We start from the raw sequence: 72,089 nt of genomic DNA, 5'->3' as shown, positions 1-72,089 counted from the left end.
CTTGACCTGTGAAGCATCTACCGTTATTTCCGGAATATGAATTTTATCATTCAACAAGAAAGCAAAACATATTTTCATCATAATCATAATCCTTGTTTTACTTTTACATAGAAGATGTTAATAACCTATTCCTTAGACTATTCAGTGAAGCGCCAAATGAAGTGTATTTTTTACAACTATTCAGTGAAGCGCCAAATATAAATTCAGGGTATGGTTGAACCATGCTATTGCTTATTCTTTGGATTACATTATATCACATCAATTATACCTAGCAATGCTTGTTTTAAATTTTTAGGTGGGCAAACAACCAAAGTGCTCTTTTATGTTTGTACTAATTTGTTTGTTTACAATTGAATTTGATTATTTACATTACTTTTTATAGGACTATAATAGCATCGCAATTGTTATTGACAAATGAAGTATTTCTTGATTGATAGAACATTCGGAAGCAAACTTAAATTTCTTTCTCACCAAAAGCTTCTCTTTTGAATTTGGTTGTTATTTTCCCTCAGATGTTAAAAGAGGTGGCAACAACGATCATTCGGATTGTCTTGACTCTATCCATTTTTTTTGTTCAAGTTAAAAACTTGAAAACAAACCTATATTTTGTTTTGATTTGTTTGTCTTTTTTGTGTCCTAAGCGATTCTATAAAATATAATACTACATTGCGACTAAATGTTGGATCTCCTTTTAAAATCTGTAAGCATAGTTTATTCAGTGGATCGAGTTAAAAGTGATTTTTACCTATAAAAATATATTTGATTTGCTTGGTATTCTAGTTTACGATATCAAGCCATGACACATCTCGTGTTTCTATAATACAAACCATTCATATTCAAGAACTAGATAATTCCAATCAGCTTAGAATATAGCGAAACTAGTTTAAAATGTGGTTAACGTAAAAACATAAAAAATAAGAATGCGTATCTATTTCAACTAAAGGATGAGATAATAGCTCTATTTGGAATATTGAAGCTATGGAGTGCCAATTAAAGCATTTGGAAAGCTTTAGAAAAAGGATCCAACACAAATAACACTCCATTTATCTATTTCACCTCAAATGGCCTCAATTTTTTACTTCAATTTCTTCAAGAATAGCCAAAACTCATTTTGGGAACTCTTTCATTATTGTTCTAACTAAATAAAACTTTCAAGAAAAAAAATTACAAATAACGAAGGTTCTAATCAAGGTTCGGAAAACCGACCCGGTCATCAAACCGCTCTAGCTACTGGTTCACTAGTTCATTGGTTCAACCGGTCTAACCGGTGGTTCAACCGAAAAATTATTTTAAAATAAAATAATAAATAAATTATAAATAAACATCCTAAAATATAATTATAGTATAGTATAAATATTAAAATAATTTTCAAATATAAAAAACTACATTAAATGTCATCAATCAAATTCATATAATCTTATTAATATACAAACTCAAGTTAAATAGTATAAAGAAATATCAAATATTAAATGTCAACATAAAGATTTATCAATCATCAAAACCTCAAGATGTTCTTGTGAGTTTCTTTTTTTTTTTGGGATAATTATTTAAACATATTATGTAATTATGATTGTGATTTCAACTATTATGCTAAAGAAACCTTCAAGTAACAAGGATATGTTGATGGTGGTGGGGTCTTCTGAGGCATCAATGTCTCCTCATCCAGCCCCTCTAATTTCTTCGGCTAAAGCCATAACAAAAGGAATGGTACCAGAAAATGAGGTAGTTAATGGATCATCAAATGAGAAGCTTTTTGTTATTGCAAGTGAAGATGAACAGGCCAATACACAAGTTTGAATGTAGCAACTTAACAGAGCCAGAAAGAAAAAAGAAGCAGCAACAAAAGTTAAATACCAACAACAAATAATCACTCTAAACCCTGAAATCAATAACTATTTCAACAAAAATTCAGAAACATCATACTTAAAAATTAAAAAACGGCAACAGCAGCATAACAAATCCATTTTAATCAACAATTTCAACAACACAAAATCAATGATTCAATTAATTTCAAATTCAGAAATCACAAATCAGAGTATCAGACATTCAAAATATTAAACCTTCACCCAGCAATTACAAACAAAGCCAGCAAAACCAGCACAACCAGCAACTACAAATCAAAGCAAAACCAGCAACTACAAATCAAAGCCATTAGCAAATTTGAACAAAATAATTAGGAGCCATCAGCAAAACCAGCAATTAGAAAACAAAGCCAGCAATTACAAAACACTAAACCTTCACGCATCAATTACAAACAAAGCCAGCAAAACTAGCACAACCAGCAACTACAAATCAAAGCAAAACCAGCAACTACAGATCAAAGCCATTAGCAAATTTGAACAAAGAAATTAGGAGCCATCAGCAGAACTAGCAACTAGAAAACAAAGCCAGCAATTACAAAACACTAAACCTTCACCCAGCAATTACAAACAAAGCCAGCAAAAGCAGCACAACCACCAACTACAAATCAAAGCAAAACCAGCAACTACAAATTAAATCCATTAGCAAATTTGAACAAAAAAAATTAGGAGCCATTAGCAAAACCAGCAATTACAAAAAATTAATCCTTCACCCAGCAATTACAAACAAAGCCAGCAAAACCAGCACAACCAGCAACTACAAATCAAAGCCATTAGCAAATTTGAACAAAAAAATTAGGAGCCATCAGCAACTAGTAAACCAGTAAAATGCCTCTGCCAACGAGCAATTAGAAAACACTAAAATAGAGTAACAATAACTTTGAAAACAGAGAAACCACTAAAACATAGAAAACCCTATAACACTAACCTGGGTAATTACAGATCCATCAACAAATACATTCAAAACCAAACTTCAAATCAGGACCGAAGAAGAAGAATTGAAGAAAAACGGAACAAAAATTGAAGAAGAAAAGAAGACCGAAGAACAACAACTTCAGATCTTAAAACCAAGAAAACGACCGAACATTCAGTGAAGATGAAGACATGAAGCCACTAACCTGGGTTCCGTGCTGAGAAGCCAGCAAAGTTGAAGACGACGTGCTGAGCTACTGGGTTACGGACACGGGGAAGAGGAAGAAGCGGCGACGCTGCGGACCTGGGGATGGCGGCGGCGCTGAGGACCCGGAAACGGCAGCGGCAATGAAGGGCTAGGGTTTTTTATTTTTCCTTTCTTCAGAGTCCAGGGAGTGATGAATCTTGGGGGAAGAAGGGGGGAGGGTGGGTCTCGAATGCATTTGCCTCTGTTTCCTTTTTTTTTACGAAATAAAAAACGGCGTCGTTTTAATCAAACCGGCCAGTTATCGGTCTGGTCCAACCGGCCGATTCTCGTCCGGTTCGGCAGTTGTCAAACGGTTTTCCTACCAACGGTTATAGAGTGTGTACCGGACCGCTTTTATCGCCGGTTCCCGGTTGAACCGGTTCGACCGGCCGATCTGGTCCGATTTTCAGAACCTTGGTTCTAATGCACCATGTAGTAACTTAACAGCATATATAACAATCTTTGGCATTCGTATAGACATTTATTTAATGGTTAAGTACGATTTTGGTCCCTAAGGTAGTGGTTGAAAATTTTTCGTCCCCAACTTTTTTTTGCTTACAAAATCGTCCCTAAGGTTTAACTTAGTTTTAAAATCATCTTTTTTACCAAATTTTTAATTTTTATTCCAAAAATATCCTTAATTAAAAAATAAAAAAAAGAAATAAAATGGGTTAAATGGGGGAAGGGATCACGAGAGGGGGGGGGGAAGGAAGAAGAAAGGGGAAGGGATCACGAGGGGAAGAAGGGGAGGGGGAGGGAGCCGCTGTTGTACTGGGTTCGTTGCCACCATTGAGCCGCATCGTCTTACTGGGCTCGTCGACGCCGTTGAGCCACCGTCACTGACCGCGAAGAGAGAGAGAGAGAGAGAGAGAGAGAGAGAGAGAGAGAGAGAGAGAGAGAGAGAGAGGGGGGGGGGAGCACGAGCTGAAAGGGAAAAGAGAGAGGAATGCGCAAGCTAAAGGGATTCGCGTCCTCCACTGCCGCCGATGCCATCATTGTCGCCGGTCCTCGCCCCTCACCGCTTGCTGTTGTATCTCCTTACTCGCCGCTCGTCGCTGCTTCCTGCAACCTCGCCATTGCTCCACGACCCTCACTGCCCGCCACTGTTCCGTTGGTCCTCCCCACTCGCTGTGCTGAATTGTGGCTTGTTCTGTAACTTCTGTTGACATTGCTTGTAGCTGCTGTGGTTGAACTAGTAAACCTCTTCTTCTTCTTCTTCTGTTTCTATTTGAACTGAATTTCTTGTTTGTCTTATGATGAGCGGATATTTTATGCGCTTTTTGGCATCATTTTCATATAGTTTTTAGTGTGTTTTATTTAGTTTTTATTAAGTTTTTATAGGTTTTAGTGTTAAATTCACATTTTTAGTTTCTACTACAAGTTTTTGTGTTTTTATACAATTTTAGGTATTTTCTGGCTAAAATTGAGGAGCTGGAGCAAAAGTTTGATTCAGAGACATAGAAAGTACTGCAGATGTTGTCCAGATTTGACCTCCTTACACTCGGAAGAGCGTTTCTGGAGCTACAGAAGTCCAAATGGAGCGCTTTCATGGCTGTGGAAAGCTGACTTCCAAAGCTTTTAACAATATATAATAGTCCATACTTTGCTTCGGTTTAGAAGGCCCAAAACAGGCGTCCAACTAAAGCTACCAGACCCCTTCCAGGCGTCCAGCGCTCAAAGAGCAGAGACCAGCGTCCAAATGCCCAGAGAGGACTCCCCAGCTGGCGTTCCATGCCCCATAGACCTCATAACACATGGATCTCATCAAAGCTCAACGCAAACACTCACTAAGTGGGCCCCACAAGTGGATTTTAGCACTAAAAAGACTGTTTCACCCTTACTAGTCATTTGTTTAGTATTTAAGGGATTTTATTTATGTTATTCGAACATCTTTTAGAATTTTACATCACTTTTACCATCATACACGTTTTACCATTGTATTTTACATCAGTATGAGTTTCTAAACCTCCTAGGTTGAGGGGAGGAGCCCTGTTGAGTCATATGAATTAATAAAAGTATTACTGTTTCTTCTTCGATCCGTGCTTGATTTATTTCAAAGATGTATACTCACTCTTCAACATGATGAATAGGATGATCAGTGACAATCAGCTCTGTTCATCATATTAAGATGAATGTGCCTGACAAACACCCGCGTCTACTTGGGTTCGTGTGAATACGTGACTGAAAAGCACGAGCCAACAGTTATGTTTATACCTTTCTCAGACGGCTAATCCACAACTTCGTTAGGGATTTCTCGAGACACCAGTTCGACCTTGTCTGTGGTGTTTTGAGTAGGATCACCAGGAGAATGAACTGCTAGAGTTTCACCTTTTTTCAGATTGGATGACCACGGCCGATGGCGTTCAATCTGTAGCAGAGGAGATCAATGACCACGGCCCATGGCGTTGATCACATACAACCTGCCATAGAAGAGATCATTCACAAGTAAAGAAGGCAGTAATACCAGAGTTAATTCACAAAGGTAAAGCAACTCCAATCCTCGACTATATCCTTAAAGTATTAGCACCCTATTATAATATTCCTTTAATGCAAATTTGACAACTCTTCCAACAACCTTTTAATCTGCCTGACTAAGACCTGCAAGATAACCATAGCTTGCTTCAAACCACAATCCTCGAGGGATCGACCCTGACTTGCTCAGATATTTCTTGGACGACCTAGTGCACTTGCTGGTACAACAGTACGAAGGTGTGGGGATTCGTGCTACCATGTTTTTGGCGCAGTTGCCGGGGATTGTTGAGTTTGGACAAACTGACGGATTGTCTTTCTCCCTATATCAGGTAATTTATTTTATTTTATTTTGTTTGAGTCTTTTAATTTTTGTTTTCTTCTTCCTTATTTTTTTTGAAAATTTTAAAACATTTTTCAAGAAATATTTGTCTTTTCTGTGTTTAATCTTTGTTCTTAGTTTGAGTCTCTTTGTTTGTGTTCTTGTTGAGTCTTTTATTTTTATTTTCTTCTTCTCAATTTTTTGAAAAAAAAATTTTTAAAATATTTTTCTTTTCTTTATTTAATTTTTGTTCTTGGTTTGAGTGTTGCATTTTCCTGTTTTTCAATTACAAAAATTTTAGAACTTTTCAAAAACCTTTCTCATACAGTTTATTTTCAAGCATACTTAGCTTTCTCTATTAATCTTTGTCTTTGGTTAGAGTCTTGTGTTTATGTTCTTGATTAAAATTTTCGAAAATTTTGAGTTCTTTTTCTAAAATTTCTAAATTTGTGTCTTTTTGTTTGAGTCTTGTTTCAAATTTCAAGTTTGGTGTTTGAGTCTTTTATGTTTGTTCTTGATTAAATTTTCGTTCCTTTTGAGTCTTCCTTTCAAAAAATTTTTCAAAAATAGTTTCTTTGGTTAAATCTTGTGTCAAGTTCTAAGTTTGGTGTTTTCTTTTTGCTTTTTTTTTTAATTTTCAAAAATTTATGTTCGGTTTTCTAAAAATTTTAAGTTTGGTGTTTTTTTTTTATGTTCATGTGTTCTTTGAGTCTTTGAGTTTTGTTCTTTGTGTTATTGTTAGTCTTCAAAGTGTTCTTGAGTCTTTTTGTGGTTTGATCTGAAAATTCTTAAGTTTGGTGTCCCTTTGTGTTTTTCTCTAAAAATTTTTGAAAATTAAGGGTGCTAGATCTAAAAGTTTTAAGTCTTGTGTCTTTTGTGTGTTTTTCTCTTTCATCATTAAATTCAAAAATAAAAAAAATATCTTTTTTATTTTTATTTTAACTATATTTTCGAAATTTTCAAATAAAAATTTAGATTTTAATTTCAAAATTTCATCTTATTTTATCTTAGTTTCAAGTTTTCAAAAATCAAATCTTTTCAAAATTAAAAATGTCATCTTTTTCAAAAATCTTATCTTTTTCTCATCTTTTTCAAAATTTTAAAATCTTATCTCTTTCGAATTTCAATTTTCAAAATTAAATATTTTTCAAAATCAAATTTCAAAATCTTATGTTTTTAAAAATCTTTTTCAAATCTTTTTTAATTTCCTATCTTATCTTTTCTAACTACAAATTTTAAAATTCAATCTTTTTCAAATCTTTTTAAATTTCTTATCTTATCTTTTTCTAATTTCAAATTTCAATTTCAAATCTTTTCTTAACCACTTCACTTCTCTCTCTTCTATTTCAAAACTTCCTAACTAACTATCTTCTCTCTCTTCTTTTTGAAAACCTCCTAACTAACTCTTCTCTCTCAATTTTTGAAAATTCCCTCCTATTTCTCTCTTCTCTTTTTCGAAAATACACTAACTAAATTTTAAATCTTTTTAAATTAATTAACTTAATTTTTGAAAATAATAAATAAATAAAATAAAAATAAAAATATTTTAATTCTTATTTATCTTTTCTGTTTATATATCTTCTTCTGTTTGCTTCTATTCATTCAAAGTATTCTTCCTTCTCATCTTCCTTCTTCACTTTTATTTCTCTCTTCTTTCTTCACATCTCACTGGAAGCTCTTTGGTCTAAGTGGCACAAAAAGCTTTTTTCTTTTCTTTCTTTTCCTTTCTTGTTTATGACCAGGAATAGGGATAAAGAACTCCTCTTGACTCCTGATCCTGAACCTGAGAAGACTCTAAGGAAGCATCTACAACAAGCTAAAACACAACACTCCAGAAGAGACCTTTCAGAAAACTTTGAACAAGAAAGAGATGACATGGCCAAACCTGAAGGTGATTCCAGAAAGGTTCTTGGTGACTTCACCATGCCTACCTCTGAGTTTTATGGCAGAAGTATCTCTATACCTGCCATTGGAGCTAACAATTTTGAGCTTAAGCCTCAGTTAGTCTCTCTTCTTCAGAAGAACTGCAAGTTCCATGAACTTCCAATGGAAGATCCACATCAGTTTTTAGCTGAATTCTTATAGATCTGTGATACTGTAGAGACTAATAGAGTAAATCCTGAAGTCTACAAGCTGATGCTCTTTTCTTTTGCTATAAGAGACAAAGCTAAGCTATGGTTGGATGCCTAACCAAGAAAGAGTCTTGACTCTTGGGAAAAGCTGGTTAATACCTTTCTGGCTAAATTCTTTTCCCCTTAAAGGATGAGCAAAATTAGAGTGGAAGTTCAAACCTTCAGACAAAGAGAAGGTGAATCCCTCTATGAAGCTTAGGAAAGATACAAGCAAATGACCAGGAGATGTCCTCCTAAAATGCTCTCAGAATGGTCTATCATAGGCGTGTTCTATGATGGCTTGTCTGAGATATCCAAGATTTCATTGGATAGCTCTACAGGTGGATCACTCCACTTGAAGAAAACACCTGCAGAAGCAAGAGAACTCATTGAAATGGTTGCAAACAACCAATTCATGTACACTTCTGAAAGAAATCTTGTAAACCATGGGATCTCTTAGAAGAAAGGAGTTCATGAAGTTGAATCTCAGAATGCCATATTGGCTCAGAATAGGATCTTGACCCAACTAGTCAACATGATCTTCCAGCATCTGACTAGAATGCAAACTATAGCTGGCAGTGCTCAGGAAGCTTCTTCTGAAATAGAAGCTTATGACCCTGATCAACCCACCATGGAGGAGGTGAATTACATGGGAGAACCCTATGGAAGGATTGGTGCACGAAATTGTGATCATCAATTGCGCCATCAACATGGTATGCACAATTGTAATCTTAACTCTTTATCACAACTTCACACAACTAACCAGCAAGTGCATTGGGTCGTCCAAGTAATAAACCTTACGTGAGTAAGGGTCGATCCCACGGAGATTGTTGGTATGAAGCAAGCTATGGTCATCTTGTAAATCTCAGTCAGGCGGATTCAAATGGTTATGGAGGATAAATGATTAAAAGATAAATAAAACATAAAATAAAGATAGAGATACGTATGTAATTCATTGGTGAGAATTTCAGATAAGCGTATGAAGATGCTTTGTCCCTTCCGTCTCTCTGCTTTCCTACTGTCTTCATCCAATCCTTCTTACTCCTTTCCATGGCAAGCTGTATGTTGGGCATCACCATTGTCAGTGGCTACAATCCCGTCCTCTCAGTGAAAATGTTCAACGCACTCTGTCACAGTACGGCTATTCATCTGTCGGTTCTCGATCATGTCGGAATAGAATCCAGTGATTCTTTTGCGTCTGTCACTAAAGCCCCACAATCACGAGTTTGAAGCTCGTCACAGTCATTCAATCCTTGAATCCTACTCAGAATACCACAGACAAGGTTTAGACCTTCCGGATTCTCAAGAATGCCGCCATCAATTCTAGCTTATACCACGAAGATTCTGATTAAGGAATCCAAGAGATAAACACTCAATAGAAGGTAGAACGGAGGTGGTTGTCAGGAACACGTTCATAGGTGAGAATAATGATGAGTGTCATGGATCATCACATTCATCAAGTTGAAGAACAAGTGATATCTTAGAACAAGAACAAGCTGAATTGAATAGAAGAACAATAGTAATTGCATTGATACTCGAGGTACAGCAGAGCTCCACACCTTAATCTATGGTGTGTAGAAACTCCACCGTTGAAAATACATAAGAACATGGTCTAGGCATGGCCATGAGGCCAGCCCCAAAACGTGATCTAAGGTAGCATAGAACTACTCAAAGATTCCTCTTCAAATACAATAGCAAAGGGTCCTATTTATAGAGAACTAGTAGCTTAGGGTTTACAAAAATGAGAAAATGATGTAAATATCCACTTCCGGGCCCACTTGGTGTGTGCTTGGGCTGAGCATTGAAGCATTTTCGTGCAGAGACTTTTTCTGGAGTTAAACGCCAGCTTTTGTACCAGTTTGGGCGTTTAACTCCCACTTTGGTGCCAGTTCCGGCATTTAACGCTGGGAATTCTTGATCTGACTTTGAACGTCGGTTTGGGCCATCAAATCTCGGGCAAAGTATGGACTATTATATATTGATGGAAAGCCCAAGATGTCTACTTTCTAACACAATTGAGAGCGCGCCAATTGGGCTTCTGTAGCTCAAGAAAATCCACTTTGAGTGCAAGGAGGTCAGAATCCAACAGCATCTGCAGTCCTTTTTAGCCTTTGAATCAGATTTTTGTTCAGGTCCCTCAATTTCAGCCAGAAAATACCTGAAATCACAGAAAAACACACAAACTCATAGTAAAGTCCAGAAAAGTGAATTTTAAATAAAAACTAATAAAAATATAATAAAAACTAACTAAAACATGCTAAAAACATACTAAAAATAATGCCAAAAAGCGTATAAATTATCCGCTCATCACAACACCAAACTTAAATTGTTGCTTGTCCCCAAGCAACTGAAAATCAAATAGGATAAAAAGAAGAGAATATACAATGAATTTCAAAAACATCTATGAAGATCAGTATTAATTAGATGAGCGGGGCTTTTAGCTTTTTGCTTCTGAACAGTTTTGGCATCTCACTTTTTCCTTTGAAGTTCAGAATGATTGGCATCTATAGGAACTCATAATCCAGATAGTGTTACTGACTCTCCTAGTTAAGTATGTTGATTCTTGAACACAACTACTTTATGAGTCTTGGCCGTGGCCCTAAGCACTTTGTTTTCCAGTATTACCACCGGATACATAAATGCCACAGACACATAACTGGGTGAACCTTTTTAGATTGTGACTCAGCTTTGCTAGAGTCCCCAATTAGAGGTATCCAGGGTTCTTAAGCACACTCTTCTTTTTGCTTTGGACCTCGACTTTAACCGCTCAGTCTCAAGTTTTCACTTGACACCTTCACGCCACAAGCACATGGTTAGGGACAGCTTGTTTTAGCCGCTTAGGCCAGGATTTTATTCCTGTGGGCCCTCCTATCCACTGATGCTCAAAGCCTTGGATCCTTTTTATCACCCTTGCCTTTTGGTTTAAAGGGGTATTGGCTTTTTCTGCTTGCTTTTTCTCTTTTTTTTTTCGCATATATCTTTTTTTTTCTGCAAGCTTTTCACTGCTTTTTCTTGCTTCAAGAATCAATTTTATGATTTTTCAGATCATCAGATAACATTTCTCCTTTTCCTTTCATTCTTTCAAGAGCCAACAATTTTAACATTCATAAACAATCAAATTCAAAAATATGCACTATTCAAGCATTCATTCAGAAAAACAATAGCATTGCCACCACATCAAGATAATTAAACTGTTTTAAAATTTGAAATTCATGCACTTCTTTTTCTTTTTCAATTAAAAACATTTTTCATTTAAGAAAGGTGATGGATTCATAGGAAACTCATAGCTTTAAGGCATAGACACTAAGACACTAATGATCATAAGACACAAACATAGATAAACATAAGCATAAAAAAATTCGAAAAATAGGAAAGTAAAGAACAAGGAGATTAAAGAACGGGTCCACCTTAGTAATGGCGGCTTGTTCTTCCTCTTGAAGATCTTATGGAGTTCTTGAGCTCCTCAATGTCTCTTCCTTACCTTTGTTGCTCCTCTCTCATGGTTCTTTGATCTTCTCTAATTTCATGGAGGAGGATGGAATGCTCTTGGTGTTCCACCCTTAGTTGTCCCATGTTGGAACTTAATTCTCCTAGGGAGGTGTTGATTTGCTCCCAATAGTTTTGTGGAGGAAGATGCATCCCTTGAGGCATCTCAGGGATTTCATGATGAGGAATTTCCTCATGCTCTTGATGAGGTTCTCTTGTTTTCTCCATCCTTTTCTTAATGATGGGTTTGTCCTCATCAAGAGAATGTCTCCCTCTATGTCAATTCCAACCGAATTGCAAAGGTGACAAATGAGATGAGGGAAGGCTAACCTTGCCAAAGGAGAGGACTTGTCCGCCACCTTGTAGAGTTCTTGGGATATAACCTCATGAACTTCCACTTTCTCTCCAATCATGATGCTATGTATCATGATAGCCCGGTCTATAGTAGCTTCGGACCGGTTGCTAGTGGGAATGATTGAGCGTTGGATGAACTCCAACCATCCCCTAACCACGGGCTTGAGGTCATGCCTTCTTAGTTGAACTGGCTTCCCTCTTGAATCTCTCTTCCATTGAGCGCCCTCTTCACATATGTCCATAAGGACTTGGTCTAATCTTTGATCAAAGTTGACCCTTCTAGTGTAGGGGTGTGCATCTCCTTGCATCATAGGCAAGTTGAATGCCAACCTTACATTTTCCGGACTAAAATCTAAGTAATTCCTCCGAACCATTGTAAGCCAATTCTTTGGGTCCGGGTTCACACTTTGATCATGGTTCTTGGTGATCCATGCATTGGTATAGAACTCTTGAACCATTAAGATCCCGACTTGTTGAATGGGGTTGGTGAGAACTTCCCAACCTCTTCTTCGGATCTCATGTCGGATTTTCGGATATTCGCCCTTTTTGAGCTTAAAAGGGACCTCGGAGATCACCTTCTTCATGGCCACAACTTCATAGAAGTGATCTTGATGCACCCTTGAGATGAATCTCTCTATCTCCCATGACTCGGAGGTGGAAGCTTTTGCCTTCCCTTTCCTCTTTCTAGAGGTTTCTCCGGCCTTAGGTGCCATAAATAGTTATGGAAAAACAAAAAGCAAATGCTTTTACCACACCAAACTTAGAAGGTTTTCTCATCCTCGAGCAAAAGAAGAAAGAGAAGAGTAGAAGAAGAAGAAAAATGGAGGAGATGGAGGAGGCTTTGTGGTTTGGCCAAGGGGGAGAAGTGGTGTTGAGGTTGTGTGAAAATAAAGGAGTGAAGATGGGTTTATATAGGAGTTGAAAGGGGTGTAGGGTTCGGCTAGTATGGGTGGGTTTGGGAGGAAAAGTGGTTTGAATTTGGATGGTGAGGTAGGTGGGGTTTTATGAAGGATGGATGTGAGTGGTGAAGAGAATGGTGGGATTTGATAGGTGAGGGGTTTTTGGGGAAGAGGTATTGAGGTGATTGGTGAATGGGTTAAGAAGAGAGAGAGTGGTGGGGTAGGTGGGGATCCTGTGGGGTCCACAGATCCTGAGGTGTCAAGGATAGCTCATCCCTGCACCGAGTGGCGTGCAAAAATGCCCTTTCTGCCAATTCTGGCGTTAAATGCCGAGCTGCTGCCCTTTTCTGGCGTTTAACGCCAGCTCCTTGCCCATTCCTGGCGTTAAACGCCAGTCTGGTGCCCCTTTCTGGTGTTAAACGCCCATAATGGTGGCAGACTGGGCGTTAAACGCCCATTTGCTGCCCTTACTGGCGTTTAAACGCCAGCAAGCTTTTCCTCCAGGGTGTGCTATTTTTTTCTATTTTTCATTCTGTTTTTGCTTTTTCAATTGTTTTTGTGACTTCACATGATCATCAACCTACAGAAAACATGAAATAACAATGGAAAATAGATAGATATAACATTGGGTTGCCTCCCAACAAGTGCTTCTTTAATGTCAGTAGCTTGACAGTGGGCTCTCATGGAGCCTTACAGATGTTCAGAGCAATGTTGGAACCTCCCAACACCAAACTTAGAGTTTGAATGTGGGGGTTCAACACCAAACTTGGAGTTTGGTTGTGGCCTCCCAACACCAAACTTAGAGTTTGACTGTGGGGGCTCTGTTTGACTCTGTTTTGAGAGAAGCTCTTCACGCTTCCTCTCCATGGTTATAGAGGGATATCCTTGAGCCTTAAACACAAGGGATTCTTCATTCACTTGAATGATCAATTCTCCTCTGTCAACATCAATCACAGCCTTTGCTGTGGCTAGGAAGGGTCTGCCAAGGATGATGGATTCATCCATGCACTTCCCAGTCTCTAGGACTATGAAATCAGCAGGAATGTAGTGGTCTCCAACCTTTACCAAGACATCCTCTACAAGTCCATAAGCTTGTTTTCTTGAATTGTCTGCCATCTCTAGTGAGATTCTTGCAACTTGTACCTCAAGGATCCCTAGCTTCTCAATTACAGAGAGAGGCATGAGGTTTACACTTGACCCTAGGTCACACAGAGCCTTCTCAAAGGTCATGGTGTCTATGGTACAAGGTATTGAGAACTTCCCCGGATCCTGTCTCTTTTGAGGTAATCTCTACCTAGTCAAGTCATCCAGTTCTTTGATGAGCAATGGAGGTTCATTCTCCCAAGTCTCATTACCAAATAACTTGCCATTTAGCTTTATGATTGCTCCAAGGTACTTAGCAACTTGCTCTTCAGTGACATCTTCATCCTCTTCAGAGGAAGAATACTCATCAGAGCTTATGAAAGGTAGAAGTAAATTCAATGGAATCTCTATGGTCTCAGAATGAGCCTTAAATTCCCATGGTTCCTCATTAGGGAACTCCATGGAGGTCAGTGGGCGTCCATTGAGGTCTTCCTCAGTGGAGATCACTGCCTCTTCCTCCTCTCCAGGTTCGGCCATGTGAGACATGTTTATGGCTTTGCACTCTCTCTTTGGATTCTCTTCTGTATTGCTTGGGAGAGTGCTAGGAGGGAGTTCAGTAATTTTCTTACTCAGCTGACCCAATTGTGCCTCCAAATTTCTAATGAAGGATCTTGTTTCAGTCATGAAACTTTGAGTGGTTTTGATTAGATCAGAGACTATTGTTGCTAAGTTAGAATGGCTTTGCTTAGAATTCTCTGTCTGTTGCTGAGAAGATGATGGAAAAGGCTTGCTATTGCTAAACCTGTTTCTTCCACCATTATTGTTGTTGAAACCTTGTTGAGGCCTCTGTTGATCCTTCCATGAGAGATTAAGGTGATTTCTCCATGAAGGATTATAGGTGTTTCCATAGGATTCTCCCATGTAATTCACCTCTTCCATTGCTGGGTTCTCAGGATCATAAGCTTCTTCTTCAGAGGAAGCTTCCTTAGTACTGCCTGTTGCTGCTTGCATTCCAGACAGACTCTGAGAAATTATATTGACTTGTTGAGTCAATATTTTATTCTGAGCCAATATGGCATTCAGAGTATCAATCTCAAGAACTCCTTTCTTCTGAGCTATCCCATTATTCACAGGATTCCTTTCATAAGTGTACATGAATTGGTTATTTACAACCATTTCAATGAGTTCCTGAGCTTCTGCAGGCGTCTTCTTCAGATGAAGAGATCCTCCAGCAAAGCTATCCAATGACATCTTGGATAGTTCAGACAGACCATCATAGAAGATTCCTATGATGCTCCATTCTGAAAGCATGTCAGAAGGGCACCTTCTGATCAATTGCTTGTATCTCTCCCAAGCTTCATAGAGGGACTCACCATCCTTCTGTCTAAAGGTTTGGACTTCCACTCTAAGCTTGCTCAATTTTTGAGGTGGAAAGAACTTTGCCAAGAAGGCATTGACTAGCTTTTCCCAAGAGTTCAGGCTTTCTTTAGGTTGTGAATCCAACCATGTCCTAGCTCTGTCTCTTACAGCAAAAGGAAAAAGCATAAGTCTGTAGACTTCAGGGTCAACCCCATTGGTCTTGACAGTGTCACAGATTTGCAAGAATTCAGCTAAGAACTGATGAGGATCTTCCAATGGAAGTCCATGAAACTCGCAATTCTGTTGCATTAGAGAAACTAATTGAGGCTTAAGCTCAAAGTTGTTTGCTCCAATGGCAGGGATAGAGATGCTTCTCCCATAAAAATCAGGAGTAGGTGCAGTAAAGTCACCAAGCACCTTCCTTGCATTGTTGGCATTGTTGTTTTCGGCTGCCATGGTTTCTTCTTCTTCTTTGAAGAGCTCTGTTAGGCCCTCTAAAGAGAATTGTTCTTTAGCTTCTCTTAGCTTTCTCTTCAAGGTCCTTTCAGGTTCAGGATCAGCTTGAACAAGTATGCCTTTATCTTTGTTCCTGCTCATATGAAAGAGAAGAGAACAAGAAAGTAGGGAATCTTCTATGTCACAGTATAGAGATTCCTTGAGGTGTCAGAGGAAAAGAAGAATAGAAGGAGGAGGTAGATGGAGGAGAATTCGAACATATAAAGAAGGAGGGAGTTCGAATTGTACCTTGAGGAGGAGTCTTAGTCCCTTAAATAGAAGGATGTGAAAAGAGGGGAAGAATTTTCGAAAATAAATTAAAAAGATTTTGGAATAATTAAAAAGAAATTTGAAAATTTGATTGAGATTTTCGAAAACTAAGATTGGGAAAGAAATCAAGTGATTTTTTTGAAAAAGATTTTGAAATCAGAAATTAAAAAGATATGATTGAAAATTAATTTTGAAAAAGGGTGTGATTGAAAAGATATGATTGAGAAGATATGATTGAAAATCAAATTAAAAAGAGAAATTTTCAAAACTAAAGTTGATTACTTGACTAACAAGAAATTAGAAGATATGATTCTAAAATTTAAAATTTGATCCTTTCTTAATAGGCAAGTAACAACTTGAAAATTTTTGAAGTAAATCTTGAATTGAAGCAAGGATTTTTGAAAATAGTAAAAATAAATATAAAATGGAAAGAAATTGATTTTGAAAGAGATATGATTGAAAAGATATGATTTGAAAAAGATTTGATTTTGAAAAAAATATGAAAACTTGAAAAAAATGTGAATTAAAAACAAAATCTTCCCTCTAGTGTCATCCTGGCATTAAACGCCCAGAATGGTGCCCATTCTGGCGTTTAACGCCCAAATCTCTACCTTTTTGGGCGTTAAACGCCAGTTTTCCTTCTTCACTGGGCATTTTGAATGCCCAGCTTTTTCTGTTTGATTCCTCTGCTGAATGTTCTGAATCTTCAATTCTCTATATTATTGACTTGAAAAGACACAATTTTTGAAAATATTTTTGAATTTTTGATGATGAGAAATAGCAAAAAATGCAACTAATGATCAAATGAACAATGCATGCAAGACACCAAACTTAGAAATTTTCATATAGGAGACACTAATCTGAGAATGCATATGAGAAACAATAAAACACACAAAACAAGAGAATTTAAAGATCAGAGCAATGAAATCATCAAGAACAACTTGAAGATCAATGAAGAACATGCATGAATTCGAAAAATGCAAGAAGAATAAAAACATGCAATTGACACCAAACTTAAAATTAAACAATAGACTCAAACAAGAAACATAAAATATTTTTGGTTTTATGATTTTAAAATTTTTTTGTATTTTTTTTCGAAAATTATATAGAAAAGAAAATAAAGAGAATCAAAACTTTTAATAAGATTTCCAGGAATCATGCAATGTTAGTCTAAAGCTTCAGTCTAAAAAGATTAGACATGTTTGGCCAAGCTTCAGCAGGACATTACATTCAATAGCTAAATTGATGAGAATCAATCAGCTTTTGTGATGATAAGAACATCACCTTGAAACTCTAGAATTCATTCTTAAAAATTCTGAAAAGTACCTAATCTAAGCAACAAGATGAACCGTCAGTTGCCCAAACTCGAACAATCCCCGGCAACGGTGCCAAAAACTTGGTGCACGAAATTGTGATCATCAATGGCGCCATCAACATGGTACGTACAATTGTAATCTTAACTCTTTATCACAACTTCGCACAACTAACTAGCAAGCGCACTGGGTCGTCCAAGTAATAAACCTTACGTGAGTAAGGGTCGATCCCACGGAGATTGTTAGTATGAAGCAAGCTATGGTCATCTTGTAAATCTCAGTCAGGTGGATTCAAATGGTTATGGAGGATGAATGATTAAAAGATAAATAAAACATAAAATAAAGATAGAGATACTTATGTAATTCATTGGTGAGAATTTCAGATAAGCGTATGAAGATGCTTTGTCCCTTCCGTCTCTCTGCTTTCCTACTATCTTCATCCAATCCTTCTTACTCCTTTCCATGGCAAGCTATATGTTGGGCATCACCGTTGTCAGTGGCTACAATCCCGTCCTCTCAGTGAAAATGTTCAACGCACTCTGTCACAGCACGACTATTCATCTGTCGGTTCTCGATCATGTCGGAATAGAATCCAGTGATTCTTTTGCGTCTGTCACAAACGCCCCAAATCATGAGTTTGAAGCTCGTCACAGTCATTCAATCCTTGAATCCTACTCAGAATACCACAGACAAGGTTTAGACCTTCCGGATTCTCAAGAATGCCGCCATTAATTCTAGCTTATACCACGAAGATTCTGATTAAGGAATCCAAGAGATAAACAATCAATCGAAGGTAGAACGGAGGTGGTTGTCAGGCACACGTTCATAGGTGAGAATGATGATGAGTGTCACGGATCATCACATTCATCAAGTTGAAGAACAAGTGATATCTTAGAACAAGAACAAGCTGAATTGAATAGAAGAACAATAGTAATTGCATTGATACTCGAGGTACAGCAGAGCTCCACACCTTAATCTATGGTGTGTAGAAACTCCACCGTTGAAAATACATAAGAACATGGTCTAGGCATGGCCATGAGGCCAGCCCCAAAACGTGATCTAAGGTAGCATAGAACTACTCAAAGATTCCTCTTCAAATACAATAGCAAAGGGTCCTATTTATAGAGAACTAGTAGCTTAGGGTTTACAAAAATGAGAAAATAACGTAAATATCCACTTCTGGGCCCACTTGGTGTGTGCTTGGGCTGAGCATTGAAGCATTTTCGTGCAGAGACTTTTCCTAGAGTTAAACGCCAGCTTTTGTGCCAGTTTGGGCGTTTAACTCCCACTTTGGTGCCAGTTCCGACGTTTAACGCTGGGAATTCTTGAGCTGACTTTGAACGCCGGTTTGGGCCATCAAATCTCAAGCAAAGTATGGACTATTATATATTGCTGAAAAGCTCAGGATGTCTACTTTCCAACGCAATTAAGAGCGTGCCAATTGAACTTTTGTAGCTCCAGAAAATCCACTTTGAGTGCAGGGATGTCAGAATCCAACACCATCTGCAGTCCTTTTTAGCCTCTGAATCAGATTTTTACTCAGGTCCCTCAATTTCAGCCAGAAAATACCTGAAATCACAGAAAAATACACAAACTCATAGTAAAGTCCAGAAAAGTGAATTTTAAATAAAAACTAATAAAAATATAATAAAAACTAACTAAAACATGCTAAAAACATACTAAAAACAATGCCAAAAAGCGTATAAATTATCCGCTCATCAAGGATCAACAGAAACATCAGCAAGGTTTCAAAGCAATCAAGGTGGAAGGAACCAGAATAGGTTCAATAATAGATCACCATTCTCATCTTCTCAAGGGAACATGGAAACCTCTAAGCAGAGCCTCTCTGACTTAGTTACTCTGGTGTCCAGCCTCTCTAAGACCACTCATAGTTTCATTAATAAAACAAGGTCCTCCATTAGAAACTTGGAGGTACAAATTGGTCAATTGAGTAAGAGGAATCCTGAGATTCCTCCTAAAACTCTTCCCAGTAATATTGAGGTTAATCCTAGAGAAGAGCGTAAGGCCATAACCATGGAGGTAGAGGCCAAACCTGAGGAGAATGGGGTGGTGTTGAATGCCAGTGAGGAACCCCTCACTGGGCATTCAATGCCTATCCTGGCAGCAGAGCTGGCGTTGAATGACTGCCAGGGAGCACCGGCTGGGCGTTTAACGCCCAAACACATAGGCTTTCTGGCGCTGAATTCCAGTAAGGAACCTCTCACTAGGCGTTCAACGCCTAACCAGGCAGGCTTTCTGGCGCTGAACGCTAGTGAGGAACCCCTTACTGGGCATTCAACGCCCAACCATGCAGCCATCCTGGCGTTGAACGCTAGTGAGGAACCCCTCACTGGGCATTCAATGCCCATACACCTAGGGAAGCTGGCGTTGAACGCCAACAAGGACATCCCTGCTGGGCGTTCAACGCCCAAAATACTAGAGGAACTGACGTTTAATACCAGTAAGGGGTGGACAGCAAAGGCTTTTGACGCCCAAAGAGTTCACAGAGCTGGCGTTGAACGCCAGTGAAAGCACTCCCTTTGAGTGCTTAAATCCCACTCAAGAACCCTCTATCCTAGAACCAAAGGAAATCATAAAACCCATTGAGGTTCCTTTGAATGCACTTCTGCAATGTATGGATTCTGATGACTACTCATCCTTGAATGAGGATAAAGATACTAGGAAAGTGCAAGTTGCTCAGTACCTAAGGGCTCATATGAAGTTGAATGCCAAGTTATTTGGTACAAAGCCATTGGAAGAAGAACCTCCACTGCTCACCAAAGAACTTCATGTTTTAGTTCAGTAAAGGCTACTTCAGAAGCTTTCAAATTCTAGACGCTTTCTGATTCCTTGCACCATAGGCACCATGACCTTTGAAAAGGCTCTATGTGACCTAGGGACAAGCATAAACCTCATGCCACTCTTTGTAATAGAGAAGCTGGGAATCCTTGAGGTACAAGCTGCACACATCTCATTAGAGATGGCAGACAAGACAATAAAGACGCCATATGGCTTGGCTTAGTAGAAGATGTCTTGGTAAAAGTTGAAAACCACTACATCTCTGCAAACTTCATAGTCTTAGACATTGGAGAGGATGAGGATGACTCTATCATCCTTGGAAGACCTTTCCTAGCCACTGCTAATATTATCATTGATGTGGCTAAAGGAGAACTGACTCTACAACTAGGGGAGGATCACATCTTGTTCAAGATTCCTTACCCCAATTCTCCCTCTAAAAGAGAGATAACTGTACAACACCTAGTGCTCCAACTCTCTCTTTCTGTGCAGAGCTTTACAGAGCCCCCAGACATCAATTCTAAGTTTGGTGTTGGGAAGCCATCAACAAGCTTTGAGCACAAAGGTACTAAGAAGAAAGTACCTAAAGGCTGGAAGGACAAGAAAGTCCCGACTGAAGGCCTCTCACCTGGCATGAGAGTTGTCTTCACTAAGAAGCCAGTCTTACCACATATAGTGAGTTGTGTCCTGTCGCTAGAGCATGTGGAGCTCATTCATGAGAAGATAGGACAAAACTTCACTGCAAGGGGCAAAAATATGAGCCCATACTCACCTCCATACGGAGTTAACCATCAAGCTAAAGACGTTAAAGAAGCACTTGTTGGGTGGCAACCCAACCTTAATTAATTATTTTTTTCCTTTTGTTTTATTCTGTTTTGTTTTTCCTTTTAGAGTCATGATCATATGCAGCATTCAGAAAAGAGACAGAATTTCACAGCAGTGAAAACAGAACACTCTGGATGGAGTATTAAAGTTGAATGCCAGCCAGGATATCCCTGCTGGGCGTTCAACGCCCATAATGGGCAGCATTGCTGGCGTCGAACGCCAGCCAGGGAGCAGCCCCTGGGCGTTCAAACGCCAGTGCAGAGAAGCAGAGAATTTGGATTCCCTAGCCTATCAGGATCTGTGGGTCCCACAGCATCTTCACCTACCGCACTTATTCCCACATACTTTCACACTTCTCCATACATACTTCCCTATAAACCTTAGCCCAATCACATCTATACCACTTCTCCAAACCCATTATAACTCCTACCAACCCCTACCCACTTCAAAATAAAATTTTCCACCCAAAAACCCCACCCATGACCGAACCATACCCCTTCCCACTCCTATAAATACACCTCTTCATAACCCTTCATACACACCTCTCATACACTCATAAACCCACAAAGCCAAACCCTCTCTCTCCCTTTAACTTCCTCCATTTTCTTCTTCTACTCCATTCTTCTATTTTCATTTTGCTCGAGGACGAGCAAAGTTTTAAATTTAGTGTGGGAAAAGCAAAGCTTTTTTTTCTTTCCATTACCATTCATGGCACTTAAGGTTGGAGACTCCTCTAGAAAGAGGAACGAAAAGGCAGTAGGCACTCCCTTTGAATCTTGGAAGATGGAGAGATTCATCACCAAAGCCCACCAAGACCACTTCTATGAAGTAGTGGTAGAGAAGAAAGTGATTTCTGAGGTCCCTTTCATGCTCAAGAAGAATGAGTATCCAAAAATCCGAAGAGAGATCTGGAGAAGAGGTTGGGAAGTCCTAACAAATCCCATTCAGGATGTTGGGATTCTCATAGTGCAAGAGTTCTATGCTAATACATGGGTTACTAAAAACCATGACACTAGTGTGAACCCAAATCCAAGGAATTAGAACACCATGGTCCGAGGAAGAATATTAGATTTTAGCCCAGAAAGTGTGAGGTTGCCGTTCAACTTGCCTCAAATGCAAGGAGACCCACACCCTTACACTAGGAGAGTCAACTTTGATCAGAGATTGGATCAAGTACTCTTAGACATCTATCTGGAAGGAGCACAGTGGAAAAGGGATTTCCAAGGCAAGCCCATTCAATTAAGAAGGGTTGACCTAAAGCCCATAGCTAGAGGATTGTTGAAATTCATCCAAAGATCCATCATTCCTAACTGACTGGTTGACAGAGCAATTATGATCCATTTTATCATGATTGGAAGTGAGGTGGAAGTACATGAGGTGATTCCTCAAGAGCTGTATAAGGTAGCTGAGAAGCCTTCCACCAATGCAAGGTTGGCGTTTCCACACCTCATCTGTCATCTATGCAATTCAACTGGAATTGTCCTAGAAGGAGATATCTCCATTGGGGAGGATAAGCCCATCACTAAGAAGAGGATGGAGCAGACTAGAGAGCATGCACAAGAGCCTGTGCAGCCGTCTCAGTATGAGATCCCTGAGATGCATCAAGGGATGTATTTTTCTCCTCGAAGCTATTGGAATCAATAACAAACTTCTCTTGGAGAATTGAGCACTAACATGGAGCAATTGAGGATGGAGCATCAAGAGCATGCTACCACCCTCAATGTAATAAGAGAGGATCAAAAAGCCATAAGGAAAGACAAAAGGGCTATGAGGGAAGAACAACAAAGGCAAACGAGTGACATAGAAGAGATCAAGCATCACATTGGATCCTTAAGGAGGAGCACTAGTCGCCGCCATTAAAGGTGGACTTGTTCTCTTTTACCTCCCTTCCTGTTTTATTTTTCTGTTTTCTGTTATGTTTTGTCTGTTCTCTTGTTCTAGTCGCATGATCATTTGCATTGATGTCTTAAAGTTGTAAAATGTTCCATATATCTCTCACCTTGCTTAAAAGGATTTTTTTAATTGAAAATAATTGAAAGATACATGAATTTCAAGTTTAAAATAAGAATGGTTTAATTATGTTGATGTGGTAGCATTGCTTTTATTTTCTGAATGTATGATTAAACAGTGCATATTTGAAGTTGAAATTTTAGAATGTTGGCTCTTGAAAGAATAAGAAAAAAGGAAAAATATTATTGATAATATGAAAAAATCTAAAAATTGATTCTTGAAGTAAGAAAAAGTAGCAAAAAGAAAAAAAAAGAAAAAGCATGTTGCAAAAGAAAAAAATTATTATTATGCATGCAAAAAAATAAAAAAAATAAAAAGCAGAAAAATCCATTACTGCCCAAAAATGCAGGAAAAGGAGGGCAAATTGAAAAAGGAAGTAACCCTTTAAACCAAAAGGCAAGGGTAGAAGGACCCAAGGCTTTGAGCATTAATGGATAGGAGGGCCCAAAGGAATAAAGTCCTGGCCTAAGTGGCTAAACCAAGCTGTCCCTAACTATGTGCTTGTGGCGTGAAGGTGTCAAGTGAAAAGCTTGAGACTAAGCGGTTAAAGTCGTGGTCCAAAGTAAAAAAAAAAAGAGTGTGCTTAAGAACTCTAGACACTTCTATCTGGGGACTCTAGCAAAATTGAGTCACAATTTGAAAAGGTTCACCCAGTTAAAGTGTCTGTGGAATTATTGTATCTAGTGGTAATACTGGATAACAAGGTACTTAGGGTCACAGCCAAGACTCTGAAAGCTATGTTCAAGAATCAAAAAGAGCTTAACTAGGAGAGTCAATAATACCATCTGGATTCTAAGTTCCTAAAGATGCCAACCATTCTAAGTTTCAATAGAAAGTGAGATGCCAAAACTATTCAGAAGCAAAAAGCTAAGTCCTGCTTATCTGATTGTAACTGAGATTCATTGAAAACTTATAAATTTATTGTATCTTAATTTTTTTTCTATCCTACTATGTTTTTAGTTGTTTGGGGACAAGCAACAGTTTAATTATGGTGTTGTGATGTGCGGATATTTTATACGATTTTTGGTATCATTTTCATATGGTTTTTAGTGTGTTTTATTTATTTTTTATTAAGTTTTTATAGGTTTTAGTGTTAAATTCACATTTTTGGATTCTACTATGAGTTTTTATATTTTTGTACAATTTCAGGTTTTTTCTGGCTGAAATTGAGGAGCTGGAGCAAAAGTCTAATTCAGAGACAGAGAAATCACTACAGATGCTGTCCGAATCTGACCTCCTTGCACACGGAAGAGCTTTTCTGGAGCTACAGAAGTCTAAATAAAGCATTCTCAATGGATTTAGAAAGCCGACTTCTAGATCTTTCCAGAAATATATAATAGTCTATACTTTGCTTCAGATTAGGAAGTCCAAAACTGGCGTCCAACGCCAGCTACCTGCACCCTTCCAGGCGTCCAACGCCCAAAGAGCAGAGACCAGCGTTCAAACGCTCAGAGAGGACTCCCCAGCTGGCGTTCCACACCCTAAAGATCTCATAGCACGTGAATCTCATCAAAGCTCAGCCCAAACACTCACTAAGTGGGCCCCAGAAGTGGATTTTAGCACTAAAAGGCTGTTTTACCCTTACTAGTCATTTGTTTAGTATTTAAGGGATTTTATTTATGTTATTCGAAAATCTTTTAGACTTTTACATCACTTTTACCATCATACACGTTTTACCATTGTATTTTACATTAGTATGAGTTTCTAAACCTCCTAGGTCGAGGGGAGGAGCCCTGCTGAGTCCTATGAATTAATAAAAGTATTGCTATTTCTTCTTCTATCCGTGCTTGATTTATTTCCAAGATGTATACTCGCTCTTCAACATGGTGAATAGGATGATCAGTGACAATCAGCTCTGTTCATCATACTAAGACGAACGTGCCTAACAAACACCCCCGTCTACTTGGGTTCGTGTGAATACGTGACTGGAAAGCACGAGCCAATAGCTATGTTTATACATCTCTCAGATGGCTAATCCACGACTTCGTTGGGGACTTCTCAAGACACCAGTTCAACCAATTTCTGGGGAGATTAGGGTCTCTGTGGTATAGGCTAGAATGCAAAGAAGCAGCATTCTTAGATCCGGAAGATTCGACCTTGTCTATGGCGTTTTGAGTAGGATCGCCAGGAGAACGAACTGCTAGAGCTTCACCCTTCGTCAGATTGGATGACTGACGTTAGGATTTTTGCCAGTAAAGAATTTCATAAAAACAGTCGCGTTGTAGATATAGTCTCTAAACCGACAGAAATCCCTTCGTACAAACGTTTTGGTTGTCACAAGTAACAAACTCCTTAAAAATTATTAACCGAGTATTCAAACCTCGGGTCGTCTTCTCAAGGAACTGCAAGGAAGTATGTTCTTATTATTGGCTATAAAGGTTGTAATCGGGGTTTAGAAGGTGAGAGGCTAGTGATTTAAATGACAAGTAAAGTAAATGGCAATTAAAATAAATAAAACTGTAAAGCAAACTTTTGGCAAGGTAAGAGAAATTGGAAGTCCAACTTAGTTATCTCTCTCAACAATAATGAAAGTTGAATCTAAATTCCACTTAGTCAACCTTTAAGGCAAAGGAAAGTCAAGAGACTAATTAGTTTGACCTTCGAATCCTATTTCTTTCCTAAGAAAAAGTTGGGATTATTGAAGTTCAGTTCAATTAGCAAGATAACGATTATCAATTATGCTGAGTTGGTGACTGTTGAGTTACTGATTTCTTAACCAAGACCAAAAGGGGAAAAGTAAATTGCTGGAATAAGAATATCCTTAGATGGAAGCCAATAGTAACATGAATTAAAGAGAGCAATCATAAAATGGAATACCTCAAATATCATTAATTCAAATAACAATCTGTAACATGGAATAATTCATAAATTAAATTATAAAAGTAAATAATCAACTCAAGTGCTGGAATAAATAAATAAAAGTGAAAAGAGAAGTTTAAAACAAAGAAACATAAAACTTGGATCGAGAGTCACTCTTACAAACTAAGAGAAGTCCTAAATCCTAAGAGAGAGAGGAGAGAACCTCTCTCAAGACTAAATCTAAATCATGGGAAGTAACAAAAATGCGAGCTCTCTTTGAATGGATGCATTCCTACACTTTATACCCTCTAATCTGTGTGTTCTGTACTTGGATCTGGGCCAAAAGGGCTTCAGAAACCGCTGGGGGCGTATTCTATGAATTCTGGTACGTGGCCTCTGTCACGCGTCCGCGTGGGTCACGCGGTCGCGTCATTCGGAGCATTTCCTAGCCACGCGGTCGCGTCAGTCACGTGTCCGCGTCATATACGTTCTGCTTACGGCGCGCGGTCGCGTCAGTCATGCGGCCGCGTCACTGCTTCTTTGCTTCTGGCATGCGATCGCGTCAGTCATGCGATCGCGTGGATGCCAGTTCCTTCAGGAACTCCGTTTCGCACTTCCCTTCCATTTTTGTACGTTTCCTTTTCCATCCTTTAAGTCATTCTGCCTTAGAAAATCTGAAACTACTCAACACACTAATCACGGCATCGAATGGAAATAAAGGTAATTAAAATAATTAATTTTAAAGCTTAGGAAACATATTTTTCACATACATCACATAATAAGGAAGGGAAAGTAAAACCATGCAATTAATGTGAATAAGTGGGTGAAGGATTGAATAAATCACTCAAACTAAGCACAAAATAACTTATGAAATATGGGTTTATCAATGACCACGGCCAGTGGCATTCAATCTGTAGCAGAGGAGATCAATGACCATGGCCGATGGCGTTGATCACATACAGCCTGCCATAGAAGAGATCATTCACAAGCAAAGAAGGCAGTATTACCAGAGTTAATTCAAAAAGGTAAAGCAACTCCAATCCTCAACTATATCCTTAAAGTATTAGCACCCTATTATAATATTCGTTTAATGCAAATTTGACAACTCTTCCAACGACCTTCTGATCCGCCTGACTAAGACCTGCAAGATAACCATAGCTTACTTCAAACCACAATCCTCGTGGGATCGACCCTGACTCACTCAGGTATTACTTGGATGACCCAGTGCACTTGCTGGTACAACAGTACGAAGGTGTGGGAATTCATGCTACCATCTTACATAATCTAAATTTGTTATGGAGTATCTGAATTTTTTTCTTGGTGATTCTGAATTTTTTGTGGAATATCTGAATTTGTTGTGGAATTCGTTCTGAATTTGTTGTGGAATTTATTGTGGAACATCTTAATGTCATGCTCTATTGATAGATAAAGGAGATGAAGAAGCAGAGCAAGATTGGAGATGATAAAATTGTGATAAGGGTTAAGGGTATAATTGTCCGAATGATGATTTTAAAATCAAGTTGAATCTTGGGGACGAGTTTGTATGCAAAAAAAGGTTGGGGACGAAAAAAATTTTCAGCCGCTACTTTAGGGACCGAAATCGTACTTAACCCTTTATTTAACTAGGCTAATTTCTGGTACTCCCTTCCCTCCATATAGCATGTAGTCTTTCTTTATTCCCCCCAAAACTGCATCATTATAACTTGTGTACGAAGAAACTAAGGTTCATATATATATATATATATATATATATATAGAAACTTAGGGGCAAGAGTACAAGATAATAGGCTCCTAACTCAGCCTGCGAAACTAAGGCTGGTCGGAGAATATTCACACACACACACACACACACACACACACACACACACACACACACACACACACACACACACACACACACACACACACACACACACACACACACACACACACACACACACACACACACACACACACACACACATTTGTATGTATGTATGTATGTAAATATAAAGCCCATAGCCCAAAATACACAAAAGAGGTCCTAATTCTCCATACACCTCTATGAGGCACAACAGTAAAACAAGTTATCAGGAGAGTTCTATACATATAATCATATATAAGCTAAACACCAAAATAAAGTCCCCAAAATGATCCACTACGCCGTAGAGCTCCAGACTCCTAGCGAGGTGCCTCTCGACCTGCATCTGAAAAATAACAATATCGTATGGATGAGAACCAAGGGTTTTCAGCATGGTAATCGTGCCATGTACATAAGATATAAGGTCCTGGAAAAGCCATAGGAAATCCTAGAATGCCGACACTCAGATTATAAAACTTAAAGAACTAAAACAAAAACCATGAATGGGTGGTCCTCTAGGGATTCCTAAACCTAACTAAAACTTAACTAGAACCCTAAATCTTTGCGCCTTTCCTCCATTCCTCGATCTCTGGTGAAATTACAAAGACAAACAAGTAGACAATGGCAAACATAGGTAGAATACAAGTAATACAGATAGCAAATATAAAAAATAGCATATTATAATCACTTAGGCAATCCCAATTAATGCACAAGCAAGCAATTCAAACAATATACATATGATGCATGCCTGTCCTATGGCTGATGAGTCTCATCTGTGAGTTATAAAGCCAACCCGACAAGTCCAACTGCTAAACCCTGGACTGTCTCCCGACGTGCATCCCCAAGAGTCTATGCATAGCTTTTTCTCATATATATAAAATTGCTCAATGGGGGTATCCTTCCCGGAATTTATAAGTACCCAGCGACACTCGTATCTCAGATAACATAATTACATAAGCCTCATTTCATTCATAATCATTCATTATAGCCATAACATCACCTATACATCATATATTTGTACTTTTATACATAATTCATCATGATCCAGAGCAAGTGGGGCGAAACCACAACCCTTGCGTCTACCCAGGAGGTACGTTCTCATATGCCCGGGAGGAATAAAGGAGGGGATCCTAACCTCCCACCATCTCGCTGGGGGCGATTTTACAATACTAGGAGGAACAAAGAAGGGGATCCTCACCTTCCACCATCTCCTGGAGTCGCACTTTCAAGAAAGAGTGCTCAGATGAAACATTTACTCCTTCTTTAATCAATATATATTATAAGTAGTATTTATATATATGGAACCTATCTTCTCATACCTAATTCATCACTTCTCAAGCTTTTTTCAACTCCAAGTTACCACGTATTCCTAGCTTCATCTCATTACTAGACATACTACTAAGATCTAGGGTTAAAAGAATGAAAATAGAGGTTGAGGTTTAAAAATTAAACTTTAAAACACAAAATTCATGTTTGTTGAAACAGGGGCCACGCGTACGCCTGGGAGTGCAATTTTCCCATCACGCGTATGGATTACCTCGTCCACGTACGCATGCATACCAAACAGAAACGCCCATCCGCGTATGGAAGGGTTTGCGTACGCATGCATTGCAGATTAGTCAAAAATAGTTATGTCAGCCGAATTTTAGTTTTACATACCGAACTTTCGATGCGCATAACTTTCTCGTTTTAAAACATTTTTCATTCGTTCTTTAAACGGCGTAAACTTCACGAACCCAATATTTATATGAAATAAGTTTAAAATAATTTGGAAATCCAAAAGCCAAGTTATGGCTCGCCGATGTTTGGCCAAAAATTAAATTTACATAAAAATCCTCAACCTCTATTTTCATAAAAAATCAAACTCAAACCTCAACATCCTATATGTACAATCAGCACTACAACACACCATAACACATCAACACAATACCACACCCTTTTATCAACCTCCATACCTCACTTTCACAAAACTACCATACATAAACTTCACACTTATACCGACAACCTTTACATACCATCATACACTATAAAAAATGGAACATTTGTAACAAAAATTTTATATCAAATTTAAAATTATTACAAAAAATTATTTTTTATAATAATTGGTGATTGTTACAGAAGAATAATGTTTTATAACAACAATACAAGTTGTTACAAAACATGATAATATTTTGTAACAACCTAACTTTTTTTGTTACAAATTATGTTAGTTTTTATAACAAACTATTATTTTGTTAAAGAAGTTGCAAAAATTCATAATATTTTGTAACAAAATATCTTTTTATTTCAAAAACTCTAATTGTTTTGTAACAAAATATCTTTTTGTTTCAAAATCTCCAATTGTTTTGTAACAGAAAATTAATTTGTCACAAAATTCAACTTTGTTTGTAACAAGTTATTTGTTTGTCACAAAATAAGTGTATTTTATAATAATTTTTTTTTCAAAATATTAAACACTTTTAAGGTAAAAAAAATTGTTTATATAATTTTTTCGAAAAAAATTTATTTTGTTTTAAATATTAAATTTTTTTACATATTTTTTGTATTCATTAATTTTTAAAAATTGTAAATATTATATTATATTTTTTAAAAAATTAATATATAATTTTTATTCATAATTAGGTTTTTAATATTAACTAAAAATTAATTTGTGAAAGCATAAAAAAATTTAATTATATTATATTTATAAAGATCAATAATTAAATATAAAAGAAAAAGAAATTAAGATATCAAGTTACTGAATGTAAAAAGTAATAGGGTGAAGCAGTAAAAAAAATCCTAAGTGCCGATCTCATTGGACAACTTAGCTTCTAATGGCGTCTGTAACATCCCGCATTTTTTAAAATCTAAATATGAATAAATTGTGATTTTATTTTATTAAGTTTAAACTTTATAATTTTAAAAATTACTCTATTAAAAATAATTAAATAGATTTGAAGGTAATTTTATTTTAAATCAATTAATATTCTTAAGTAATTTTATCATAAAGGAATATTTTGCATAATTTTAATAATTGAAACATAAGAAAGAATTGTACAACTTAATTTAAGTAACTTTTATTATGAAAAATTTATGACTTATTCTATTAATATGAACTCCTTATTCTTAGAAATTAATTAATTAAGAATAATTAAATTAATTTTATTAATATAATTGGTTATTTCAATATAATTTGAAATTAAAATTCAATAATAGAAGTATTATATAATTTAATTTAAGAAATTTGTATTATGATTAAATTATGGTTTATTTTATTAAATTGAACTCTTAGAGATTAAATTGTTAGAAATGATTAAATTAATTTTCATAAATACTTTAAGTTTAAGACAATTAATAGTTATGTACAATTTTTTTATTATAATTAATTATTTTACACAAATTGAAATTAAAGTTTTGATAATAGAAAAATAATACAAGATTATATCATATAATCTGAATAATTAATATTTTTTAGTTTAAACTGTATTTTATAAAATATAATTAATATACTCAATTTATAATTTAGATTGAAAAAATAATTATTTAAGCTCATTGATAAATTAATAGATAAAATTATGTGTTCCGAAATTAATTTTTATAGTATTATATTTGAATTCTAAATTATTATTCTATCTCAAATACTTTGTAAAATTGTTATATTACTCATATATTTTACCCTAACCCTAAATCCCCAAATAAAATCCTAATTCCCACAATCTCTAAATCCAAATACTAAACACACGCACACGACACTCAGTGAGGGAGGAAGGAAAACAGAGATGGGAGAAGAGGGATCGAGGAAGGAGATTGCATGGGAGAACCATATAGCACAAAGGAGGAAGGGGGCCGCCTCCGTCGCGGCCAAGCCGCCGCAGTTGAGGTCGCCCCTGTCTCTGTTGAGTTCCACCGTAGTGAGGACAACGGTGCACGAGAAAGACAGAGGAAGGAGACAGGACCCACGGAAGAGAGGAAGGAGCTGCCGTCGCGTTGCTGCCGTCCGAGCCGCCGTCAGTTCTGTGTCACTGGGAGACGCGAGCCAGGACTGCGACGAGGAGGAAAAGCCGCTGTCATCTTCACTGGAGCCACGATCGCTGTCACCGTTCTGTCTTTTTCTGAGCCGATAATACCACCATATTCTTCCAATTTCATTCCTTTTTCGTGAGAGTTGGCTATTGCAGTTTCTGTTTTGGGGTTTTCCACCATTGAAGCTACCATTAACAGCGCCACTCTCTATTTTGATTCCAATTCCGTAAGTTGAACCTGTAATGTTCTCTACCCTTAATTCTGCTGCATTTTGTTTATCTCTACTTTCTTATTTTGATTCCGTTAGTAAGCACTTCTGTTTTAGTATCGCTGAGTTCTGCTTAAATTGTTGAAATTGTCATTGCTGCGGGTATAATCAGCGTTGGTGCCACTGCTACCGTTCCGGATTGCGTTAAAATTGATGCTGTTGCTGTTCCAGTTGATGTGGCTGCCACTGTCCTTGGTTGGAATAGGATTGTCACTGCTGAAATTAGAAATGAAATGGGGGCTATCTTGTTCAAATTATGCGATTGCGACATTGAGGTAGGGGGTTTAATTTAAATGGTTTTAATTTAAGAATGCCCACAAGGTTTATTGAATAACTGCAACTAGGTTTAATGGCTGTGAGTAATTGATTGATTATATGAATGTTGATTTGTGATTGAGATTGTGATTAGAATGATTGAGATTTTGATTGGAACTCTAATTGAATTCGTTGATTTTATGAAATTGATTATGTGTGGATTATGAAATGTTTGATGAGAGATTGTTGTGAATTCTGTATTTTGATAGATTAAATTAAAATTGTTGCTGTTGAACTGATTATTTGATTATTGTAATAGACTTAGTTGGTGATTGATTGGAATTGGGTTTTAGAGGATATTTGGAAGGCTGAATCTTGGAATGTTGAACTGATTGTTGGAAATCTAAGTTTTGAAATTAAACGGCAACTTTGAAAGTGAATCAGTAACTCAATAGTGATTGAAATGATAAGAGATTAAAAGTTAAGTAAACTATAATAAGTATAATTGTTAAAATTCAATTTTAAAGATTTTGTATTAACTGAAAATTAGTTATGATTTTTTAAAGTTAAACTATAAAAATTGGGTTTTCTGCATTATCATTAAATGAAATCAGTAACTTTGAAAGGCTATAACTAATTCTGTGATGATCGAAATTATGTGAGACCAAGTCTAGATTAAGCTTGGGAATATAAGGAGTTGGACTGGTGAATTTGAGACCTTTTTGTTAAGTTTATGATTTATGGTGAATTTATGAATTACAGTTGTCAAATCTGATTTTTCTGCAGAACGCTTAACACAACAGTAATTTGTTTCCTCTATTGGAAATTCTCTAGTTTGAATTTTGATATTACTTTAATTTCATAAAAAATCAGATTTGTTGGAGTTATGGTTTTAACGATATGGATTTTTGAAATAAGATGCATTATACAGTAAAGATCAGATTTTGTTTTCTAAGTCTGTAATTTTGAGACTTTATAATCTTTAATTATGGATGAATATTGAGGTGCAACCAAATTGGTGGTGAAAGTTGAGTATGTTTAACATATATGATTCAAATTTTAGGGAGTTCCATGTTTTAATAAGTGAGTTATGGAACTTGGAAGAGGTTATGTTCAATGGTTTTTAAAACAGAATTCTGTAGAAAATTACCTAACTTCCAAGCTATGTAACTCCTTCATAAAAAATGGTATTGACCTGGAACTAATTGGGAAAGAAATCAGGATCAAGTTGAACCGTATTAATTTTGTAGGCCATTGGGTTTAATTTGGATTTTATACAAAATTTTGAATGTTGCACGCTACTGCTGTTTTCTGGATCTATTTATGATATTTTACTTGTGTCATGGTTGAGAAATGACAAATGTCCTATTATTTGGTTTGATAAATTTGGTTGTGTATTGGCTGAGAAATAAATAGTGAATTGGTTGTTTTTTATGAAATCGTAGACGGTGGAAATATCCAAGTTTCAGGGGAGGTTTTGTTAAAATTTTTCTAAACATTTTGGATAAAAGTTAATGGAAAAAATTATAATTGGTGTTATATCTTCTTTCTAATTTTTTGTTTCGATTTTTTTTTATTTACAGGAGTGCTAAAATGGTGACAACATGCTACCTTAAAGGCTCGAGAATATTTTGATTCATAGAGACACTAATTTATGTTAGACTTTTAACTTTTGGTTGAACTTGTGCAAGAAATATAACTTGTAAAACTAATCAATGTACTTACTAATGTTATTTTGTTTTAAAATAATTTTAGTTAAATGAAGCATGTTTGAATTATGTATGTTTTTTACATATTATTTAATGTTGACTTGTTCAGTAAAATAGTTAATAAATCAGTTAATTAAAAAAATAATTTGATAAATTATGCATGCAATTTGTATAAAAAAAATTGTTACAAAATAAATATTTTACTTTTGTAACAAAATTTTATGATAGAGAAAAATATATTGTCACAAAATATTTTAAAGATCAAAATTTGTTATCACTTTTGTAACGACTTTCGATTTTGTATCAGAAAAATTTGTTACAAAATATTACTTTGAATTGTAATAGTCCCATTTTTTCTTACACAAACTTTTTGTAACAGGACATACTGCAACGACTCTTTTTTTTGTTACAAATTCCTTTAGTACCCTTGTTGTATATGTATATTACTTATGCTTTACTTGTTTGCATTACCTGTGTTTTCTACTGGGATTGAGGAGGATCGATAGGCGGTGGCGATGAGATTGCATGGAGGATATGTTGGTGAAGGCTGTGGGACAGCGGAGTCTAGTGTTAGTTAGAAATTCCTTAAGTTAGAATATCCTGTTTATGGTTTAAGTTATTTGTTTGTTTCTAAGCTTGAATATCTGTATCGATGTGAAGTTCTAGGATTGCCTTTGACGTCCCAAAACATTACATCTTATATACTGGGCACTGTTATCATACTGAAAACCTTCGGTTCTCATGCCATATATTGTTGTTGTTTTTCAGATGCAGGTCACAATCCACCACGGTGAGTTCATGGATTTGGTGACAAAGTGGATGATGATCTTCCTTATGTTTTATTTCACTTTACTTTTGTTGTAGTATTATCTCACCTTTTGTAAATTTAACGATGTCGCCTTAGAGGCTTTATTTCTGAAAAACTTTGAGAGATAGGCTATTGCTCTTTTAAACTTCAAAACTCTATTGTATTTCAGAGTCCTCTTTTTGTATATCATACTTACATATATCTTGTTTACTTTAATTATTACCTTGTGTATCCTGGAACCATCTACAAGGTTTCATATATATTATGTCTTGTTTTGTTCGTACCTACGCGCTTAGTTATCGTGTGTGAACGCTTCACGTTTTGTGATTTCGCTTTATGCGACTTTGAGCTTTTATTCCTTCATTGGGCTTCTAGTTATATAAATTCTTGAATATATACTATATTATGAATTTTAGAACTGTTATGGCACTTTATTATCCTTTACTTTACGGATAGAGGTAAGGCTTGAGGTGACGGGGTGTTACAGCTTACAAGTTCTGACATGTGGGAGGCATTTGAGAATGGAGATTATGTTTTGTCCACAACTCCACAACCTCGGTTGGAGTAGTAGATGGACAAGTGATCTGCATTCCAATATCAAGGGGCAGATGGACATATGCTCAGAACTCAGAAGGCCAAAATGTAGTTGAACTCTAAAACCAAATGTATAATGGTTTGTGGAGTCAGTAAGACTGAGCATGATAGATCATCACTTGTGAAACGGCCAAAAAAATCTGGGATAGACTAAAGATGCTTCATGAAGGTGCAGAAAAGGTCAAGAAAACTAAGTCATGAAAACTAAGATGAACATCTTAATAAGCCAATATAAAGACTTTAGAATGAAAGAAGGCGCAAATATAGCTGAGATGTCGTCTAGGTTCATGAATATTATGAACTCTCTCAAAAGTTTAGGTCATGCCTTCACAAATGCCCAACTAGTTTAGAAGATCCTCAAAAGCCTCACAAAAAGGTGGCTTCGTATGTCCACAACAATCTTTTATATGAACTTTTTGGTTCGCTTAAAACTCATGAAACAAAGTCTTTGGCCCTGCAATCTAAAAGTACAAAGGAACTAATGATGAAAGGAGAATCTAATAATATTAAGAAGAAAAAGATGATCTTACCCTAAATGACACTTTAAAAGAGAAAAAAAAAACATTATTACTTTCTAAGATAATTGTTCTTCAAAAAAGAAGTTTGGGATCCGACAGCTATCAGTGAGCCCATTAAATGCGAGTTATATGCTTCAGAATAGCAGAAGATATAAACTCCTAAAATAGAAGCTCAAACGATGGAATCTCAGGAGGAGAAGATAGCATGGCTGAAAGGAAAAAGATTTATGAGCTAATAAGAGTTAACAAGTTTCTCATTGATGACATAGAAAATATCGTTAGTGGTACCAATAATCTAGATCTAATGCCTAGTAGTTAGGGATCTTATCTTCTAAAGTTTGGTCTAGGACATGTTGAAAATAATGAGGAGTAATTTTTCCATATACGCTATTAGTTTGGACATGTCACTAAATAGTGTTCTTGGAACAAATAGAATGATGGTAAATTCAAGAAAAATGTTGTTAAGAAAAACCTTAGATGAAGTATTCCCAAGAAACCTCGAAAGAAGGTTTGTAAGAAACCTCAAAAGATGGGTTCTCAAAAAACTCATGAGCGTATTTCAATAACTATGTGGTTATGAATGCAGGTGTGTTTGAAATCTCAAATGTCAAAAAAGAATAAGTGGTACATGAATAATGGATGTTTGAGGCACATGACTGGAGAAAAGAAGAAATTCAGTCATCTCACACCCAAGAATAGTAAAGCTTTCAAATGATATTCAAGCCAAAGATTTGGGTTTTGGTAGTGTTGGTAAAGATGATTCTCACCTTATCTCAAATGTGCTTTTAGTAGATGGTTTCAAACACACTTTGATTAGTTTGAGGTTATTAACAAAGCAAGTGGCTCTACTATTCTTACTGCTCAAAAGTGGACTATTTATATATTATATCTTGAGGATAGATCAAAATGTAAGATGTCTTATCCTCGATCATTAATAACAAATAGTTATGACAAAAGAAGTTTGGTCATGCTCACATAAAAATAATTTTTATTTCATAAAGGGCTTGGGAATGGACTTCCCAAATTCTCTTATGAAAAAGATTCCACATGTGTATTTCACCTTGAGGATCCAATAGATCAAAATGTTAAATGTCTTGTCCTCGATCATTAATAACAAATAGTTATGACACAAGAAATTTGGTCATGCTTACATAAAACTAATTTTTGAGTTATTTCATAAAGGGCTTGGGAAGGGACTTTCCAAAATCTCTTATGAAAAAGATTCCACATGTGATTATTTCATCAAGATATAAACACTTTAAATTCTTCGAGACCTCTTAATTTCCTGGACATATCAAAACAACAAGTTTGAGTTGTAGAAGATATATCTTTGTAATTGTTGATGATTTTTCCAAAGTTACATGGGTTATTTTCTTACTTCATAAGAATGAGAATTTTAAAAAATTTGTTGAATTCACAAGAAAAGCCTATAATGAAAAAGGAATCGCAGTCTCTACCATTAGATGTGATCATAGTGGTAAAAACTAAGATTTTGAAAAGTTCTATAAAAAAACTTTTACATTTCTCACAACTTCTCAGTTCCTAGAATCTCTTAGTAGAATAAGGTAGCTGAAAGGAATAACAAAAGCTTGTAAGGAATGGCAAGATCAATGCTTTTAGAAGCTAATTTACCTAAAGCTTTTCGAGCTGAAGCTGTGAACATAACTTGTCATATTCAAAATAATTTATTAGATCAATCCTCAAATTAACACCTTATAAGTTGTAGAAAGAAAGAACATCCAGCATTTCTTTCTTTTATATAGTTGGCCACACTATTTTATTATTATCACATGGGACAAGGTCACAATGTTTGATCCCAAATCTTATGATGGTGTTTACTTAGGATACTCACAGGTTTCAAAAGCATGCAGAGTTTATAATAAGAGAGTGTTGAAGAAACAATTCATGTAAGGTTCAAGGAATTGAGCAGTGACCTTAAAGAAAACATGAGAGTGATTGAGAATTAATTAGATAACCTCAAAATATCAAATACCACTGCAGCTCCACCAAAATCTCAGACGATTGAACCTAAAACAGAGTCTTCACCTTAGAATTTACATACAATACCTCTAATTCAGGTGGAAGAACAGGAAGAAGAAAAAAAAAGGAAGAATTTGATAAGACACAAGACTACAAGAGAATAATTGATCTCAAAGTTCTTTCAAGAAACTTAGTTCTTTGAGAGACCTTAGAAGGAGATCTGATAAGATAATCCCTTAGAAATAGTTGTGCTATAATCTCTAAAATTGAGCCAAATCATGTGTCTAAAGCTCTCAAAGAATAGGATTGGGTGATTGCTATGAAGGAAGAACTTGAACAATTTAAGAAGAATCAAGTTTTGCATTTAATTCCAAAACCCAAGGACAAATCTATCATAGAAAATAATTGGATTTTTAATAACAAACTTGATGAAGCTGACAAGATTGTCGAAAACAAAAACAAGACGGGTAGCACAAGGTTATAATCAAGAAGAAGAAATTGATTATGAGAAATCTTCGATTTGCCCGCAAGACTTAAATTCATTAGAATCTTGCATGCTTATGTAGCTTCTCAGAAGATCACTTTGTATAAAATGGATGTGATGAGTTCATTCTTAACTCATAACGAATTTAAGCGATGAGTGCATGATACCACTCTATTTACACTTCAGAATAAGGAGCCTCTAGTTGTCCAAATATATATTGATGACATCATATTTGGAGCAACTCAGGAATTTCTATGCAAATATTTCTCTAAACTAATGAAAGGTGAGTTTGAAATGAGCATAATGGGAGCACTGAAATTCTTTGTCAGACTTTAGATAAAGCAAAGAAATGTATCTACATCCATCAATCCAAGTACTACAAGGAACTTCTAAGGAAGTTCAATATGGAAGATACTAAGCGAATGGCGACTCCTATGATCCATCTCAGATCCTCGATGGTAACAAAAATGGTGAAAGCACTTCTGAGATTATATATCGAGGAATGATTAGATCTCTTTTATATCTCACTGCCAGTAGACCAAACTTTAAGATTAATGGTATCTAATCAAGATTTCAATTTAATCCTGAAGAGTATCATCTTAGATATGCAAAAAGGATCCTCAACTACCTCAAGGGTACTATATCTTAGTCTTTGGTATGAAAAAGGCTTAGGGTCAGAAATAATGGGATATAATGATGCAAACTTTGCTCGAGACATAGTTGATAGAAAGACTGCAAGTGAAACTTGCTGCTTCTTCGAAAAGTGTCTCGTCACTTGTTAGAGCAACAAGCAAAAATCGGTGCCGAGTACATAGCTGCCACCAATTGTTCCAAACAAATTCTCTATATCAAAAATCGGTCGAAGGATTATCATTCGAGATATTCTAAAAACCCTATCTTTTATGATAATACTAGTGATAATATGCGTTGCTAAAAATCTTATCCATCATTCCATAACAAAGCATAGAAATTAAGTATCATCATTTCAACATGATTTTGGTTAACATCATCCAAACAATATTCATTTTCTCAAAATCACGTTTGACAAAAAGTATCCAAACAAAAATTACATTGATATCAACACCATTTTAATCAAAATTTATTCTGCAAAAGCACATTCATACTAGCATCCGTTCGAAAACGTTAATCAAAACAACACTCACTATAGGACCCTATACTCGCCTATTTCGTGAATTTTGCATTGTAAGTTATTTGTTTAACATTGTAAAAGTTAATATTTTGAATGTTCCAACATATGTATCACACTTTCATATATTCTTTTTTTTACTGAGGTTTTGGATTTTCATCTACTGTTTGATTTTGATTCATTTGGATGATTTTGAGTATTTTTTGGCGTGCAATGTTTAGGATTTTTAATTTTGAATGTTTACCTAAAATAAATCTTACGAATTTTTAGTTTGATATTCCAACATAAGTATCTTACTTTTAAATAATTTTTTAAGTTAAATTTTGAATGTTCATTTTAGTCTGCTTTCAAATGTTCATTTGAATTGTTTAAGAATTTTTGGATCTATAATAGGCATTTCACTTTTTGAGTTAATATATTTTTTGATAACTTTAGGAAATAGTCTTATAGTTTTGGATCTAAATGTGGCCGCACAGTAGGCACAAGTCCTCATCACATGCTGGCCACATTCTTCAGAATTTATATGCGCTTTGAACCATAAAAGTGCTTCAATAACTACATCAGGTTTGAAACAGCAAAACTGTTCTCCTTTACAATAGTTGAAACCAGACATAACAGAAGTATTAAGCTAATAGAATAATAAGCTTGAGATAATTTGATAAAACATTTTTGTTTTGACTCATGCAGTTCATGGCAAGATTACAGCCTCAAGAAGCAAAAGGTTACAGTGACACAGACTAACTTTTATCCTATTCAGCACTAACTAAAAAGGATAGAGCATCGTTACAATCTGTAAGCATGACAAGAAAGGAATAACGAACTCTAGCTTTTTCAGTCCCTAGCAAGTGCATGAACTCTAAGCTAAAATTGAGGGGAAAACACAATAAAAGGAAAGAGAAAAGGCCACCATCGAAGCAAGAAACAGAACAAGAAAGATTCAAAGTAAAATGATGAGCAAGGCAGGGACACAACTAATAATGATCATAATCTTGAAGCTTTCTTTCTCCATGCTGTTCGTCCTCGGTTTATCTCGAGTCCTTCGTCGGTGGACAATTTAAGCAGATGTAGAAACTGTTGATAGGCATGACCGTGCTCCCATGCTACGGAGGATCCGTTGGTGCCATTGACTTCCAGAAGCACCCCGTCGCCCTCGATGCTGGTGAGGGAATCAACTATGTCGTCTCGTTGGCACTCTCGTCTGTAATCCAAGGTGATACTGTGCAGTTCATGGCTATCAATGATTTCTTGAGGCATGCTCTGACAAAGTAAGAAGGTTTTGTAAGCAGAATTGTTTGGACACCAGCATGAAAAAGTACACAAAAAGTGCATGAATTTTTGTTTTTTTTTTTTTTTAAATTACTATTTGAAGCATCTCCCAAAGCTGTAACTTTCTATACTCTAACCTACATACAATTCGAATTCCCTAAGAGCTGTAATATGAATTGTATTGTAAATAATGGATAAAAGGTATTGCAATAAATTAAAAAGACGATTACCAACCTCAAGAACCCAACCAATATAAGTGACATTGTTAACATGCTGATTCATGTCTAGATCTGCTCTTCTAGGCTGCGTTATTCAAAAGCATGGTGAGAAAGCCATACAAAGGTTGTCAAAATTTGATAGTCTAAGTAAACTCAAGAGGTGTTAATAATCATGGATTGTAAACTCAACTCAACTCATACTCGTTAGTAACAACAAAGTCTTTACATATTTCAAAATTATCATTTAGAGAATATATTCATATGGGCCAATTTTAACTGTATAACTCAATAGTGAAAGAAACATTATTGAAACACAACAACTGAGTTATTTATTATTATTTTGTTATTTTACAAAATTAGCTAAATGAACTAAATAAAAATTGCATAATATGAACAATCAACTTAAGTATCCAAGCTACGTGAACATAATTATGGAAAGCCAAGTGACATAAACTTAGTAGTAGAATTGAGAGTTCCTTGATTTTGTTAATATATATATAAGGGGGAGCCTTGTGGTTGAGTTGTCTCTGTGTGACTTCAAGGTCACGGGTTCAGGCTGTGGAAACAATCACTAATGTAATCATTAGGTTAGGCTGCATAATATTACACCCTTTGGGTACAACCCTTCCCATTAATGCGGGATGCTTGTACACTGAGCTACCCTACATATATATATATACACACAACAAGAAAGATAGTTTATAGACTAGCTTCTTGTTTTAACGTGGCAGGATCATAAACTCGTGAGGGGTTTAGGGAATAGTTGTCAATGGCAGACAGTGGCTCATGATAGAAGCCAGAAAAGTGAAAAACTGCCTTGGTCTTATGGCCTATGCACGGCAGCCTGTGGTCAAAGGCATATCAGACTTGATTACAAATTTTTACTTCTGTTGTGCATACTTTTTCTTTCGGGTAGAACTTCTAGTCTGCCTGACTTACCAAAATGAAAAGGAAACGAAAAGATAAAGAAAAAAGGAAATTGGCTCCAAGTCGAATGATCATACCATGAGTCTAAGCCTGGAATATTGACCAGGATCTTCCAACTTTGGAATTTTTTTCAAGCAATTGCTGTCCTCCTCAGGAATTGCTAACCTTAAATCACCAAAGAAAAATATAACAAAGTATGAAACAAAAAATGCAAGAAAATCAATCACATGCTGGCCAATATTGTTAAAAATTCAAATTTGACACCAAGTAGAAAAATAAAAAGGCAATAACAGTAAATTAAAAAAAAAAGGTGGAGGCTGGCATGTAAAGTAAAATCCACCATGACTCTCATAAATAACAATAAAGCCTCCACATAGAAAGATAGGAAGCAGCTAAAAGTAATCAGAGTTTGATGTAGAATAAGAATAATAAATATCTTATTTGTATGGTACAACTTGTTATTTTGAAGAAAGCAGCCAAAACATCAGACGAACAGATACATAGACGATTTAGACGATTATACTATAAAGGGAGATTGTATCCGTTAACATCCACTCAAATTCCCAACATCTTTTAAGAGTTTCATGATTCATGGATGGAAATGCTGGATTCTTCAAGAACTAAAGCTGAATTTTAGGGTTGTTCTATTGGGAAAGAATGAGGAAGCACATTCAAGATTGCATTAGACATTGTAATATGTGCCACAAGAACATGTACGAAGTTCTATCTCCAAAGAGATTACCATAGCCAATCCATCTCTCCACTAAGATCTGGTTGGTTTGACCATGGATTTATGGAGGGGTTGACCAAGTCCAAGGATTTTGATTCAATCATGGTGGTGGTGGACAGGTGGACCAAGAATACCTTCCTTATTTCTTTACACATCCAAGGATTTTGCTGCAGCCTTCAATCAGGAAGTACTGTATTTAAATGGTTTTACTCACTCTACAGTCTCGAATAAAGACAGACAGTATTCTTGAGAACACTCTGGACCAAAACGTTCCATATGGCAGGCACTAGTTTGAAACAATTTAGTTTATCACCCTCAGAAGGACGAACAAGTGACGCAAATTTGTTGCTTTGCAGGAATCAAATCCAAGCAATGGCATATGTGTATTGTCGGCCGAATATAGATACAGTAAATCATGAGACAATTAGCACTAATTGGTCAGGCCATTGTAAGGCCAAGATCCAACCCACCCAAAAAACTTGCTAAACAATAAAAGTTCGTGGAGGATTGTGACCAAAGGCTAACTAAGCTAAAGCAACTACTAAATTTGACCATATAAGCTCTAGTCTTTGTAAAAAATAGTCAATTACTCAATTTTAAATGAAAGTCCTTGTTTTTATGGACCATTTTGAAGCTAAAAGGATCAATCCAGTTGCTTGCGGACTACTACTGTTCCTCCCAGATTAACGTGTAGACCTTACATTCCATGTTTTTCTTCAATAGAAATGCATAGCTCGTGGAGTTGAAGGTGTGCCAAAGACATCTTAGTTATCTGGCAAATGCAGCAAGAAAAGTAACTCCTTGTAAGTGAGGGCTAACGCACCCAAGTCTGAGAACTCTTCATAAACAGCCATCGAGATAGCTTTCTAGAGGTCTCTACCTTGAGGGCAAGGATGATTTTGAACCACAATATTAGTATCATGGCCCAAGGATAAGACTTGGAACATTTTGGTCCAGAATGGTCTCAATTCTTAGGTATAGTCTTATTGTGGACCAAAAATGTTCCATATGGCTGGAATTGGTGATATGGTCCACAAAAAGACTGCACCTAAGAATAAGAAGCAATTTTAAGACAAGGTGAATGCTAGAAAGGAAAGATATTGTGGATGAAATCAAGTGCTGCTTATGCAGATTTGATATGAAAATTTAGTTATGGATATTGTCATTGATTGGCAGGACGTGGACATAGGGTGACTTGGGGGAAAGCACATGGACATTAAAATTTATATCAGTATCACAGAATTTCGCTACAAATATTGCTGTGTTCCTTTAAATGTTGCTCATTCGTACAGTTAAAGATACTACAAGTATGACAGCCTCAACTTGTATCTGGTGGAGAGAGTAGCGATTGGCATGTGCTGCAATTGTTCCAAAAGTTATTTTATGTAACTATCCTCCCCCTTTCCAATCCATGATGAAAGAAAAATGGAAAATTGCAACTTATCATTTCTGAATGAACTTTTGGAGCCTGCAACATCAGTGCTATTTTTTGTTTTGTTCTGATTTAAATCTATAAGGATTAAGGAAACCTGACAAGTTTGTAATAGCAAGCTCAGAAGTTGCAGAAATCATTTCACGTCTGCTTTTCAAAATTCCAGTTATTTACAAAGAGAATTTTAAGAGCGACTAAATGAAGTAAGGCATCCATTCATCCAGAAAATTTCGAATTTTTGCAACATATTATCAAAATATGGTAAAGAGAAGCGTCTACCTGGGCTCCCGAGGACAGTAAATTAAAACTTCCTCTCGAACATCGTCAGACACCTTTTGTAGTCTTCTAGTCTCCTGATTCATCATCAACCACTTGCTGCATCAATAAAAGGTATATAGTCAACTGTTCATTATTAAAGACATAACCTAAACATGTCAAAATTTAGTGACATAGCAAAACGGTAAAGTTGATGCTCTAGGTGTCAGGACCCTATTAGATGGGGAGCCTTGTCTGCCAAGCGTCCCTTTTTAGCCAAGTTACAGGGCGGTTGTTCGTCAACCCTTTTCTCCCAAATTTACATAATGCAGCAGAATTTTGTTAGGTTCTCTCAATCCAAAAAAGGATAGTTTTGTCTTAACTTTAGATACTAAGAAAGCATAATGCCTGAATTTTTAAGCTTGTATAAAATACATAGAATCATTCTTACTTAGGGAAAATGAGTGTAGAATAACAGATGATGGAAAGAAAAATCATAGATTACCCGATGTGAAATTAAAGGCAATGGTATAAAATCTCAATAGATACTAGTGTACAGATTTATATTTTATCAACTAAGTATCATACGGAAAAATATATAAAAGTACAGCATCTATTCAATTGAAGGGGAAACATGTACCTTGTAGCTCTTCCGATGACTTGATCGGTCGCATAGTCTTTTAGTATAAAATCGCGTCTGATTCCAACCCTCCCTTCCCCTTGACACCATGTCTCTATCTCAACTACATCACTCCTGTTGAAATCTTCATGTTATTACTTTCGCTTAAATCATTATAGATCCTAGTCATGTACAGGCCTGATTTTTTTATATTTACAACTCTTAAAAACTTTTAAATTGAAAGACATAATAATATATACATGTAAATGCCGTCTGATCAAAATATTTGACCCTATTCGATACTGTTAGTCTTGTACTATAAAAACATAAAAATAATTAGATAAGTTGATTGATGTAAAATGAAAAAAAAATTAGAAAAAGCAGTTTTAGCACTTTTTCCACAAGTTGGAAAGAGTAACATCCAAATGAAGTTAGATCACCAACCAAGCAGGGTATTTGTAGACTTCAATATGCATCCGAGCAGTGACCCATATGAGGCCTAATTTTCTCATGGTGGGAGTTGTTGCGAAACCATCAGTAGAATATCCAACACTTTGAGCATGATTACATCCAACCTCCTGCAACAAAAAAACTCACATTTCAAAACTTAAGTAATATGGAATACAATAGCAAATTTTAAAATTTGCACACAACGGAACACAGCTATACAAATCTGCACAAATAAAATTCAGCCAAAACACCAAGTCAAAACGAAAAGCAAAAAGAAGAAGAAATGCCAAAAAGCAGGTAACCAATGCAGATGAATCAGGTTAACATAGGCAAAACAACCCCAACTACCAAAAATCATCAATTTGCACCTTGAAAACATCGATTTTCATTTTCCAGTGATCCAATCTTAAAAGGGAGCACAAATGAACATGAACCAATTCAAAATGAAGCAGTAGAGTAGTAGACTTATACAATTAAAGAACCCAGTTACTATAATTAAAGTAAAAAATCAAAGAAACAAATCAGTACTCAGAAGAAGCACAAAAAAAAAAAGGGATAAAAAAACATAACTTTCAAAAATATATTCGCCATGCATGGAACTCAAATACTATCCAATTATCCAAAGCTGCATAAATAAAACTCAAAAACAGAACCCCCCAGATTCAAAAAACTCTTTCATCTTTTAAAGTTCCAACTAAAGTGGCAAGACATGCAGATGAATCAGGAAGCAAAACAAAATAAAGCTAAATGCCAAGAATATCCCATCTCCACTTTTGAACTAAAAAAGGAAGTCGACATTCCGATGGTTCAAAACAAAGCATGCATAGATGCAACAAATCAGAAAGTCCCGAAAATCTTACCCCAAACCATTTCCAAAAAACATAAAAGATTAAAGACAGATTAAAATTTCACATATCCATTACAAAATAACTGAACCAAGTAACAATCAACAAATCGCACAACACATCACCAAATAAAATAAACTTACAAAAACCAAATATTCAGGGGGAACAAAAACTACCTGCAAGAGATTAGCAATGGTTTCAACGGTGGCAGTCTTATTGATTCCAACTTCATAGCTCCTCACAATGAACTTCTCCTTGTAAGACAGTCCATCCTCTGTCAAGCTCCCAAGCCGCAGCCGGTCCGCCAACGTCCCCGCCTCCGCTCCGACCCGGTTCACCACCGCCCCGTCCCGGTCCGACACGATTGCGCGAACCGACAATACCCTGTTCATCGGATAGCCGAATCCGACGGCGGATACACTCCTCCGACGAACGAGAACGGAAGCGGGCTGACCCGCGAACCCGCATTGGGCCATGAATTGAACCCGGTCTGAGCCGTTGCATGAAACCTTCAACATTTTAATAGAGTAAAAGCCTAATCGAGTAATAGGGATCCCAATTGTTTTCAAAAAGAAAGATAAAAGGAGTTATTTTGGGGGGTGTGACAGTGTCGTAGTGTGTTTGTGTTTTTTATAGAGAACGTGGAGGAGAAACGAAAGAGGTGTGTTGCGTTGTGTTGTGTCAGGAATGCTAAGTGTTTGTGTTTCGATGAAATTGACGACGGGCTATGTACATATACATATGATTTTTTTTGGTGACTGTACATATACATATGATTTAGATTTTAGTTTTAATTTATTATGTTTTTTAAATATATATTATTTTTAAAAAAATTAAAAGTTTCAAAATTTAAAATTTTTTATTTAAAATTTAGAAAGATAATTAAAAGAATTAAATTAAGATTTTCAATTATTTTCCGATTATATAAATATGTCATATTTGATGCTGTAGCTGTTCGTAGACTTCGGATAGACAGGTAGATAGATAGGGATGTAGGGCTTGAAATCAAGTTTTGTTGCACAACCACGTGTGTTGTGTGTTTTTCCATGGACGTTTTCCTACTTTGCATGTAACTTCATTTATTTACATTATGTATTCATTTAAAAAAGCACCAAATTATGCTTGACTATACGAGTATAATTAAGTAATTATATAAAATTATATTTATTTTTCATAATAATTTTTTAATTTTATTTTTATATTAAATTAATTAATATTTCTAATTTTAATAATTTATTAATTAATTTATATCTATTATATATTTTTAGAAATATTAGACAATCTCATAAGTAAGTTTAACAACTCATGATAAGTATTATTATTTTTTATTTTTCTCTTTTTTTTCTCTTTCATCTTTTCATTTTTTATTTGAATTTCATTTTTTTTTGTTTTTTTTCCTCCTCTATTATCATCGTTATCATTATTGTTATTAGTCTTCTTCTTTTTATAAGTGGATATTATTGTTTCATTCTCTTAAAATTTTATAATTATTCTACTTGACTCAATTTTTTGCAAATTTTTATACTTATCCTCTTTTTGATTAAATTTTAAAATTTATAACTTAAATCTTCGTAAAATCAATTGTTAATTCTAGCATATTATTTAGTTATAAATGACATAATAATTTTCGGTGAATAAGACAAAAAAAATCTTTAAAAGACCACATATTTAAATTTTTGACGCACTCAACTAACAAGATATATTCAAATGTGTTTTAGATTCAAAAAACTCATTAATTTATTGTAAATGTCATAAGAATCACTAAATCTTTTATATATTAGTTTAATACCACACAATCATATTAGTGATAAAAACAATATTTAATTGAAAATAACACAAAAAACTTTCGTAAATAACACAAAAAAAATCTTTAAAGAACTACAAGTTTAAAATCTTGACCCACTTAACCAATAAAATATATTTAAATGTGTTTTGAATCCAAAAAATACATCAATTTATTTGAAATGATATACATGAATTCAATATCTCTCAATTAGTTCACACATTATTTAGTTAAAAAGGACACAGTAACTTTTTATGAATTTGATACAATAAGTCTTTAAAGGACCACAATTAAAAAAATTCTAATTGATTAAGAAATTTCATGTGTCATAATTAAAAATTTTTTTATTCATTATTAAAAAATTTTAGTATTATTTTATTTTTGATAACTTCTAATTTGTTAAAAAAGTTTCAGTGTCACAATTAAAAAATTTATACGTTAAAATTAAGAAAACTTCCTATATCACGGTTGAAAAAATTCAGTACTTTTTTTTGATAAATTATGCACAATTCAAAATACCCCTGCTCTTCTTCATCATCTTCTTCTTCTTTTGCATTTTCATCTTTTTTCTTTCTTCATGTTCTTCTTTTTATTTCACCTTCTTATAATTCTTTTTGTTTCTCTCTCTTAACAAAAATTTGTGTCACGATTAAGAAATTCTTGTATCAAAGTTAAGAAATTTTCTATGTCATAGTTAAAAAGTTTCAGTATAATTTTTCTAATAAATCTTGCACAATTCAAAACTTGTTCTCCTCTATTTTTTTATCATCATCTTTTTTTTTATCTTCTCCTTTTTATTTCACATTCTGATAATTCTTCTTGTTTCACTCTCTTAATAAAAATAAAAATAAAAAATTAAACAAAAAAAGAAAAAATAAAAAAATACTACATTAACACTAAAAAAAGAAGAGGAGAAAAAAAAGAAGAAATAAAAAATGTAACAACAACAACAAAAAGGCTACGTTTGTTGATAGATACAAGACACTGAGGCACGGATACATAAAAATAAAATTATGTTTGATAGATGAGACATGGACAGATATTATGTCCAAAAATACTAAATTAGTATATTTTATATTCTTTTTTAACAAAAGGCATAATTTATTTTTTATTTTTCTTTTATTATTCCACTCAATTTTTCATAATTATATTTTTTATCATTATAATTTTTAAAAAGTTTTTGTATAGAAGAAAATGATAGTAAATTGAACTTTTATAATTTATTTTTTTATAGTTAGTTTATCACCAAACAAAATATAAAATATTAATTTTTGTGTTTTATTATCAGTATCCTATCTTGTTTTGTCCTCATAACTAAACACAGCCTAAAAAAACAATGATGAGAAAGAAACACATGAAGAAGAAGAATAAACAAAAAAAAAGTGTGATTCACGTGCATCTTATGTGAATAATTTTTGTTAAGTTTAGACCACCTTAAATAAATTTAATTGATAAAATAATTGGATGTATAACAAAATTGTATATGTTTTAAGTATTTATTAAAAAATATTATATAATAATAAAAAGAAAAAATATGTTGCAATTAATAAGATTTTCTAATAAAAAAGCCAAGATTCGAACCGTCTGATTTTGATAGCACTACTTACATCTATCTTAATATGCAAATGTGTAAAATTTGTTAACATCATAAGTAGCTTAATAGAAAAAAAAAAGACTAAATTTAATTTTTGTCTATTTTTACGAAAGACAATCACTATAAAAAAAATGTCGAATATTATCGGATTTATTAGTGTATTTATTAAAAAAGTTCTTCTGTAATCTATTTACTATCAGAATAATATGGTAGTATAAATTATCGATAAATTTTTTTATTCATCGTTAATTACTGTAAAAAAAATTTTTCGATAATTTTTACTGTCGGATTTATCTCCTGGTAAATCTGATGGTAATATGTTATTTATTTCTTGGTATATATAATTAATATCAACCAATCAAAAAAGTAAAAAAAGATAAAATTAAAATACAAAAAAATATATAATAACCAACTGCACTATAAGACTGTAAACCCCATATTATACAAAAAAAAAATTAAGTATATATGCACATTATGACTAGAAACTTGTCTTTAAGTATTATTTGCATACTTATAAAAAAAATTAAAACCAATTAAAAATCTTTTATATTCAATAAAAAATAATCGATATATCGCATCTTATTACTCTTAATGGCCTAAATAATTGACTTAGTAAGTTTAATCTAAATTAAAATTTCAACCACTACGACAAATCAACATATAAATTTGTTCACTTTTCTCAAGCATTAAGATTTCAAAAGAACTGAAACTAGACTATAAAATTTATATAATATGTTTATCCTATCAATATTTCGTATCATCACACTTTCTGAATTTTAGTTTAATATGTGACTTCAATTTTTTTTTTAAATAAGATAAGAACAATTGAACATTAGATTTATAGGCATAATCAACTGAAAAAAGGAACAAAGAATATGCACAAAACTAGAAAGAAAGTAAAAGTGGAGATAATTAATGTGTGATTGAATTTTAAGTTTCAATAGACCAATAGGAGAATAATTATAAAAATAACAGCCAAAACCAATCATCAATCATAAAACATGTTAAAAATAAGTAATTGATTTTTACCTGCCACCTTCAATATTACCAACGTAATTGTTTTGAAGCTACAACGACAAAAGAAGTTAAAATTCAAACAAGTTAAAAATAATTTGAAAACTAATTCAAAATTTTTTTAACACTCACAACTGCAACAGATTTGTTATTTGGATGCTCTTTCTTATACTGTTCTCTGAACTTAAACATACAAATCGAAAATATAATAAAACATCTCAACCAAGAATCAAGAACAAACTAAAAATCATAACAAAAATCAAAAACAGAAAAAATTAAGAACAAATCAGAACAAAAATCATAAAGAAAATAATCTATTTAGAAATAAGAAATTTCACAATAAAAATAAAATAATGAACACAGAATAAATCATAAAATTGAAATAAGAATAAATAAAAAAATGAACAAAACCAGAACAAACATTAAAATCCAATAAAAATATAACAAAATCAAAATAAAAATGAAATATAGACATACACCATAAATTACGATTTAGAGTTTAACTACTCTAAACTAACTAGTGAATGACTTATTCGGAGATAGTAGTGGCGCAGAGGACTTTTCTAGAGTAGTGATAGCACAGATGACTTAGTGTGAGAACTAGAAGTCCCATCCTAGTTATCCTCCTCAATTGTGACCACAAATTGTCCATTGCTACCACTTAGTTAACCTCTAACCATGGAGAAAAGTCAAGTGGATGAATCAACTTGATTCCACAAGTCCTAGCCAACTCCCAAGGGAAAGACTAGTGTTAGTGATATCAAAATCAATTAGCAACTTCTAATTATCGATCAACAAGGGAATTAGATAACTCAAGCGTCACTAATTACTCTACCTAGGCCAAGAGGAGAAAAATCTACACTAAAATCCAACCAAGCATTTCATCAAACACTTGGAAGGGAAAAAAAGAAAGCATAGTAAATTGATAACAAAAATAAAATCTAACAACAATAGAATGTAAGAAATCAACAACAACAATCAAAGGAAACACAATTATTATGAATTACCTCATATTGAATTAAAAGAAAATGGAAGGAACAAGAGTAGATCTACAACAAAATATAGAAGCAACATAAAGGAAATTACAACAAAAGAATAGAGGAATCATGAATGTAACAACATAGAATTGAGAGGTAGAAGAAGAAGAAAGCATGAATTGAAACCTAGATCTAGATTATTGAACTAAACCTAATCCTAATTCTAATCCTAGAGATAAGTGAGAGCTTCTCTCTCTAAAACTAACTTTCCCTCCAAAACTAATCTAAACTAAACTAATGATCAAAAGTATGTAAAAGTATATCAATTTCCCTTCAATCATTGGCTTAAATAGCATCAGAAATGAGTTGGATTGGGCCCACAAGGCTTTAGAATTCGCTGGCCATATATTGCTTTAAGTGGATCATATGGCAGCAATGATGCGTGCGCATATAGTGTGCGTACGCATCACCATACATGTAGCAACTATGACAAATTTTATATCGTTTCGAAGCTCCGGATGTTAGCTTTCCAACGCAACTAGAACCGTATCATTTGGACTTTTGTAGCTCAAGTTATGATCGATTAAGTGCAAAGAGGTCGGCTTGACAACTTTTGTGATTCCTTCATTTCTTCATGAGTTCTCCATTTTTACATGCTTTTTCTTCATTCCCTCAATCCAATCTTTGCCTCCTATCTGAAATCACTTAACAAACATATCAAGACATCAAATGGAATCAAGGTGAATTAAATTTAGCGATTATAAGATCTAAAAAGCATGTTTTCACTCTTAAGCATAATTAAAGAAGAATAACAAAACCATGCCATTTCATTGGATAAATGTGGGTAAAAGGTTATAAAATCTCCTAAATCAAGCACAAGATAAACTCTACAAATGGAGTTTATCAACCTCCCCACACTTAAACCAAGCATGTCCTCATGCTTAAACCAAGAGAAAGTAAAGGGTATCAACATTTATTCAATGTGAACTAATCTAAATTCAACCTAAACTATGTGCATGTTTGGGCGCCATTATTTTGTTAAAAAAATATCTTTTTTCAATGAAAAAAGATCTTTTTTTATTTTTTAGCGTGTTTGGCAAATTTCTAGTAGTAAAAGTAAAAGCACTAGTAAAATCAAAAAAAGATCTTTTTTGAGAAGCTGTAATTTACATCTTTTTTTAAAAGATCTTTTTTCTTTAAAAAAAAAGATGTTTTTCATGTAATAAATAAACAAAAAAGTACTTTTATATTGTTATACACAAACATAATTGATAGATAAAAAGATCTTTTTGTATGAGATATCCAAACATAAAATTACTTTTACTTCTCCATAAGATCTTTTAAAAAAAGATAACCCGAAAAAAGATCTTTTCTTAGAAGCTCACCCAAACAAAAATGATCTATCTATATGAATGCAACTAAATGCAAAATGATTCTACCTACTTGGTTAAAAGTAAATCAATCTCCAAGACTTACATACACAAGTAGGGCTAAGATCATATAACGATTCATGAATCCTACCAATTCAAGCATAAAAATGAAGTTCAAGTAGACTTGCAAGAAGAACGCTCATGAAAGCCAGGAATCAAGGAATTGAGCATCGAACCCTCACCGGAAGTGTTTGCACTCTAGTCGCTCAAGTGTATAGGGTCGATTCTCTCAATTCTCCCCTAATCATGCTTTCCAAGATTTGTTTTTCATCTAACAATCAATATTTATTTCATGCATATATACAACTATCATGAAGACTTTTCATAGGTTGTAATGGGGCTAGGGTCAAGGTAAGGATGCATATTTGGTCAAGTGGACTTGAAATTTGAATCTTTGATTACCTTAAACTTCCCACCTAACCTATATAGCAACCTATACAATCCTAAACAAACCTAACTACCCATTCTTTACCTTTTCACATACTTATGCATTTTTTCCTTGATCACAACACATATGCATTGATTATTATTGAGCTTTACTTGGGGCATTTTGTCCCCTTTTTATTACTTTTCTTTTCTTTTTTCTTTTCTTTTTATTATTTTTTTTCTTTTCTTTTTCACATTTATTTTTCTTTCTTTTTCTTTTTCTTTTCTTTTTTTCTTTTTTTTTTCTTTTTTTTTCAACTAAGAACATCAATGCATAAGGTCTAACATTTGATTAATACATGAGTTTGTACCCAATTTCCAAACATAGAAATACAAAACAAAAACACACCCTTTTCCCAACCAATGTCCCAAGTTTTTCACACTTGAATGATACTCACACTCACTAGTCTAAGCTAATCAAAGATCCAAATAAAGGACATTTATTGTTTTTCGCTTAAAGGCTTGTAATGTGCTAAATTAAGAACAAAGTGGGTTAATCGTAGGCTCAAATTGACTAACAATGGAAGATAAAAGGTAAAGCTATTTGGGTAAGTGAGCTAATGAAACAATGGCCTTGATCATATAAATGCATGAATTCACAAAATAATGGACATAAAGAATCAAACAAATCAAAGATTACAATCATAGAAAGAGAATAATGCACACTAGAAGGAAGAATAAGTGGTTATAAGATGTAACCACACCATTAGGCTCAAATCTCACATGCTTGTGTTTTTAGCTCAAAAATCATGTTCCAAGATACATTCTTCAAGAAAGTTTTTCACAAAAATTTTTCAAATTGGTAGGGTGCCCTAAAATAGTTTTTTGGAAAAGAAATTATCACCCTAACCAAGTAGTCCTAGCATAAAAAGAAGTGATAAAATATATACAAATTCTAACTAGCATGCAACCTATCATGCAATGCAATAACTAATCTAATAAAGAAAACTAAGAATTTGTGTTGAAAAAGGGAATTGTTACCCATGGAGATCGATTGGACGACCTCCCCACACGTGAAGATTGCACCGTCCTCGGTGCATGCAAAGAAGAGCAAGATAGACGGGTTGCTACAATTGATGACTTCCTTCAAAGGGTTGTGTGGATGACTTGTTTGTTGCCCCATTTAAAAGCTTTTCCTTTCTCCCTTCTTAGTGGCCAACCTAAAAGGAGAGAAAAAGAAAGAAAAGTAAGCCTATGACAAAGATATCAAAACAAGTAGAATATAGGCGGGGGCTAATGCCAAATAAGAGTAGGGTTCTCACTACATGTTAGCTACGCATGTAAGTGAGAAAGCAATATAAGCTAATGGCATATTAACTAATACTTGATGCAAGAGTAAAGTCAAAGCATGAAGAGCATATTGAGCATCAAGTTCAAACAAGAAAGAGTGGGTTATGAAAGACAATATGAGGTCATATCAATGCACAAAGACACAAGAGTCATACAAGATGAAGCATTGATTTAAAAGTTTCATCACCCATCAATATTAAACAAGTCAAGGGGCACCAAAATGACCAAGAAATTCTCAACAATTGAGTAACAAAATGCAACACCATTATTAAAATAAGAAACTTGAAAAAAATGACGTAAAAACAGGCTATAAAAACAAAATGAAAATACAAAGAATAAAAGTATGCAAATGCAATGGACAAAAGAAAATGGAAGGTGAGAAAAAAAAACTCTATTTTTTACCGGTGCGGACACGTCATGCACGCTTACTAGGGGTGGCAAAACGGGTCGAGCCCGTCAGGCCGATCCGTTAAACCCGCTAAAAAAGGCGGGTCGGGCTAGGATTTAGAGCCCGCCAAATTTAAAAAACCCGCCAAACCCGTACCGCCAAATTGGCGGGTTTTGGCGGGGCAGGGCGGGGCGGTCCGCCGGGCCGAAGGTTTTTATTTTTCTTTTTTTTTAATTAAATAAAAGAGTGATTACTATTACAAAATTAATAATTATAGAATTTTTTAAACACTTTTTTTATTTTTTTGTTTTTATTCTTCTTTTAGTTACTAACTTTATTTATTTTATTTTACGATTTCGTATATATACTCAAATTATGTGACTTATTTTTTAAAATAAAGATAATTCTATTGACAATTATTATTTTGAACAATTTTATTGAAGTTAAAAATTAAAAAAATAGTAAAAAAATTATATTATAATTTGACTATTTTTATTTGTATTTAATTTTTTAATTGTTATTTTTTGGATAATTTTAATGAATTTTATTTTTCAAAAAAAAAAAAAGAGTGAAGCGGGCTAGCCCGCCAACCCGCCAATCCGCCATAAAGCGGGGCGGGCTAGCATTTTGAACCCATTTTAATTGGCGGGGCGGGCTAGCCCGCCCTGTTTATGGGGCGGGCCTAGGCGGGTTGGGGCGGGCCGACCCGCTTTGCCACCCCTAATGCTTACGCGCCGATGTGCATATTGGCCAAAGGACGCGTACGCGCTAGGTGCGCGCACGCGTACAGGTGGTTGTGCTAGTGGCACAATGTTCGCCCAAGGTTCGCGCAACTCTCGGGTCCATGGCCTGGAAATTGTGTCTGTGGATCGACGCGCACGCGGCATGTGCGCGGCCGCGCGCATTGTAAAAATGTGTATATTGACGCGTATGCGCGCAGTGTGCGCATGCGTACACGCAGTTGTGCCATTGGCCCGGCTTTTGCGCGAGATTGGCCAAACTCTCTGGAAAGAGTATGGGCCTGCATATTCGTAGGGACGCGCATGTGCACAGCGTGCGTATGCATCCTTGATAAACCACTATTTCATGGTTTATCTTGTGCTCAATTGAGTGGTTTTTATCAACTCTTTACCCACTTATTCATACTATTTGCATGGTTTTACATTTGCCTTCCTAATTATGTGCTTTGATTGAAAATATGCTTCTTTGTCCTTAAGTTTCCTATGTTTAATCCTCTCTTATTACCATTAGATGCCTTGATAAGTGTGTTAAGTGATTTTAGAGATTACAAGGCAGGAATAGCTCAGAGGATGGAAAGGAAGCATGCAAAAGTGGAAGGAATACAAGAAGTTAGAGAAATTGCTAAGCTGTCCAGCCTGACCTCTTCGCACTCAAACGGCTATAACTTAGCTATAGAGGTCCAAATGACGCGGTTCTAGTTGCGTTGGAAAGCTAACATCCGGGGCTTCGATTTGATATATAATATGCCATAGTTGCCTTGACGCTAGGTGACGAGAACGCGTGCTCCACGCGGATGCATCGCAGTGGCAAAAATCAGCGTGGCAGATTTCTTCTCCAGCGATTTCTGGGCTGTTTTTGACCCAGTTTTTGGCCCAGAAAACACAGATTAGAGGCTATAAAGTGGGAGAATGCATCCATTCATAATCATAAGCTCATAATTCATAATTTTAGTTTTTAGATGTAGTTTTCAGAGAGAGAGAGAGGTTCTCTCATCTCTCTTAGAATTTAGGATTAGGATTCCTCTTAAAGGATTTAGGATTTCAAATTCTTTATCACAGGTTCAATGTTCCTCTTATTTATTTTCTACTTTTATTATATAGTTTTAATTATTATTTGTCTTTTCAATTTGGCTTATGCTACATTCATGTTATGATTTTCTTAATTAATATTATTTGAGGTATTTCAGATTTAAGATTGCTTTGCTTTATTTATATTGATGCTTTTAAATTAATTTAGATATTTTCTCCCTTTTGGCTTGGGTTAAGTAATTGGTAACGCTTGAGCTGTCAAATAAAGCAGTGGTTGAAATTGGGAGTTGCTCCAATAACTCTAGTCTTTCCATAGGAATTGACTAGGACCTGAGGATTAAGCTAATTAATCCACTTGATTTACCTTCATAGTTAGAGGTTAACAAAGTGGGATTAAAATCCAATTCTCATCACAATTGATAAGGATAGGACTTCCAATTCTAATACCTTGCCAAGAGTTTATTTTATTATTACTATTTTATTTTTCTTATCATTTAACATACTGGTTCCTTACTTTCAAAACCTCCAATTTACAAGACTCATAACCAATAATAAGAACATACTTCCCTGCAATTCCTTGAGAAGACGACCCGAGGTTTAAATACTTCAGTTATTAATTTTAAAGGGATTTGTTACTTGTGACAACCAAAACTTTTGTAAGAAAGGTTGATTGCTTGGTTTGGTAATGATACTTGCAACGAGAGTTTACTATAACTTCTAAACCATCAATCTTCCGCTTCTTCAGTCCTTGACCCTTTTTTTTCAGAAATACTATAAACAGCTAAAAATCTCCCTAACACTACCTACAACTCAAGATCAACTAAAATACAAAATTAACAAAAAATTTCAAGTGCAAACAAACATAACTTGCACTTTAAGCAACTACAACCAAGATATTAAGACAAAACTACATGAAGAGGAAAAACTACTTACAATGGCAACTCAAATCACTTATTAATCAAATCTATAAGAGAGTGGAAAGAGTTTACCATGGTGGGGTGCCTCCCACCTAGTACTTTTATTTAAAGTCCTTAAATTGGACATTTGGTGGAGTCCTTGCTAGGGTGGCTTATGCTTGAACTCTTCCTTAAATCTCCACCAATGTTTGCACTTCCAATAGCCTCCGGGATCCCAAATTAGGCGCATAAAGTCTTCAAGGAAGTGTAAGCAAGTGACAAGGCCCCAAAGTTGATGATTGTCTATGCATATTCCGGGGTCCTATACTTTGTTTGTCAACCCTCCTTCTTCTTGATCTTCATGCTTCCAATAGGGTGACAAACTTATTGACTTCTCTTTGTAACTCCTTCTCATCATCCTAATTTCATTGACTTGAATTCCACTCCACCTTTGAATCCTAAAATTTGAGTTTCTATCCACTATGTACCTTGATTCTTGTTGCCAACCAACATCCAACTCTTTTCTACTTTCTAACCCACAAATAGTTCTAAGTTGACCATCCGTTTCTAACAATGCATATTGATACGGGCCAAGAAAATTAAAGGATGAGATGATTACCCACTCAATTTGTGATTTGGATGGTGACTTAGCAAGGAAGATATCCAATGTTCTTGACATTGTAGGCTCCACTTCCTTTGGCTCCTCGTTGATGACTTCCATCTTTTGACAACTTTCTTTAATTTCCTTTTGTTTGCTAACTTCTTCCAACTCTTCCTCATTGATCAAAACATGCATTGGAGGTTATGCACATGCCTCCTCAACATCGGTTTCACATCCCATGGAAAAAGCTTCAACAAGATCACCATTGTCACTTGATGTAGAGTTGTCTTCAATGATGGAACGTTCTTCTTGTTCAACCTCCCCTAGGTCTTCTCTCACTTCTTCTTCTTCAACAATCTCCATCTTTTTCACTTGTTGCAAAACACACTCTATTTCCTTGTTCTCAACTTGAGACTCTAAAATCTCACTCATACTTTTCTCTTCGTTGCTTTTTCACAATCATCCGTGGACATATTTTGCTTGTGGCATGAATCCCACGAATCTAACTTTTGACGGATGGTTGCTTGAAGCCGATTCATTGCTTCCTTGAGATGATCCTTTGACTTTTGTTCCTCTTCACTAACATAAGTAGGATCATATGGCTCTTGGATTGATGGACATGGATATTCTTCCATGGAGGATTGTGATGGAAAGAAGAATTCATCATGTGGTTGGAAAGGAGGTTCACCAAAGCTTGGAGGTTGGAAGGTGTTTTGGTTGTTGGTAGAAGGTGGAAGTATACGGGACATAAGTTCTTGGAGGGTAGAGGTGAAACTAGTGAGTGTGGTTTGGAGCTCTTCTTGCTCTTGAGGAATGATACCAAGTGTATCATCCATGGAAACTTGGTTTAAAGGGTAAATATGTTGGAGTGGTGGTGATTCAATGGTTGCTTGTTCATAATTATCACAAGGATATGCATAGGGGGAATATGGATTAGGATTGTGTTGAGACAATTGGTGGAAATAGGATGTGGATTGAGAATATGGTGGTTGGAATGATGGTGTTTGAGGGCTATGTTGAGAATTTGATGCATGGAATGATGGTGTTTGAGTGGAATAATCATGATAAGAACCATCAAATCCATTGGAATGATATGCATTATAGGAGGGATTACCATCATAGTAGCTTGAATGAGGAGGTTGCCATGATGATTGCTCATATGGATGTGGCTCCCTTCTCAAGTATTCATCTCTCCCATAATGTGAGCTATCATTCAAGTTTCCATCACCGACAACATAGTCATAACCATATCCAAAACCACAAGGACTAGAATTCATAGTAACAAATAAAAACAAAACTAATAGAGTTCTAAAACTAACAAAAGCTAACAAACAATCCAAAAATAAAGGCTATTCACACTATCCACATATATACAATAACCAATAACACAACACCATTGTAATTTCCCGGCAACGGCGCCATTTTGATGAGAGGACTTTTGTATGGTTTAGAATTCCACTAATGAAGTCTCGTTGTAAAGTATAGTTTCCAAACCAACAATGGTCCTTTCATACAAAAATTTATTTGTCACTAGTACAAACCCCTAAATTTATAAACCGAAGTATTGGAACCTCGGGTCGTTCTCCCTAGGAATTGCAATAAAGTGTCCTTGTTATTGGTTGTGAGTTATGTTTGGGGTTTTTGATAAGAAACAAGAAAGATAAATGGCAAGAAAGTAAAATACAACTAATAAAGCTCTTGGCAAGATATGAGAACTAGAAGTCTCATCCTAGTTATCCTCCTCAATTGTGACCACAAATTGTCCATTGCTACCACTTAGTTAACCTCTAACCATGGAGGAAAGTCAAGTGGATGAATCAACTTGATTCCACAAGTCCTAGCCAACTCCCAAGGGAAATACTAGCGTTAGTGATATCCAAATCAATTAGCAACTTATAATTATCAATCAACAAGGGAATTAGATAACTCAAGCGTCACTAATTACTCTACCTAGGCCAAGAGGAGAAAAATCTACACTAAAATCTAACCAAGCATTTCATCAAACACTTGGAAGGCAAAAAAAAGAAGCATAGTAAATTGATAACAAAAATAGAATCTAACAACAATAGAATGTAAGAAATCAACAACAACAATCAAAAGAAACACAATTATTATGAATTACCTCATATTGAATTAAAAGAAAATGGAAGGAACAATAGTAGATTTACAACAAAATATAGAAGCAACATAAAGGAAATTACAACAAAAGAATAGAGGAATCATGAATGTAACAACATAGAATTGAGAGGTAGAAGAAGAAGAAAGCATGAATTGAAACCTAGATCTAGATTATTGAACTAAACCTAATCCTAATTCTAATCCTAGAGAGAAGTGAGAGCTTCTCTCTCTAAAACTAACTTTCCCTCCAAAACTAATCTAAACTAAACTAATGATCAAAAGTATGTAAAAGTATGTCAATTTTCTTTCAATCCTTGGCTTAAATAGCATCAGAAATGAGTTGGATTGGGCCCACAAGGCTTTAGAATTCGCTGGCCATGTATTGCTTTAAGTGGATCATATGGTAGCAATGACGTGTGCGTATACAGTGTGTGTACGCATCACCATACGTATAGCAACTATGACAAATCTTATATTGTTTCGAAGCTCCGGATGTTAGCTTTCCAACACAACTAGAACCGTATCATTTGGACTTCTGTAGCTCAAGTTGTGATCAATTAAGTGCAAAGAGGTTGGCTTGACAACTTTTGCGATTCCTTCATTTCTTCATGAGTTCTCCATTTTTACATGCTTTTTCTTCATTCCCTCAATCCAATCTTTGCCTCCTATCTGAAATAACTTAACAAATATATCAAGAGATCAAATGGAATCAAGGTGAATTAAATTTAGCGATTATAAGATCTAAAAAGCATGTTTTCACTCTTAAGCATAATTAAAGGAGAATAACAAAAGCATGCCATTTCATTGGATAAATGTGGGTAAAAGGTTATAAAATCTCCTAAATCAAGCACAAGATAAACCCTATAAATGGGGTTTATCAGCTCCCGCAGTCTTTTCCAGGATTCTTTTTAGCTCTCGGTTGGATACTTCTGTCTGACCACTTGTTTGGGGGTGATAAGGTGTGGCAACTTTGTGTTTTACCCCATATCTCAAGAGGAGGGTTTCTAATGGTTTGTTGTAAAAATGACTTCCTCCATCACTGATGAGTGCTCTGGGAACTCCAAACCGACTAAAGATATTCTTTCTTAGGAATTTCAACACCACCTTGTTGTCATTTGTAGGAGTTGTAATGGCTTCCACCCATTTGGACACATAGTCCACTGCCACCAGAATGTAGCTGTTTGAGTATGAGGTTGGGAATGGTCCCATAAAATCAATCCCCCATACATCAAACAGCTCAAGTTCCAAGATGAATTGCTGTGGCATCTCATTTTTCTTGGGCAAATTTCCAACCTGCTGACACTCATTACAATTCTTCCCTAGCTCTCTTGCATCTTTGAAGATGGTGGGCCAGAAAAACTCGCACTGCAAGACTTTTGTTGCGGTTCTTTCTCCTCCAAAATGGCCTCCATAGCAAGAACCATGACAATTCCATAGGACTTCCCTTCCTTCCTCCTCTGAAATACATCTTCTGAGCAATCCATCTGAGCATTTTTTGAACAAGTATGGCTCATCTCAAATGAAATACTTTGTATCATTAATGAGTTTCCTCTTCTGATGCTTGTTGATCATTGAAGGAACTTCCCCAGTAGCCTTAAAATTAGCAATGTCTGCGAACCAAGGTGCCTTATGAACCAGCATTAGTTGCTCATCAGGGAAGAATTCATTGACACTTGATTTGTGGGTACTACCTTCTTCACAAGAAATTCTGGACAAATGATCTGCTACTTTGTTCCCCACTCCCTTCTTGTCTTTAATCTCAATGTTGAACTCCTGTAATCGCAAAATCCACCTTATCAGTCTTGGTTTTGACTCTTGTTTTGCAAGTAAATATTTTAGTGCTGCATGATTAGTGAAAACAATAACTTTAGATCCAATGAGATATGATCTAAACTTGTCAGGACCACCTACCACTAGTCTTCAGCCGGAGGGGTTTATTGCATGCACAAAAACGCCGGGACGCAGGCTCCCGAAGAGGGAAGCCCAACGAATGTCAGATGCAAAGCCCTGCACCTCATTAAGATCATATTGGCATACTCTCCCAAAAAAAAAAAGAGCAGACCCCATTGAAGACGAGAGTGAGGTACAACAAGGCCATTTCTGTCCACCGCCCTTCTCACGGAGCCGTACGTGGACGTTACCGCTCATACAGCTCCCAGCCGGCAAGCAGTTAGTCTCCCTCTACAAAGAATGGAAGTATGGATGAATCGATATAAAAAAATAGAGGAATTTACAAACACTATTGTCAGTAGTTCCTTCTCAGTAGTGGTATAATTCCTTTGAGTTTCATTCAAAACCTTGCTGGTATAATATATAACATGCACTAAATTGCCTTTCCTCTGTCCAAGTACTGCCCCAACGCAAGGTCTGATGCATCACACATCAGTTCAAAAGGCAGATTCCAATCAAGTGGAGCAATGATAGGTGCTGAGGAAAGCTCTCTTTTCAATGTTTCAAATGCTAGTGTGTATTTTTAATCAAATACAAAAGGTGTATCAAAGACTAATAAGTTGCTCAAAGGCTTTGCAATTTTGAAAAAATCTCTGATAAACCTTCTATAGAAACCAGCATGGCCTAAAAAGCTCCTAATTGCCTTGACATTACTAGGTGGAGGTAATTTCTCAATTAATTCCACCTTAGCTTTGTCTACTTCTATGCCTTTTTCTAAAATTTTGTGGCCAAGGACAATTCCCTCTGTTACCATAAAATGGCATTTCTCCCACTTTAGAACTAGGTTTGTCTCTTGGCACCTTTTTAACACTAAGGCAAGATGATTAAGGCAATTGGGAAAGGAATCTCCAAAAACTGAAAAATCGTCCATGAAGACTTCAATGAATTTTTCAATCATGTATGAGAAAATATACAACATGTATCTTTGGAAAGTTGCAGGGGCATTGCACAATCCAAAAGGCATGCGCCTGTAAGCGAAAACTCCATATGGACAGGTGAATGATGTCTTTTCTTGATCTCTTGGATCAACCACTATTTGATTATAACCCGAATATCCATCAAAAAAATAGTAGTATGCATGTCCTGTCAATCTCTCCAGCAGCTGGTCCATAAAAGGAAGTGGAAAATGATCTTTTCTAGTTGCCTCATTGAGTTTCCTATAGTCAACGCACATTCTCCAGCATGTTACTGTTCTTGTGGGAATGAGTTCGTTCTTCTCATTGAGTACAATGGTGATCCCTCCCTTCTTTGGAACCACATGGACAGGACGTACCCATGGGCTGTCGGAAATGGGATAAATGACTCCTGCCTGCCATAGCTTCATCACCTCTTTTTGGACTACTTTTTTCATGATAGGATTCAATCTTCTTTGGGCTTGAATGGAGGGTTTGGAATCATCTTCCAGTAAGATCTTATGCATGCATATGGATGAGCTTATCCCTTTTAAGTCAGCAAGGGTCCATCCAATGGCATCTTGGTGCTTTTGCAACACCTTGATTAATTCCTCTTCCTGTTCTTGACTAAGGGCAGAATTGATGATTACTGGGTAACTTCTATCACTTCCCAAGTATGCATACTTGAGAGTAGGAGGCAGTGCTTTTAGCTCCAGCTTGGGTGCTTCTTTCTCCTTTTTCCTCTCCTCCAATGTGCTTGGAATAGGCATTTTAGCTGAGTTGACATCAGCAACCTCAACATTTAACATGAAGTCACCCTCTGTCAATTCTCCACGTGCTTCTTCAAAGGTCTCTTACACCACAGTTTCTACTGCATCTAGCCTCATACACTCTCCTAGTGCCTCTGGTGGATAGCTCATAACTTTGAATACATTGAATACCATTCTTTCATCATGTAGCCTAAGGGTTAGTTCACCCTTTTGAACATCAATGATGGCCCCAGTAGTAGCTAAAAATGGCCTCCCCAAGATTATTGAGGCCTTAGCTTCTTCCTCCATGTCCAACACCACAAAATCAGCAGGGAAGATAAAGTCTCCTACTTTCACTAACAAGTCTTCTACTATTCCATGAGGGAATTTAAATGATCGATCTGCCAGTTGGAGGGCCATTCTTGTTGGTTTGGCTTCCTCAATCTTTATTCTTTTCATCATAGTTAAGGACATCAAGTTTATACTAGCTCCCAAGTCACACAAGGCTTTTTCAACTGTTATTTCCCCTATGACGCAGGGAATTTGGAAGCTTCCTGTGTCCTTCAATTTTTGAGGCACATTGTGTTGGATGATAGCACTACATTCCTCAATTAGTATAACAGTTTTATCATTTCTCTAGGGAAAAACTACCAAAAGTACCTATGAAGTTTACTAACGCTGACAAAAGTACCCATAAACTAAGGAAATTAACGCTGTACCCATGAAAGATGGGTTCCGTATGACAAAAGTTTAGTATACTTTTATTAGTTTTTATGCGAAAATCACATTTCTGGACTTTACTATGAGTTTGTGTGTTTTTCTGTAATTTTAGGTATTTTCTGGCTGAAATTGAGGGACTTGAGCAAAAATCTAATTCAGAGGCTGAAAAAGGACTGCAGATCCTGTTGGATTCTGACCTATCTGCACTCGAAATGGATTTTCTGGAGCTACAAAAGCCCAATTGGCGCGCTTTCAATTGCGTTAGAAAGTAGACATCCAGGGCTTTCCATCAATATATAATAGTTCATACTTTGTCCGAGTTTTGACGATGCAAATTGGCGTTTAAATGCCAACTTCCTGTTCTATTATGAAGTTAAACGCCAGAAACAGGTTACAAACCAGAGTTAAACGCTACAAACAAGCTGCAACCTGGCATTTAACTCCAAGAGAAGCATCTACACGTGTAAAGCTCAATGCTCAGCCCAAGCACACACCAAGTGGGCCCCGAAAGTGGATTTCTGCACTATCCATCTTAGTTTACTCATTTTCTGTAAACCCTAGCTACTAGTTAGTATAAATACTACTTTTAGAGACTTACTATGTACCTCATGAAATTTCACATCTGAATTTTGTATCTTCTATGGCATGAGTCTCTAAACTCCATGATTGGGGGTAAGGAGCTCTGCTGTGTCTCGATGGATTAATGCAATTACTTCTGTTTTCTATTCAATCACGCTTGTTTCTGTTCTAAGATACTCGCTCGTACTTAACCATGATGAATGTGATGATCCGTGACACTCATCACCATTCTCAACCTATGAACGCGTGCCTGACAACCACTTCTGTTCTACCTTAGATTGAGTGTGTATCTCTTTGATTCCTGGTTCACGTGTTTGATTGCATCTCCTGACAATAGAGCATTCGAATCCGTGAGATCAGAGTCTTCGTGTTACAGGCTAGAATTATTGGCGGCCATTCTTGAGATCCGGAAAGTCTAAACCTTGTCTGTGGTATTTCGAGTAGGATCTGGGAAGGGATGACTGTGACGAGCTTCAAACTCACGAGTGCTGGGCGTAGTGACAGACGCAAAAGGATCACGGGATCTTATTCCAACATGAGTGAGAACCAACAGATGATTAGCCGTGCGGTGACAGCGCATTTGGACCATTTTCACTGAGAGGACGGATGGTAGCCATTGACAACGGTGATCCACCAACATATAGCTTGCCATGGAAGGAGCCTTGCGTGCGTGAAGAAGAAGACAGTAGGAAAGCAGAGATTCAGAAGATAGAGCATCTCCAAAACCTCAATCTATTCTCCATTACTGCATAACAAGTATTATTTAATTTATGCTATTTACTATTCATAAACCAAATCATTTTTATTACTAATTTCCTGACTAAGAATTACAAAATAACCATAGGTTGCTTCAAGCCGACAATCTCCATGGGATCGACCCTTACTCACGTAAGGTATTACTTGGACGACCCAGTGCACTTACTGGTTAGTGGTACGAGTTGTGAAAAGTTTGATTTACAATTTCATGCACCATTAGACCGGTAATGCACCATTAGACCGGTAAGTGTGCTTTCCATGGTTACATATCTTTGGTGAATAATTGTAAGAGTGTTGGTATCCAATGGAGGTTGGGGTGGATAGGAAGGTTCATTTGTTGGGAGAAAAGGTTCATGATAGGAAGGTGGTTTGTCTTGATAAGGATATGGAGATGGTGTATATTGAGGTGGTGGTTCTAAGTATGGCTCGTAAGGCTCTTGGTATGGTGGTAAAGATCAGGATCATATGGGGTGTTTGGTGGTAAGGTGCTTGTGAGTATGGTGGTTCAAAATTATGTTGAGGAGGGGGTTCATAGGCATATGGTGGTGGTTGTTGATACTCAAAAGAGTGCCCACCATAGCCGTTATCTTGGTATGCTTCTTGGAATGGCTCTTGATCATAGTACGTTGGTGGAGGTTGTTACCAAGAAGGTTGATCAATTCCTTGTGGCTCCTCCCATCTTTGATTGTCCCAACCTTGATGCATGTTTGCATTGCAATCTCCTCTTCCTACAACATAATTATAACCAAACTCATAGCCACATGGGTGAGAGTTCATAGTAATAAGAGAAAATAAAAATAAAAACTAATAAAAATAAGCAACAAAGTCCTAAAACTAATAAAAACTAGCAAACAAGCAAAAAGCAAGTTTTTACAATAACCAATAATAAGGCACACGTTTGCATTCCCTGGCAACGGCGCCATTTTGACGAACGGATTTCTATCGGTAAAGAATTCACAATAAAATCTCGTTGAAAGTATAGTTTTTAAACTAACAATAATCCATTCATACAAAAACTTGGTTGTCACTTAAGCAAACCCAATAAAAATAAACCGAAGTATTTAAACCTCGGGTCGTCTCTCAAGGAATTACAGGGAAGTGTTCTTATTATTGGTTGTGAAGAAGTATCCTTTTGGGTTTTTGAAATAGGGAACAAGGAAATAAAATTGCAAGGATTAAACTAATAACTAATAAAGCTCTTGGCAAGATATGAGAATTAGAAGTCCTATCCTAGTTATCCTTATCAATTATGATATCAATTGTTCATTGCTTTCACTTGGTCAACCTCTAACTATGAAGGTAAGTCAAGTGGATAAATCAATATGAATCCTCAAGTCCTAGTCAACCTCCAAGGAAAGACTAGAGTTAGTGAAATTCAATTCAACTAGCAAATTCCAATTATCAATCAACAAAGGAGTTTGATAACTCAAGAGTCTCCAATTACTCAACCAAAGGCAAAAAGAGAGAAATCTAAATTAAATTGAAAGCATCAATAACATAAATTGAAGAAAGCAATCATAAATCTGAAATACCTCAAATTGGATAAAATAGAAAATCAAATCTAACAAGAGAATTCATAAACCAAATTGTCAACATAAAGTAATCAACAAAGGGAACAAATAAACTAGAATGCTAGAACAAATAAAAGTAGAAGAGAAACTAAATTAAAGGAACATTGAACCTAGAATTGAGAAGAAATAAACCTAAAACTAAGAGAAATCCTAAAACCTAGAGAGAGGAGAGAGCCTCTCTCTCTAGAAAACTACATCTAAAATATAAAATTATGTAAATGAAAGTTCTCTTTTGATCCCCCCATTATGCAGCTTCTATTCTGTGTTTTTCGGGCTTGGAACTGGGCTAAAAACAGCCCAAAAATTGCCCCCAGCACTTTCTGCAAGATTCTGCACGTGGCGCATGTCACACGTAAACGTAGGTCACGCGTACGCGTCGTTTGGCGAAATTCCTTGTCACGCATACGCGTCAGTCACGCGTATGCGTGCGCTAGGCACGCGTACGCGTCACTCACGCGTGCGCATCGCTGCCAGCTTCTCAAAACTTCATTTTCGCACTTTCCTTCCACTTTTGCTTGTTTTTTTTCCATCCTCTAAACCATTCCTACCCTATACAGCCTAAAAATACTCAACACACAGATCACAGCATCGAATGGTAATAAAGGATAACTAAAATTGACAGTTTAAAGGCCTAGGAAACATGTTTTCAACTTTATCACAGAATTAGGAAGGAATTGTAAAATCATGCAAATTATATGAATAAGTGAGCAAAGAATTGATAAAAACCACTCAAATAAGCACAAGATAAACCATAAAATAGTGGTTTATTAGAATCCAACAATGACTATTAAGAACAATGATGCCAAATTGCATCCTATCGGTAATCAACAACAATAAACAGCAAATCAGCTAATTAAATCAATAATCCAACACTTATCACCTAAAACAAAAATTAAGCGAACTAACTAATTAACTAACTAAATAAGGTGGTGGTGGATGGTGATTGATAGTGTTGGATGATGGTTGAAAAAAGGAAAGAAAAGAGGAGAAGAGAAAATAAGAAAAGAAATTGAGAGAAGAGAGGAAAACAAGTGAGTGAAACAGGGCAGGGGGTCACGCGTACGCGTAAGGCCACACTCCGCGTGAGAGGCAGAAATAGGATGCGATGCGTACGCGTCTAGCACGAGTAGGCGTGAGAAGGGGAAAATAGAGGGTGACGTGTACGCATAAGTCACGCGTACACGTGGGAAGAAATTGTGCTAGACGCATGGTTCCCGCACCCTACATGCACAACTCACTGTCTGGACCGTGCAATGGCGCAGTGCTTGCACGATCCTGGTGTGCTCAAAATATGGGGGTCACGCGTACGCGTGGGGCATATGCAAAAGAAATTTAAACTCTAGCTAAGTATTGAAAGAGCAAAATATCTACAATATTCACATATTCACATAACCAACATCGAGGCATACGTTGCAACCATTCCCCGGTAACGGCGCCATAAATTTGACACTCACTTGTCTTGCGACCAAGGGATGTTGTATTGGTAAGATTTTTCTCTTTAATATCACCTCGTTGTGAGTATAGCCTACCAACAACAAGCCTTGGGGTCAAATTTAGAAGAGGGATTTGGTTGTCACAATTTCAACCCCAATAGAAATAACCGAAGTATTCAAACCTCAGGTCGTCTCACGAAGAATGGGCAAACATGTGCTTCGACATTGGTTAGAAATCCGGGGTTGAGAGTTATGAACATAAAAGTAAATGGAAAACTTAACAAACAAGTAATCTTAAATGGCAACAAATGAATTCAACTACGCAAGCAAAAACCAAGCAATCCCAATGAGCAAGCAATATTCTATTCAATTCTACCTTAAGCTAAACGAATAACTACTACTAAGATACGTGAAATTGGAGATCGGGTTTCAAATATGAATGCTAAAAATAACTCTTGGCTAGGCATGGGAATTGGGGTCACAATCATTGTCCAACACTTCATCTTGACAATTATGAGGAACCAAGCTCATTAAGTCTACTCCCAAGTCTTAAGTACGTGATATCTACTCATAAACTTGAAGTACGTCAAATGGCCCTGGCTATATCAACCCATAAGTCCCAACCTACCTACTAATTAGATTAGTAGTGGGTTGGCGTCAATGAGTATCAAATTGACCACCTAGGGCTCCCAAATCATCAAATCCATTAGACCCAATGACTCAAGTTTACCCAATTCCCTTGACCTAGGCCAAGAGTGTGAAAAACTACTCCATAATCAAAGTAAACAATTCATCAAACACTTGGTAAGCGCTTATGAAAGACATGTTCAAAATAGAAATTAAATTGAATTCTACAAATACCCACTAACAATGATCAACATACAATTAAACAATCAACAAGATTAAACATAGAAATCATCAATGTAACATCAACAAAACAAGATTCACAATATTCATGAAATGGGTAGAATAACAATTAATAAGAATCATAAAACTATCACTAGATGTGAGAGAGATTATAGCAAGGAAATTAAATTTAACAATTAAAACTGTAATCAACAAAATCCAATTAACAAATCAATAAGGAAAAATCAAAATGGAAACTAGATCTAGAGAGGAACAAGGGTTTCTCTCTCTAGAATCATCCAAGAACCAAGAAAAACTCTCAAAATATGTCTCCTTTTCCAAAAATGACTCTCCTCCCCTTTCCCCTCAGCATTCTTGGGTCTTTTTCATGCAGAAAAAGCTTGAAATTAGGCCTTCTTGGCCTCAGAAATCGCCAGGCACGATTTCTCTTAATGAGGTCACATGCAGCTTCCCACGCGTGCGCGCCATGCGTGCGCGCGCGCCGATGCTTTTGTGATCCACGCGTGCGCGCCAGTTGCGCGTGTGCGTCGATGGAAATCTCCCAATTTGCGCGGATGCGTCCATCCTTGCGCGCCGCTTCTATCCAGTCCCACCCACGCGAGCGCATGGAGTGCGCGGACGCGCCGATGCTGCTGCTTCCAATACTTCAATTCTTCATGTTCCTCCCTTTTTGTACATGCTTTCTCCCTCTCTTCTGAGTCAATCCTAACCTATAACTCCTGAAATTACTCAACAAAGATATCACGGCATTGAATGACAATAGAAGATGGTTAAAATATGGCAAATTCAAGGTAAAACAAGCATGTTTCTCATCATAGAGCAATATTGGGAAGTGAACACAAAACCATGCATTTCTTGTGAATAAGTGTGAGACTTATTGATAAAATGTCCCAAAATGAGCACAAGATAAACCACGAAATCGGGGTTTATCAAATCTCTCCACACTTAAACCAAGCATGCCCTCATGCTTAAAAATAAAAAGACCAAAGATTATGATGGGAAAGGGTTTATGAAATGCTAAGTATCTAAATGGATGCATGTAACTAATGTAAAGTCATCTACCTACTTGGTCAAAAGTGAATTCAACCTTCAAGAATACATGTGAGCATATAGGGTGAAGATAGTATGCAGTTCACGAGTTCTACCAAATTGAGTATCACTAAAGAGTGCATATGACTTGCTGAAAGAACGCTTGTGAAAGCCGGGAACAAGCGTTGAGCATCGAACCCTCACCGGAAGTGTATACGCTCTATTCGCTCAAGTGTCTAGGGTTCGTCACTCAATCTCCTCCTAATCATGCTTTCCAAGATTTGTCTTTCATCTAATCAATCGACAATTACTTAATGCATGCTTACAAGTATCATGAGGTCTTATTCATGGGTTGTAACAGGGCTAGGGTGAAGGTAAGGATGTATATGGCTAAGTGGGTTTAAAATTTGAGTCCTTGATCAACCTCGGATCCCACTAGACACCTAAAACAACCTATACAACTACAATATATTCCTAGCTACCCTTGAATTTCTACCCTTTTGCATACTCATGGCTTCTTTTTAGTCCACCTACTATATGCATTGTTTTTATTACTTTATCTTGGGGTATTTATATATATATATATATATATATATATATATATATATATATATATATGACATTATCAACATCCCCTTTTCCTTGGGGTTTCTTAGTGGACTAAAGTGTCAATGCATACGGTGCAATCATTTAACACATGAGTATGTTCCCAAAATCCTAGAGTTTTCAATTACACTACAATTACACGCCTATATATCTACCCGAATTCCCAAAGTATACTCCTCCTGTATGAATAATACACAACCTAACTTACCTAAGCTAATCAAGGATTCAAATTCAGGGACATTCATGGCTTTTCGCTTAGGGTTGTTGGCATGCTCTGTTTAAGAACAAGAGGGTTTATCAAAGGCTCAAAATTGGTTAGCAATGGTAGATATAAGGGTTAAGGCTATTTGGGAAAAGTGGTTAATGAAACAATGGCCTCAATCACGCAAATGCATTCATACACAAAGCAATGGACATATAGAATTAGACAAATCAAGGATCACATTCATGGAGAGAGATATGCACACAAGAATGGAAATAATGGTTAAAAGATGTAACCATGCAATAGGCTCAAAACTTTCATGCTTGTGTTCTTAACTCGATCACTATGTTCCAAAATACATTCTTAAAGCAAGTTTACTGCAAAAAAATTCAAAATTTTTGGTAGGTCACCCAGGACACAGTTTCTTGGAGAGAAAGTTATTGCTTTGACCAAGTAATTCTATAAAAAACTATCATGCAAGGGTATTTACAA

At 35.8% G+C, this 72,089-nt stretch overlaps 2 protein-coding genes and 1 non-coding gene across 3 annotated transcripts; 1 reads left to right on the top strand and 2 right to left on the bottom strand.

Annotated features, from left to right (window-relative positions):
- Positions 1-15,047: 15,047 nt before the first annotated feature.
- On the top strand, positions 15,048-15,155 carry LOC148568016 (small nucleolar RNA R71). Its single transcript, XR_015882931.1, has one exon. It is a non-coding gene; the product is annotated as a small nucleolar RNA R71 (small nucleolar RNA).
- Positions 15,156-39,868: 24,713 nt separating this feature from the next.
- On the bottom strand, positions 39,869-46,675 carry LOC107639383 (oleoyl-acyl carrier protein thioesterase 1, chloroplastic). The gene is made up of 7 exons (XM_088484039.1): positions 46,133-46,675; positions 45,106-45,239; positions 44,683-44,796; positions 44,067-44,162; positions 41,703-41,790; positions 40,715-40,783; positions 39,869-40,471 (listed from the first exon to the last, which is right to left on the bottom strand). Exons 1-7 carry the CDS (start codon positions 46,472-46,474, stop codon positions 40,196-40,198), a joined length of 1,119 nt encoding a protein of 372 aa, XP_088340165.1. The 5' UTR covers positions 46,475-46,675; the 3' UTR covers positions 39,869-40,195.
- Positions 46,676-61,561: 14,886 nt separating this feature from the next.
- On the bottom strand, positions 61,562-63,894 carry LOC148568015 (uncharacterized). Its single transcript, XM_088484649.1, has 5 exons — positions 63,107-63,894; positions 62,540-62,609; positions 62,280-62,423; positions 61,824-62,015; positions 61,562-61,726 (listed from the first exon to the last, which is right to left on the bottom strand). The coding sequence occupies exons 1-5, from the start codon at positions 63,892-63,894 to the stop codon at positions 61,562-61,564; spliced, it is 1,359 nt and encodes a 452-aa protein (XP_088340775.1).
- Positions 63,895-72,089: the final 8,195 nt, after the last annotated feature.

The sequence above is a fragment of the Arachis ipaensis genome, chromosome B4 (genome assembly GCF_059453495.1).
Source record: "Arachis ipaensis isolate K30076 ecotype BB chromosome B4, ASM5945349v1, whole genome shotgun sequence".
In the NCBI taxonomy this organism is placed as follows: Eukaryota; Viridiplantae; Streptophyta; class Magnoliopsida; order Fabales; family Fabaceae; genus Arachis; species Arachis ipaensis.
Note: the sequence above shows the minus strand (reverse complement) of the source record. Positions and strands in the feature narration are given on the sequence as shown.

Excerpts from the sequence above, each read along its gene's own strand:
- LOC148568015 (XM_088484649.1), bottom strand. The coding sequence starts at position 63,894 with ATGTTAAATGTTGAGGTTGCTGATGTCAACTCAGCTAAAATGCCTATT. Across the intron at positions 62,610-63,106 it reads ACTTTCCAAAGATACATGTT|ACCTTGCGTTGGGGCAGTAC; the intron begins GTATATTTTCTC and ends GTGATGCATCAG. Across the intron at positions 62,424-62,539 it reads TTATATATTATACCAGCAAG|AGGGAGACTAACTGCTTGCC; the intron begins GTTTTGAATGAA and ends CATTCTTTGTAG.
- LOC107639383 (XM_088484039.1), bottom strand. The coding sequence starts at position 46,474 with ATGTTGAAGGTTTCATGCAACGGCTCAGACCGGGTTCAATTCATGGCC. Across the intron at positions 44,797-45,105 it reads GTCTACAAATACCCTGCTTG|GAGTGATGTAGTTGAGATAG; the intron begins GTTGGTGATCTA and ends AGATTTCAACAG. Across the intron at positions 40,784-41,702 it reads ATTCCAGGCTTAGACTCATG|CCTAGAAGAGCAGATCTAGA; the intron begins GTATGATCATTC and ends TGAATAACGCAG.